Source organism: Sylvia atricapilla, chromosome 8 (genome assembly GCF_009819655.1).
Source record: "Sylvia atricapilla isolate bSylAtr1 chromosome 8, bSylAtr1.pri, whole genome shotgun sequence".
Taxonomy (NCBI): domain Eukaryota; kingdom Metazoa; phylum Chordata; class Aves; order Passeriformes; family Sylviidae; genus Sylvia; species Sylvia atricapilla.
Window position 1 is genome coordinate 17,319,350 of NC_089147.1, and position 63,334 is coordinate 17,382,683.

The 63,334-nt window shown below is 40.7% G+C and overlaps 3 protein-coding genes across 5 annotated transcripts in view; 1 reads left to right on the top strand and 2 right to left on the bottom strand.

Moving 5' to 3' along the window:
- Positions 1–11,891, bottom strand: part of FAS (Fas cell surface death receptor) — a 13,351-nt gene extending 1,460 nt beyond the window's left edge. Inside the window, exons 1-9 of the mRNA XM_066323875.1 lie at positions 11,759–11,891; positions 5,393–5,540; positions 4,690–4,824; positions 2,631–2,739; positions 2,089–2,153; positions 1,672–1,749; positions 1,468–1,538; positions 966–990; positions 1–130 (exon numbers count right to left, since the gene is read on the bottom strand). The exon at positions 1–130 is cut by the window's left edge and continues 1,460 nt beyond it. Of these exons, the coding sequence (XP_066179972.1) occupies positions 1–130; positions 966–990; positions 1,468–1,538; positions 1,672–1,749; positions 2,089–2,153; positions 2,631–2,739; positions 4,690–4,824; positions 5,393–5,540; positions 11,759–11,815 (818 nt within the window). The 5' untranslated portion in view covers positions 11,816–11,891. The remainder of the gene's footprint in view (positions 131–965; positions 991–1,467; positions 1,539–1,671; positions 1,750–2,088; positions 2,154–2,630; positions 2,740–4,689; positions 4,825–5,392; positions 5,541–11,758) is intronic.
- Positions 11,892–26,511: 14,620 nt separating this feature from the next.
- Positions 26,512–37,139, top strand: ACTA2 (actin alpha 2, smooth muscle). Its single transcript, XM_066323876.1, has 9 exons — positions 26,512–26,596; positions 29,128–29,299; positions 31,001–31,129; positions 32,462–32,572; positions 33,065–33,149; positions 33,234–33,395; positions 33,627–33,818; positions 34,740–34,921; positions 35,702–37,139. Exons 2-9 carry the CDS (start codon positions 29,171–29,173, stop codon positions 35,843–35,845), a joined length of 1,134 nt encoding a protein of 377 aa, XP_066179973.1. The 5' UTR covers positions 26,512–26,596; positions 29,128–29,170; the 3' UTR covers positions 35,846–37,139.
- A 175-nt stretch (positions 37,140–37,314) lies between these two features.
- On the bottom strand, positions 37,315–59,397 carry STAMBPL1 (STAM binding protein like 1). Of its 3 annotated transcripts, none has more exons than XM_066323879.1 (11): positions 59,158–59,397; positions 48,163–48,357; positions 47,047–47,264; positions 45,497–45,572; positions 43,959–44,054; positions 42,979–43,333; positions 42,277–42,359; positions 41,202–41,339; positions 40,453–40,565; positions 38,847–38,946; positions 37,315–37,940 (listed from the first exon to the last, which is right to left on the bottom strand). In XM_066323879.1, the coding sequence occupies exons 2-11, from the start codon at positions 48,244–48,246 to the stop codon at positions 37,884–37,886; spliced, it is 1,320 nt and encodes a 439-aa protein (XP_066179976.1). In that variant the 5' UTR covers positions 48,247–48,357; positions 59,158–59,397; the 3' UTR covers positions 37,315–37,883. The 3 variants fall into 3 exon arrangements, with proteins under 3 accessions (XP_066179976.1, XP_066179975.1, XP_066179974.1); XM_066323878.1 differs by having other exon boundaries at positions 37,316–37,940; positions 42,235–42,359; positions 48,163–48,324; XM_066323877.1 differs by having other exon boundaries at positions 37,316–37,940; positions 42,235–42,359.
- Positions 59,398–63,334: the final 3,937 nt, after the last annotated feature.

The window sequence follows — 63,334 nt, forward strand, 5'->3', positions numbered from 1 at the left end:
TCACCAGGACAATCCTGAATGCTTTGGTCTATGGCAGGTTCTGATATATGGTGGTGACGAACAAATTTCTTGACATCTGGGAGTGTCATCTCTGCCACAATACCAGGAATGTGGCTGCTCAGGTCAGCATCTAGGAGTGTGAAAGGAAATTAATGCACCTGGCACTTTTATCTTACTGGGTTTCCTCATCTTCAGTCAGATTTGTTACTTTTCCTATCCAAACCAGATTAACTTTCAGGTATTTATGACTCAGTATGGTTTATGTGTGATTTTTTACAATACATGGCAGGTCTGTTTTTACTTGTTCTTACCAAATGCTATGTATTTCAAAGATTTAGACTTGCATCCATATTGCTTTCTACCACCTAAAACAGGGTATTAGTTCCCTCTGTAACTATTCTGTCCTTCTCTATCATTGAAGTGTGGTCACCTCTCACGTACCCATTTTTTTTTTTCTCAAAATAGCACTGGGAGAGATCCTGAAACAGGACAGGTCTTCTGTTGTGATAGTCGTGGAGCTTATAATTTTTCCTATTCTGTAGCACTCCTGTGGATTTGCCCCTGAACATAATGTGGGTTTGTGAATCTTCAATCCCACTGTGGGACTGCACCCTTATCATAATTATCCACAGTTACAGAAACACAGTTTGCTGTTTCCTAGTGTCTGTACCACATGCAGAACTGAAATTTACTTGTAGAAAATGAGTAATTGCTCCCTGTACAACAGAAATTCCTGCTGAGGCAAGACTTCCATGATGCCACCAAGTGCCTTGATGAGCATTATATGAACTGGTACCTCTTTAGTAAGTGTTCACTTTTGTGCTGGAATGACAGGTCTGGACAGTGGCCAAGTCTACAAAAAATACTCTTTTTTTTTTTTTTTAGTTTAGGATTTATGTATCTGTATCTATGTTTTTTCTTATCTATCTGTATCTATGAGTTTTAAGAAATTACTTGTCTCTTACCCGGGTCTATGAGAGGTTCATCTTCCTAAAAGAAAAAAAGCAAGAGAGAAATAAGGATGAACAAGAGTATATATAGGAGAAGAAATACATTTCATGATACTTCTTTAATTTTGTTTTAGTTTTCTCCATGATTCCTATTTTATGAGAGAGAGAGTGAGACCAGAGAGACCTCTTTTGACTTGGGTAAGTTTGGGGAATCACCCCACAACTGCTATTGTCTAAAATTACGCATGGGAACAGGAATATCCTGATTTGGTGGAGGCCTGATGCTTTATGAAGTTTTGATTGTGGTCATGTGACTTAGAAAGCATTCCAACAATCCTGAAGAAGTAAATACAGGGTTTCTCTCACTTCTCCCAAAAGAGTCCTTGTGGTGAAATTTACCTCATTCATGTCATAGAAGAGAGGCACACAAATGTTTGGGAAGACCCAGTGCAATTTAAATGGAAAAAGGTTCTTTGCATAAAGCTGAAATTTTTATGATCAAAGCAACAATACTTACACAATGCTTTGGTTTGTAAACTTTGTTACTTAGGTGCTCATTGAGTGTAAGACACCTCCGTTTTTTCTTCCCTGAAACAAAAAAAACGGATTTTTTAAATCCAGGGCAGGATATCTCTCCTTCGGACTCCAAAAATTTTAAATTGTATTTGAATAAGCATCTGAATATTTAGAGTATAATAGGAGTAATCAGGGAACTACTTACGCCAGTATAATGTTCCAGCTATTGCTAGTAGTGCTACCAAAACTGCCAAACCAATGGCCCATGAAAGCATTGATGATTCTGTTGGAACATTGGAAAATTTACACAAAAGTTAACTCAAAAAATGCAATACAGCAGCACACCAAATTTTAAACAAGACTGTGTCAGATTTTAAAAGCCCTCCTGTTGTTTCCTAATAACAAAAGCCAAATACGTTAAAGAACTGCCTATCATGAGTTGCCCCTAAAAAGGAGCACAGTCATCAGGAGAAAATCACACTCTGCAGGTCAGTACAGGGCCCAGTAGGACTAATGCCTTGAGCTGTCAGGAATCATTGTGACCAGTGTGTAGAACAGGACAATTGCAATTGCCTCCCAAAATATAGCCTGTGATGGACCTTGCTACATTCTAAAATGGTACCTTTTGTTCCACATACAGTGTCTGAAGCTGAAGTACATTGTTTTTCAATTACACCACTTTCACATCTGCAGAAAATATGAATACAAAATTATTAGGGGATTTTTTCTCTCTTAAGCTGTTAAGAAAGCAAAACCAAATCTTCTAAGAAGCTGCTTTCATATTCCAAACCCCTGATCTTAGGGTTTGGAATTTAATAGGTATGAAAATGGCATGGAACTTTGTGGCAGTGGGAAAACATATGAAATTATTTTTCAGTGTAACAGTAGATCACACAAAGACAACAGGAAAGCACAGATACTTCATTACACTTTTGAAAAAGCATACCCAGACTCAGTGGATCTATACATTTTTCTGCATGCCTTTGGAAAGCCTTCATGGCTGCAAACTGAGTTGACCAAACTCGGTCAGCTCAGGTGCAAATGAAATTTAGTATGCTTTCCCTGAGGTTATAGATTACCTTAGCCTCTGTCTTGAAACCAGGTGGAAAAAAATGTGATTACATATTAACAATTTCATATGTAGTGATGAAGGCATAAACTTACGTGGTACACGGAAAGCAACTGTCACATCCTGCAGAACTGCAAAAATAGTTCTTTGCACAGGCACATTGTGTGTCCTCTTCTGGGGTACAGTTCTTTACAACTTCCAAACCTAAAAATAGATCTCTTAAAGTGTATTATTTTGAAAAAGCAGGCTTCTGCCCACGAAGTCTTGTCCTCAGACTTGCTGCTAGCTCCACCTCTGCTGGCACTAGCAAGGCTTAACTTTATAATACACACAAAGGGCTTTTCTAAGGAGCTGGGCTGACACACAGCTGGGAATATGGAGCTGTTAGAGGGACCTCTGCTGGAGGAGAGCTCAGAAAACTCCTCACACAATTCAGTTCCGGCCAGAAGAGGACTCATTCAGCACAGCCAAATCCCAACTTCTTTTTGCCATTCAGAAGTTTAAAGCCAGAAGGAAACTCAGAAGATCACACAGCCAATCTCCTCACTTGATAATGGAGATGGGTTCTTTGCACTCCCTGACAGACAAAAAGTTTCACCTTTTCTTGAAGACCTCCAATGATGAGGAATTCCATTCTGTCTTTTTTGGCTAACATATCCATGTCATGTATTCTTCTTATGAATCAAAGCAAATTATTAATTTTCTCCTATCCTCAGTTTATACAATGATACTATCCCCATCTATGAAAAAAATACTTCTGCACTAAAAATTACTGGATCTACCTACTATGAAAGCTATTTTCATAGGCATATAAAAATAGAACAAATATTTGAGTTACTACATTCAGTGTCCTGCTGTAATTTGAAACTGCTTTATGTTTCAGAATTTGATAAAGCTCTACTGTGAAACCAGTGCTGAAGTAACTGATGGAAATAGTGAACATGAACAATTTTAAGAATGGCTCATATGGAACTTCAGTGGTAATTTTCCTCTTGCCTATTGTCAATCTACTGACTTCTCTTCAACTACATTTTTGTCCATGGAACATTGTGACTAGCCATCTCATTACCCTTTTCCTCTCTTCAGTTTAAATAACTGTGATACTAATATATATAATATTGTTCTGCTCTTGCCAATTTCATTACCCATGCAAAAAATGCTTATTATAGTAGCAAATGAGAGGAAAGTTTTCTATCCATATTGAGGTTGTAAAGGAAGAAGAGAGCACTAGAGATTGATATTCCAAGAGGTGATCTGAGTACAACCATATTGGAGTTGAGAACTGTTTCTCCATTCATTACACTTGATTTTGGGTATGAGGAATGAAGAACTATCATTCCCTAAATCCAAGTAGAGCAGATCCACAGGACACCTGGTGGAACTGGTAGGTGATAAGTTTAATGGATTAAGAAAAAAAAAAAAAAAAAAAAAAAAAGTGTGTGGTGGGTATTTATACAACAAGTAGTGAATTTCTGCTGTCACCCAGCAGGTTCATAAACAAAGGGCTCATAAACAGATATGGAAATTACTAGGTAGGTAAAGATCTTCTAATGTCCTTTCCCTCAGCTGTGGATGCTGATAGACTGCAGGGAACAGACCACAGAAAGCAGACAGGTTTCTTTGTGTTATCTCTAAACAGCCCCTCTTGCCTTCACTGCTGAATGCAGGATAGTGGGGTATGTGGGCCACTGGTCTGCCCCTGGAGGGACTGCCTTATGGTCCTACACATGCATTCCACATGGCATCCTGAGTGTTTCAAAAGACAGCAATCAAATTTAAATAATATTATCATCTATGTGAAAGACTACAAAAGAAACCACCATTACTTTTTACACCCCTCTTTTAAATAGAGTTTAAAGAATAGGGAGAACTTGCCTTCCTTGGCTCTAACCAGTTTGTACAGTGTCTGCTTGGCAAAGACCTTGGCTAAGCAAAGGCAGATATAAGTAGAAATAATGGACCAACTATTTTTCTTTCTACTTTGTGCTTGATGAAAGGGAACTGGAGGATAAACTTACTACTTTCTTACAAATTCATTCATATTCTACCACTAAAAGTTTTGAATCTACATGCTAACCACAATTAAGGTACTGTGGAGATTTTTCAGTGAAATCCTGTGCAGCAGAAGAGTCATTGCTATTTCTACAGACATACCAAATTTGCTGTCACATGATTTGCATCTCCAACACTTGTCCAACTCATTGGGGTGATTCATGAATTCCTTTCCTTTCTCACATGGAACACAGTGTTTGATAATATCTGTTGGGCAGCTGACATTTTTAACAAAACCTGTAGAGACAGAAAAGCAACAATTTAGAGAGAAGCCACCAGCCACCAGACTAACATCAGATTTTCATTTTTAATCCCTAATACATTTTGATTCCAAATATGGAATGAATATTCTTTGTGCATGTGTAGATGCACTTCAGGAATATAGTATACATAACATTTGATTATCCCTACTCTTCCTCCAATTTAATACTGAAGGAGAATACACCAAACAAAACTGTACATCAAAATCTGGAAAACCAACGAATGTATGGAATCTTGTAGGCAAAAGCATGTGTTTTCACTTTTTCAACCTCTTTCAAGTATGTGTATGTTAATTCTTGGCTCTTCTGTAACAAGCATGTTATGAAAGAACTACTCTCTGTAGTGAAAAGTTATTGGTGCACTGAGCTCAAGAAATATCTTTGAAGAGGTTTATGTCCTGTTACAAAAAAAGATACAGCTGGAATGAAGCACTGCATCCAGGAAACCACCTCATGCCACTTCAGTATCCCAGCACAAAGCAATTGTGCATGCTGTGGTGTCCCCTATTAATGACTTCTCAATACAGTCTTAAAATCACACTCACCACTTTTACATTTCTTGCAACACTGAGTTTCTGACTTGTATTCATCCTCATTGCAGTTAACTTCCCTCCTGGAAATGATCCTCCTATTGTACGTTTTTACAGCTTCAGTATAATTTCTGCACTGTGTTTCAACAATTAAGACAGCCACCTAGGAGAGAACAGAGAATTAGACAAAAAAAAACTGTTTAGGACTGTAGGTGTGTTTTAGAATTAGCAGAGTAACACTAATAGTGTTACTCTATAACTAAACACAATGATATTCACTCCCTTACTAAAACTGTTCATTACTTTAGATTTAATGGACAATGAGAGCCCATACTAAAGCCATGAACTCTACCACTACAGACATTCTCCTTTCAAATTAATTTACAAGAGATCAATTTCTTTGATTTTTTTTGCACTGTCAAGTTAAATTTCATAGTGCTTGGGGTTTCTTGTTTGTTTGTTTTTATTTCTGTCATTAGGCAGTAAAGCTTTACTAGTGTCTTTACTGCCCTGTCTCTTTTCAGGATAATAATAAAGCACTGAGGGCCAGAGGCCAAACCATGGGGTTTTTATTATTTTGCAAGAAGGAAGAAGAATGATAACGATAGATCTGGTACAGCTTGCCTTCTTCTCAGCAACATTTTCTGGAGAATGCTGTATTTATTCTGCATGCACCAAATATCAGATATCTATATAATGGAGTTATGGATGCTGACCATAATTTCAGTTAGATGCAGAAAACCCTTTATGTTAAATTACTGAAAAATCATTTTGGATATTAAACTGAGCTCTCAAGCGAAGGAAGTGTTATCTGTTGCAAACCAGCTGCTGTAACCAATAATACCATTGCTTTCCACAGGTAGCCACTTCTTTTGATCCTCTAGTCTATTCATAAGGGAGAAGCTGGAAAGAATTTTATTTCCTTAGCATCTGTTTAAAATGCATGTAATATTAGTAACTGGACTGAAATTAAGAAGGCCTTTCTTTGCACCTGGAGGTGAAGCTCCATCAGCTGAAAGAGCATAATCAGCCTTGGAGAAACTCTGGGTATGGATGCATAGTCCATCACATCCTCTGTTTGGTGCTCTCTCTTCCTTTGCTGCCAAAGCTTTCAGGGTGCTCTCCTCTAAATCCCAATGTAATGATGTTAAAAAATTAAAGTCTCCACAGCAGCTTTCAAATGGACATGCCAAATTAGTGTGATTTGTTTTCCTTTTGCCTAGGACAACTGTCTCACTAAACATTGGATTAGAAAGTCCGGATTTAAAATCATTACTAAAATATAGTCAGGGATGTACGACCAGTCTGGTTTGTTTTTTCCTAAAGCAGTATGAAGAAAGTGTCCAGAGAGTCATGCCAAAAATAGGACATATCAAAGAAGGAAATGGATTTCTAAATTACCAATGCCAGTAAAACTTTGCTGATTTTACCAAATGCCTGCAAACATAGAGTGTGCACAGACGTGTTCCCTCACACGAACAAAGCTCTCTGCCTCTATTTTATGCTTTTATAAAAATAATCTATGCTGTGTGAGGGGGTACAGAAACACAACATTTTTAGATAGATGCCCTCTGCTCCTGCTCACGGAGATGAACTTCCTGGTACACTTACAAGAAGTGGGGGTCACTTCTCAGAATCTGACACTTAAGCAGCACCAAATACCTACATTGGTTCTGCTTGCAGGGATGTCTTACAACGTCTTCCTGTAGAAGGAATAATGATAAAACAATGAACACTTTTTTTAAAGCAACACCCTAATTTTTTCAAACCATTTTTCCTCCTGGATTTGCACCTTCTTAAAAGCAATCCATTTGCTATTTACAAATTTTGGTGTGTCTTATAGGAAAAAAAGAAAACAGAAAAGAGTCAATAGTCATTTAGCTTCCTGTGTACACCTTAGTTGCTTTTTCTGTTGCCACAGAGCAGTAAACACTAATATCAGAAAGGAAGCAGTTTAGGGGCTTTTATACAGGCAGGGATGATAGGTGCTTTTTTATGACGAGTACATTCAAGCAGTGGTGGTATGTTTTCAGCCTAGAATGACTCACAGAGGCTCTCGTTTAACTTTCTCAACCTAAAAAAAGTAGTTTTCATATCTAAACTGAAGATTAGGTTGCACTAAGCAGTCAATGGGAATAAGATCAATCAGTTCGGGACATCTATCCTTAGCAGAATCAATAAAAATTATCATAGGAGCTCAAGTTTTCTGGTTTCTCTGCAATTGCATTGCCCAGACAATGAAAAGTATTCTACCTGCTCCCTCTCCTTCATTCCAACAGAGTCTTCCAAAATGCTTTCACCAACAGGTATTTGCTAAGGACACTTTTATGAAACCTTTTTTCATCTGCATTTCCAGGGCACGGTGACAAGAACTTCAATTTCTTTGAATGCTTGTGTCATTTTGGGATTCTCAGGTCTCCAGTTCTTCCTCTAAGTATTCTTCATACATGTCAATTTATTTCAGCTGAAATGCTTCTGGAGGACACATCTTATAGGTAGGTAATCTCAGCTTTGGAAGTGTGTGAACATGTAATTTGCATACATGGCTTTTTAAAACTTTACAGTGTTAACTCTGAGGAAAAAAATGTCTCTGTTTTCTCCTGTTATCTTTATAATACATTTTATTTTTAGTAAGCCAATTCTCCCATTTCTGATCTATAAATGATGAATGAGAAGACTGATGGCCACAGAACACAGCCTTTTTTTTCCACTCCACACTTGTTACATGGACCAAGGTGCATGAGCTCATCAGGGGCTTTCTAAGTGTTAAAAAAGGAGGAGGGGGGATTTTTCTTGCTTTTTTTTGCCTTGTGAAAGTTGGGTTGCTAGAACTACCTTCATTTTAATATGCTTTTCTCTGTAATTAATCTCCCTTGTATTAACTCTGTCAGCATGGCCTTTTCAAAGAATAATTTCATTCAAAAAGTAATCTTAAAAGGATTCTCTACTCCAATTCTTTCACTATAACAAGAAATTTCTGCTTCCAAAAATTCCATTACCATTTTTCCTCCAACTCTTTTTTTTCTCCCACCCACTGGGGCTGAATCTCATAGTTAGCACCAAAAATAATCTCTAAACATAGTATTTCACATTCTAAAATCTTTTATAAAAAGAACAAAAAGAATCCAGTTCCATTTTTTAAAAGCCAACAATGGACTTGGTATTCCCTCACAACTAGAAGCATCCTGAGCTTCTCAAACTCCAAGGGAAATGTGCGTGTTTAGTGCCTGTGAGAGCAAAAAGCCTCAGACTGTCCAGCACCTTAAAACACTCACTGTCCAAATTCAATCCACTAGACTTTCAAATCTTAGCTGACTCACATGCAAATTGCAACAACATATTGGGGCTGGGAGTTGTATGATTGGTTATTTTGCTGGGTTTTGGTTTTTAGAAGTACTGTGCTACTGAGCACCTAGTAAACAGTATTTGGAGAGTTTGGAGTGCTATTAACAGGTCTCACCCTCACTTTGTTGAGATTAAGATAGAAATCTTGGACAGATAGAAATCTAGCAACTCTCCCCCTTTTCCTTCTGTAACACAAAATGGTTTTCTTATGACTTTCTCTTTGTTCAGTGGGTTACTGCAAAGATAAAGGTGGTTACTGTGGGAACATGCACAGACATGTTTCCAGAACTGGGGCCCTTATACTTTCCACTTGAGTCTTGCATCATCCCATCATTTTATGGCTGTTTATGGCTGTTTATATACATGTAAATGTGTGTATTAGTTTTCCATGATATGAGGAAGAAAGACCAATGCTGTAATTTAGGAGCCCTGTTTTCAATGGTATGTCTTCTGAACTTTCAGAAAACTGCCTGCTCTGTACTTATATCACAATTACAAAATATTTACATAACAGTTCACTCTCTGGCCTATTCCTTTAGAGTGCTGTCTTGAGGTGATTCTATGATGGTATTTATTCCCTAATTGCCTGCTGTATGCCCAGGAATGGTTTAAGATGAACCAGGATGTGGGGCTGGAGCCTGGGAACTCCCTGGCACAGGCTCAGTTCAAACTCTGGCGTGCTTTGGGCTGCAAATGGGATTGTTAATTCACTGCCTTTCTTCGATCTGTATTCTTGCTTAGCTTTTGCTTAGCCAAGAAGCTTTTCTTTATCTTTCCCCGCCTTTTTGCCTGGACTCCAGCAGAGACCCTTCAGTTGCTTCTTTTTAGGTTTTTTTTGGGTTATTCCACTTAAACTGTTTTGGCTTACAGTCCAAGAAGCCTACAGCGATGGTGGGAAAGACTCGGGCCAGCAAAAGAAAGGACAATGAAACCCACCAGTTTTGCCTGCTGTGAGGAGCACACCAACACCAGAAACTCAGCAGGTTCCTATCTACTTTTTACCTGAGCTGCTGTGTGGATTTTTTTCTTCCCTTCCCTGAGACAAAGGGAGCAGCCACCATCCTTGCCTCCTCGCTGTGCAGCTGGGTGGGGGGTGTGCAGTATAAAGTTCAATTTCTTTTCCTTTCCCGTGTCTTGTGGGTATCTTGCTTTGTTAATAAACAGGGGGCTTTTTTTTCCACTTTCACCCCTAGTATTATTTTCTCTCATTGGCAAAAAGGGATTATTGGAGCCCTTCTCTTAAGAGGAAAGGTTCATCCCAGAGTGTTTTCTCCTAAAATTTGTCTGCAAACTGAGACAAGTGTATCTCTCAGTGGAACATAGTTTTGTAGCTTTTTCTACATGGAGAACTCAGATGTTTTCTAACTTCATAGACCATTGCTATTTTTGCATGACTATGCCTAAATCTTCTTTTACTTGAGTGCAGAATGGAGTCCTTTGAAAAATTGAGGTCTCATTTGACAAACTGTTTTCATGTTCTGGTTTAACCAAGTAATATGCCAAACTCTGACTAGGTTTACTATTTTTTAAGTAGTGAAACAAGATGTAAATTAAAACAAATAATTTTTTAAAAACAGAAATTATGTACGAATGCTAGAGTCTTTCTAAGGTATACTGAAATTTGAAAACAATTGGAAAATAAGAACATAAATTATACAGTCTCTAAAGCAGTGTTATAAAAGAAAGTATTTTTAATCTTAATATATATATTCTGAAAAGTTCCAACATACTGAGCTACACTGACACTTCTGTCACTAGTTGGCTGCTCCTGTACAGGAACAGGTAATACACACTTCCGTCAGCAGATGAAAACGCATCTTTGTATTTAATTACACTTGGATGATTTGTGCAGGGGCATGGATAGAGCTCTCTGGAATACTTCAAATAATTTACTACTTGTTATGCAGTTAATCAGATCACAATTTGAGTGGTTTATACATTAAGACGTGATTTTAACCTGACAAACCACAGAACAAACTGTGTTTGTTAGCAATAAAACCACACTGTGACGAGACTTCGAAGGTCAGCTCCAGTGAGCTGTCTCTGAAACGGGAGGATTGGGGCTGGGGAAGCGATGTGTACTGCAGCCACACCGCTAGGCAGGGGCTCACTGCCACCACCTGCCTCATGTCCCCTCCCCAGCCCTGGGCTCGGGGAGCGGGGCTGCCTCGGACAGCTGTACGGAGCGCAGGCCGAGCCAGGGCATCCACACACCCCAGATCTCCCTGGGTGTCCCGCCCTGGAGCTTCCTGCAGCCCTTTGGCGTAATGCACCTGTACCGGCGGAGATCCCTGTGCTGGCCGCTGACACTTCCTTACTTTTCCTGCTGACGGCAGGGGTTCAGCATGGATCTTTATGAAGGTAACTTTACTGTGAGAAAGAGACGAGACGGAAGCTCTCAGAAGCTGCAGGGACATGATTCAGGCAAGAAGGAAAAGGCCCTGCCCTATTGCTTCCAGTAAATGCTGTTCATCGACTCCAGGCAGTGACTGACTGATCCTCTAGCCTCTCGTGGGTCACTGTCATAGTGGTTCAAACTCCTCCCCCACAGGTATTTGCTTTTCTGCTGCTTTCCCAGCTCGCTGCCAGGGATCCGCTGAGGTGCAGTGCAGGTCGGCTCCCACCCGGCCCGGTTCTAGCCCGGGCAGGTCCCGCAGCTCCCCAGAGCGGGGACTCTCCACCTGCCTGCCCCGCGCCTCCGGCCGCTGTGGGAGGCTGCGGACCTGCGGAGCACACCTACAGCTCACGATCCGACAGCGACACGCATCCATCCCCCTTTTCTTCCGTCCTCTTTTAAACAACACGCGCCACTTAGCACCCTTTAGAAGTGCCTGAACTTGAAGCTGAGGTTTTTCCACTTAGAACACCGCCTGACGAACCGACTGAAATGCCGGTAACAAGTTTGTCGCGGCCGGTGGCGAGCGGCAGCCGGGCAGCGCTCCTCGCCCGGCGGCGCCTCATGCCCGTCCCCGCCCGGCCCCGCAGTCCCGCTGGGGCTGCCCCGCCGCCCGCTGCCCCGCTCGGGCGGACACTTACGAGGAGCAGGGCAAGGAGCCCCCAGGCCACGCCGCCGCTGTCCCGCACCTTCGCCATGCCGCCGCTGCCCCGGGCTGCCCCACACCTTCCGGCGGGACGACCGCAGCTGCCCTCGCCCTGCCCGGCCGGCTCCTCCCATGTTGGCAAACAGCGCGGCCCGCCCCGGCCCGCCCCCGGCACAGCGGGGCTCGGCAGGGCCCGGGCCGGGGCCGGTGGGGGTGGCTGTGTGCCGGGCCGTGCTGCGGCTGCCCCGCGGTGACCCGGGCCCGGACAGGGGCTCCGGCCGCCGGGCGAGCCGCAGACACCGGCGGGACAGCCCCGTGCTCAGCGGTGACAGGGAGCGAGGGCACGGGGATTCCGCTCGGGTGTGCCGGGCGTCGCGGGGACCGCGGTGCTTGGTCGGGGACACCACTAGGCAGCTCGTGGATGCCAGGCACGGCCCCGAGGTCACCAAGCCAACAGCCTTAGTGCTGGGAACGAGGCGTGAGGCATTCGATTCCTGTGCTTCGGGTGCTGGGCGGAGCAATTGGCTCCCCACTGAGGGCAGAAACTCTGCTTTGGTACTGCAGAGGATAGACTTGGGTCAGGCACTCAGAGCATGCTAAACTCACTACAGCAAGAAGTACTGCTCTTTGCTGTGTTATTGAAAGGGTTGCTCAAGCCCGTGACTTCTGTTTTCTATTTATTTCCAGTCACTCACTTCTTGTGTTTTTCCTGCAAGCTTTCAGTGGTTTGAAATGCTGGTAGTCTGGCCTCCTTTGCAGAGTTAGAAATGACGTGATGGCGTTCGTTACCGATAGGTGTTTTGAGCTTTCAGGTTTTGACATGATTCCATTGCCTTGGGAGGACTATGGTTGCAATCGAGCTGGCATTTTCATTTTAAACACCATTTTTTCAGTGGTTTATGACTCAGATTTTCGAAAACCTGTCAGCTTTTCTGCTGGTATGGCTCTTAGCTGCAGTACATAACATCAACAAAAAATAGCTAGTGTTTTAAATAGTTCAGGCTTTTTAACCGCTTCCGGGTAAGCCAAAAGGTGCTGCTGACACATTTTTAGAGATGCTGCCTTCGGAGTACCCTTGAACGATCAACTTTTTGCATTCCCAGCATGGAATTATAATGAATGAGAGGCATCTCTCTTGGGTGCAGTGCCTGGGTTACATGTCTCTAGTTCCTACTGTGCAAACCCAAATCAACATGTCTGTGAGGCTGCTAATTTTAGTGGAAATTTGCGTGCGGGTAAGGGGTGGAGTAGGGACTGCAAGCAATGTTGTCCAGATCTGGATCGTTACTGCAGCAGAAAGCTTGGCAGAATTCTTTCCAAAATCCATCACTCAAAGGGATTGTGTTTTGTCCTAAAATCAAAACCTGATGTGGCTGGGCCCTCAGCAGGCATTGCTCAGGGTTCAGTGACACCTCAGTGTGCCTCTGGCACTATTTATCTGGTGCCTTCACTGGAGTCTATTAGTGCATGTGGTTTGCACTGCTCCCTGCCCCCCCGGTGTGATGACTGTGTGCATGTAGCTGCTTTGCGGTGGAGTGCTTTTTGTCTTAGGTAGGGAACTTTGAGAGACGTTTGAAAGCCACTAGATTCCTGTCAAAACAACAGTGTCTGCATGTGACTCGAAGTCATACCTTATGTAGTTAATAATTGTAGTTGTGTGTGGGTTTTATATATATAATGGAGAAAGAGAAAAGTGTTTGGAGGACTTTTTGTTGTTTGACTATTCTGAGTAGGTATCAGTGAGGACTATAAGGCCAATGTTTTCGTCTTCACTCTGTTCCTTGTGTTGCAGCAGCTTCTTTTTGGCTGGTAAAAGTGGCAGTGTTGACTCATCTTTATTCACCCTTCATTTAAAGCTTAATTCAGGTGTGAGCAGCGGCCTGCTGAGCAGTACAGGCTCTGCAGTATGTCTCTGCCAGCAGATGGCCTTGTGCCTCGCCTGATGTGGGAACAGGGATCAGACTGGGACGGGATGCAACTCGAGGAACTGTTAACACACACTTTTCAGCTCCTTTGTAATTCCACCTTTAAAAATTTAAGGTTCTGGAATTTAAGTGAAATTTTCGAATTTCTTTTTTTTTTTTTTTTTTACTGTGATGATTTGTTTTGTGTGTGTTTAGTTTCTTTTTTCCCCTAGAAATTGTTGTCCTAAATCTACACATGTATGCTTGTCCTAGGAAATTCTCTTCTGTGCAGAACCACCCAGGGAATGATGTTGGACACACACGGTCAAAGTATTTTTGGATTTAGTATTTCTGAGTTGGAATCATTATTCACACCTTTACTGACATCAAACCTTTTTTTCCCTCTCCAGAAAGCTGCTTGCACCTAAAGAACCTGACTCTGTTGGTGTATTATGACATTATGGATTGCTAATTTTTGAGAAGGTTAACTTAGTTTTAACTTAGGTTAAAATTTGTCAAGGTCCAATACAACATAATTGAGGGCCCACAGCATTGTATTGGTCTCACCTCAGAATATTGAATGCACATTTATATTCCAGAAGGAAAATAATGGGGGAGGAAGCACAGGTTCTGGCTTGCTTTCTACTACATTTTTGTCTGTTAAATTATTAGATATTTTTATTTTTTTTAGTGTTTGGTTTAGTTTTGTTTTGGCATATTGGTAATCTTGAGCAGTTCTTTTGTACTAAGATTGGGCAATTGGATTAATCGTGTAGTATAACTTAACCAAAGTAGTTCCATCAAACTTAAATTCTCCTTTGACCTAAAATACACACTAGAAGACCGTTGTTGATTTGGTTTTTTGGTTTGTTTGTTTCAGTTTCTGTGTTTTGTTTTGTTTTGCTTTCCTGTTCTGCCTCTCCCCTCCCTCATGTGTGTTCAAGAACAACCAACCTACTTTTGACATTTCGTTAAAGTACCAGAGGGAGTGATCCATTACTCATGCAGCTCGATTGTATCTTTCATCTTTGATTCAAACCTCTTCAGTGATGTGACTCATGTCACAGGCATCAGCCAGCACTATTGGGAAATGATCAGAGTGGCTTCAGTCTTTAAATAATCAGCTCTTACTCAGTACAGTTTTATGATGCTAGTATTGTTTTCCAGATCTCCTGTGAAACATTAGAACAGTGACCTTGCTGCACCCCTTGCATCATGGTCTCGTAGAGCAGAGAAGATCTGTAACCACTGTAACTGTTGGCTGTTTGTTGCATTGTGGCGTGGCCAGATTCTGACAACTGAAGGTTGCCCTTCTCCCTTTTTTCGTGTACCACTATGTACTGCTCACAGTCACCTGGGTTTGTGGTGTAGTGAAAGGCCCTTTGTCAGACGATGTGGTAGCAAAGCACTTTGTTGGCCCTAACACCCATTCTGTGTGTGGAGAAGCTGGTATGACAGCACAGAAGAGGGAAAGTAGGGTGTGACCAGAGAGGTTTATGAAGACCTTGTGGGGTTTTTTCATAAGGGTGCTGCCTGGTGTTGCATTAAATCACAGATCAGGGTGTTCTGGCATGCAGTGTATTTCTTTTAGAAGCAACAGTGATCTGATATCCCTGCCTGTGGAGCCATAGATGCTACTGTTTATCTGAAAAACCCCCACGCTGGCAAGAAAACAGAATGGAAACAAAAAGCCAACCTAGAACAAAACAGTGGAAACAGAAACTCCTGGCAAGTCACTTGTCTCCTCTAGCAGTTCTCCTCCGGAGAAGGTGTTAAAGAAGAACTGGGCTTAGACCCTGTGATTCTAAAAGAAAATTGAAACAGACATGTGTCCTTTTTCTTGTAATTCAGCTTCCTGACACAACCCTGGATCCATGCTTTTGTTCAACAGACCCAGTTTGATGACGTCAATGCATTCTTCACAGCAGGAGAAAAAAAAAAAAAAAAAAAAAAAAAAAAAAAAGAAACCAAACCATTTTTCAAACAAACTGAGCATTTCCTTAGACTGGAAAAGCAAATTGGCTGGATGCCTGGTGGCTCCTACAGCCAATCACTATAACCTTACCATAAATGTAGATGTGTTTCTGTCTTAGGGTGGATTATTGACTTTATTTTAGACATGGGACCATCCTGTCCCAGTCCTCTGTGTGTGCACTGTACAAGGGAGTGCTGAGATTCTAAATGCTGTGTTATTTACCAAATATTTTGTGCATTACATGGGCTGACATAAAATTTGACTTTGTGACATCATAGATTGTAAATGCATCTGTTTTGATTGTTTTGCAGAGCTCTGTATCTATCCAGATCTTGCAGCAGGCAGCTTTGCTTCAGAGGCTGGCTGGTGATCTTTTCTCTTTTTTCAAGTAAATTTGTCTTAGTTATTTTTTGAAGATGCTGTTACTAAGATTATGATTTATACTTTCTGAGCTTGGTGTACAGCAAATGCTAACTGTCAAATGTATAACAGATCAGCTGTAAAAGCTTTTAAGATAATGTGCTAGGGATGCTAGATATTCTTCAGAGGTAAATGAGAAAGTGTTCAAACCTTTTCCCTTCAGGTACTGCCTGGACAGAGCATTGCTGATTTAATTTGTGGGACAAATCCAAGGCTGAATCCTTGTGCTACAGATGGAAGAGGAAAGATTTGTAGAGAAATGTCTGGAGTTAAAAGATAAATGTGAATAAAAGGAGATCTTTAGTTCTGCTTTTCACCTTTAATCTGAAGATGACCTTAACAGGTGCACCAGATGGCCTCATTTCCCGTGCTGAGTAAGTGATGCTCAAAGAGCCACCCTTCAAGGAAGTTTTCATTATCATTTTAAAGAAGACTCATTTTATCAAACATGATAGTGAGGAAGAGAAGCTAAAGGAAACATGTCAAAGGATCTTAGCATGCTGCAGTGTCCGATATTGTAAGAAAAATTACATCTTTGGAATTCAGTTCCACTGTTTTGCTCTGCTCTGTCATGCTTCTCTTTCTGGGGTATCATCTTACAAGTGAGACTAGCAGGCTTAGATAAAAGCAGTGCCTTGTGGCTGAGACTCCAAACGCTCTTGTTTTGGTTTCTTTTGATATCACTTAACCTTTGAAATTCTTTGGGGGTGGGGAAGACACAGCAGTGATGTTAAAAGCCTTGTCCCTCCCACTAACATCTCAGATGCAGTTTGACATCAAACGTTCATCAGAGGCAGACAGGATGCAGTGATCTTACTCTGAACATCTGTGTCCTGGGCATGGCTGTGTGCTTGTAAGCAGGATTTGTGCTTCAGGTAGATGTTCAACAGCTAAATCCTGGTAGAGAGGGGCTGTTGTGGTAGGAACAAGGTATGGAGGTCAGGGAGTTATCACTGTTCCCTGCCTTCACCTACTCCCCCACTTCTACCACACATTTGCACAAACAGAAGAGAGGCCTGAGTTGTTGCTGAAGCTACAGGAGTGAGTCATATCTTCTCTGTTCAGCTGCACAGCCCACTGTATAGTAAGGTTTTATGAGCTGTGGCAAATGAATTGAGTATGTAGTACAGACTGATTTATATTTCTGTCAAAATGCAGTGGATTGTTTTCTGTCAGTGGTTCTCATCAGCAATTAAATGATGTGCTTAGATAGCTGTGCATCTCGAAGGGTGGTCATAACATGAAGGAATGCAGTGATGTTAGCTGTCTGAAGTAGTCTGTTAAATTCCCAGATAAGACATCAATGTTATTTTTCAGGTGAATAATTTCTCAAATACTTCTTGGAAGCCAGTATTTTGAAGGAGGTGTCCTTTCCACACTGCACAGTAGCTGCCTCTCCTGCTGTCAGCCAGCTCAGATGCAGGAATGGGAGACTGGATGAGGGTCTGCAGAGGGATGGACAGCAGAACACGCATTTCTGGTTCCCTGGGCTAGGCAGCAGAGTCTAGTGGTAGTGCAGGCCATGGCTCTTAAAGCCACAGGTTTCCCATACATTTTTCCCAGCTTGGGGATGCTCAGAAACCTCCCTGCCTGAAGGTAGCCAGCTGAGAGAAGAGCAGTTCCTCAGTTTCATATGAGAAATGAAGAGGAACTCACATGTCTTTGCTGTAAGTGTAGGGAAATGGTTTTAACTTCAGTGTAGGGAAATGGTCTTACCTTCTGGAAGTAGAGGTTTTGGACTGAATACTCTCTTTCATTTATTCACTTCAGGGAGCCATGATTTTTTGTTTGGTTTTTTTGAGATCAATGATAATTTTGATATTGCCTTGATTGAAGCTAAGATTTTGCTACCTGTGCATAAAGCATATGTAAAGATATGTTATGCCAATATCTGGAGATTTCCTTCTCCCTGGGAGGCAGAGCTGGCCACCAAACCCTTCTCCATCAGCTCCCTGGAGGAGCATCATGGTGTGCCCTGCACTGGGCACATGGCAGAACCTGGAGTGTCATAGCCTGGTAGAGAGAAAGGCTGGTGGTACATGGAGCTTATTCCTTGCCCTCGCAGCTCCTGCCCCACTATTCCTGAGTGACCTGGTACAAACCCCAAGTTTTCAGGGGGCCCACCTGAAAAGCAGGATCTGACAAAAACAAGTTACAAAAGGATAACTATAAGTTATTAAAAGCAGAGTGATAGGTAAGGTGTTGCCCTCATGAAAACAGTAGCTTGTATTGTATGCAGAGTAAAATAATACAGATGTTAAGTCCTTTTCCCCAAGTGTGATTGTCCTCTGTTCCCTCCAACCCCTTTTCCTGAGAAGGCCTGGCCATTTGCAGTGTGAGTGGTGTTCAGTTACTAATGCAATGAAATGCTATAGCAACACTGTTTTATTTAAATGCGATTCAGAAAGGGGGACGTGTGTGTGTGTGTGTGTGTGTGTGTGTGTGTGTGTGTGTGTGTGTGTGCTGAAGATCTGCTAATTGCATCATTTTCTCTTTGTATTAAACAATGTGTTCATGCTGTGTACTGCAGAGTAATCAATGTAGCTAAATACAATGCAGTAAGTAATGGCCTCTAATTAGGAAGCAGGAAGAGTTGTACCTAGTTCTGATATCCTGATATGGAAACTATCCAGGCATTTTCAGGATCCTTGTACAGCGGTGTTTTGCAGTGAAAGGAGTTAGCTATGCTTTCAACAAGTTGCTAGCAAGGAACTGAAAAAAAGGGAAACACAGGAAGTACTTGCAGGAATGACAAGAGAGTAGAAACTATAATTCTGAGACCTTTTATTTTTTTTTAAGTGATGTTACTGGCTTGCAAGAAGAACAGAAATGGATCAAAAGTCAGTTTGCAGAAACCTCCTACTGGCAGGTTAGACCTGAGTCCTGATGGTTTTCATCCCTCTTGAGACCAGTGGTACAATAATTGACCTGAAATGGGCTGGAATGAGGAAAATCTTTAGAGAATTCTGAGTTTTTCCATGTTTCAGGAGGATGGTTATGTTTCTTTCAGAATTATGTATCTAAGTCTTCTTTACAGTCATAAAAGGAATGGAACAAAATTTTGTTCTTTGGCCTGAAAGAACAAGCAGTTAAAACTAGGCATGTAAAACACACTTAATGGAAGAGGAAAAGAAATCCCTAAGTTTGATTAGAAAATGCTTTTACACTTTCAGAAAACCATCCAAATTATTGAACAAAAAAATCATGTTATCTGTACTTTTCCATAGTTCTTGTGGTTGCCTGTAAGAAAGAGGAAGAAGAAACAACCTTATGTAACTAAGATACATCTGCAAGGCAAGGACCAAAAGCCTGCCTGCCTCAGTTTTCTTGTGAGGCATTAGCATTGTTTGGGGAGCAGTTTATAAACTGAACATGCTAGAGCACGAGACACAGCTGTGCCCTAAATGGCCAGCCATCATCAGCTGTCTGTCTCCTGGGGCACCACACTTTGTAACAGGAGGATCTTCCAGGGCTGAGCAGAAGCCAGGATGAGTGCAGGGAGATGTGACAGAGCAGGTTGGTGCTGAACATGGGCAAGGGGAGTACCAGTGAAGTCCTGTCCTTCCTGCAAGCTGCAGTGAGTTGGGCACCACCATGTCATCAACCAAAATGACATTCAGCAAAAGTGCCATGGGGACATGGGGTAGGAATCCTTCACAGGTCACACATGCAAAGAACCTTCTCAAGGCTTCCTCTTATAAACAGGATTCTGTTGGAGAGGACTCTGTTTTATCTTAGATCTGTTATGTAGGTTGTAGCAAGTTATAAAAATACATACATGCTCACACACGCTGTGACTTTTTCCTGTAACTGACATTATTCAGATCACTGATAAAGGCATTAAGGTGTATAGCCAGTGGTGGGTCCCACAGAATTCCACTCAGCAGTGATTTCCCTGCAGTGAAGTGCTGTAAGCCTTCAGCTTCAGAGGCAGTTCTCATGCTACTCTGCATATGTTGGATCTGGAGTTACGTCTTTAAAATTTTTTTAGAATGTAAAGGAGTTTAGAGGGCTTTTACAACTATGTTTATAATATTCCTCAAAAAATTTACAAGAAGTCATTTTTATACAGCCTTATTCTCAATGTTAATTTTATTATCTCCTTTCATTATTTATTACCTGAATTCTGTATTGGCAGCTGTGATAGGTTGACGAGAGTGGTGTGTTCATCTGGCATGTTTGTAATTAGCTACTTCTTGTCATTACATGCTTGAAATTTTTGTTAAACTGCCTTTCTTCCTGGGGAAAACCCCTCAAACATTTTTAAGGGCTAATGAAAGTAAGTGTTGATTTTTCTGGAGGCACTTTGGCCTATTAGTAACACCCGTGTGGGTGCAGGCTATTCATGCCTGCTGCAGTGTCCATGCCCGACTTTTTTGATGGCTCTTTTAACATCCTCTTGCATTGGAGCTGAAATCAAAAAAGCCCCAAACAGTTTTGCAAACTTTCGAATTGACTTCTGACTTCTTTTTTCTGGTACAGAAAATGCACATGTATTAAATATGTTTGCATTTGCCACATTATTTTTTTACTTTTGCATAATACACCATACACTTTCATAGAATGGCATGCCAGTTCCAAAAGTAAGTTTCCTTTTAATCCAAAGGTATTTCTAAAAGTATGTGCTTGCTTTAGTCACAAAGGTGGTAGATTTCCCCTTGTATATTTTGTACATTCTTTGCTTTATTGCCACATAAAGCTCATTCCTTCACTGTTATTTAGTGGGTTTTGTGTAGGTTAAAAAAAAAAAAGGTTGATCTGTGCTCTCAGCTGTTTGTAGGTTGTACTGAGTGACTCATACAGAAGACAAGGAAGTTGCAGTGTGGCCACATTTCCTTGTCCTGCCCAGCAGTGACACTTTAACTCCAAATGCTCTAATCCCAGTGCCAGGAAAAAGGAATGGAGACCAGGACTGGGCCTTTGGGGGAGGCAGGTAGCAGCCTGGTTCCATTTGTGGTGAGAGTGGCTCTGCAGTTTGCCATCATCTAGAATCAAAAGGTGAAACTCTGGTACTACAGCAATTTATCAAATTTGCTGGTGAAAGAAATTATCTTGTGGCGGTCCTTCTCCTCATGGTTTGCTGGAGAGACAGCCATACTGGGGGAGTTGGGCTGCGATATAACCAAGCATTCAGAACACACAGCTTTAATCTGTAATAGCTCTATGAAACTCACTTCCAGCAAGTTTCTCTCGTGGGAAGTGTCTGATTTTTTAAAATGTGCAATCTCCCCTTGAAATCCTGCTCCTGGTGAGATAGTAACAGGACAACCACTTGCAAAAATGTGGGGGGAATTTGTGTCGTTGTTGCTGTCAGTCTGGGAATGTGTTGGTTGTGGAGCTGGGAAGTTTTGTGGAGGAAGGACCCCTGTGCTCTCCCTGTCCCACACACAAGCTGTGTAGATCTGACATCCTGAGAAGTGCAGCACTTGTTTTCCAGAGTGATGTGGTGAGAAGATGTCATTTATATTTTGGCAAGTTTGGATAGCTTGTTGCTGCAGAGATTCTAATTGTCATGGGGAATCTTGCTCCTGAGAGACTTCCATTGTAACATCATTGGGAGGCCTATCTACCGTGTAATTTTGGACAGATATGTCAGTATGGACTGCGACAAAGCTCCTGAGGTGCTGCTGATAGTTTGCACATATCCAGGATCTCTGCTGGGTTTGCAGCTCTTGGTATAGACTGTTCCTTTGACTATCTTTCTGATGTATTTGTTGTTTTCCTTTTAACATTAGGCATGTCTACAACAGTTGGAGTGTGAGCTATAGGAGATGCCTTGCAGACAAAATGTAGAGTTTATTTCTCAAAAAAAGAAAAAAGGAAAAAAAAAATTGTGAAGGTCATTCAAAACTATGCGTTTAAACTAGGCAAATTTATGAAGGAAAAATATGAAGTACATTTGCATCTATTATGCATGAGGATATGGGTACACACTTCTGTCTCAAGAAATCTTGCTGTACATAAGGAAGGAGAAAGGTTATAGGAAGAAAATTACCACTGTACCCATCCTATTTCTTTCCAAGCATCTGCTATCAGGAAATCTCAGACACAGGATACCGAGCTGTATTGATATCAGCCTGACCCAGCAGGACTTGTGCTTATGTGCTGTTTATTTATCCAAGAAGGATCATAGGGGAGACATTATCTCATTTTTACTTTGAACATGTTCCTTTGATTTTGAATGAAGGATAATTTTACCACATTACCATAGAGGAAGATACCTTGTTAAGAAGATGAAGGAAGGTTGTGAATTAATATTCTTCATCTGCCTATTTAAGAGGCCCAGATGGCAAACACTGTCTCCTCTAGCTCTTGAAGAGAGCAAAACTAATAGGGCAAAACTGTTTTCCAAACTTTGTAGTTTGAAAACTGCCATATTTGAAAACGATTAGAGCAATTTTGTCTTAGTTGTTAGAGAGAGACCAGTGCAGGAGCCTGACAATCACAGAGAAAGCTAATCTATGGGCCTGACAGTTTATGGTTAATCTGACACTTTACAGATGCTTACTGTGTGACAGCTGCAATGAATCAGGTTATTAGAGTGACTTTCTGCTCCCTAAAGCTTATTTATTCCTGTCTTTCTCAAAATAGGGGGTGGGGATGTGTAAAGCCTATCAATGAGATAGAGGAGAGGGCCTGAAGCCAGACAAACCAAAACATTTAGAGATTCTGCTAATGTTACGAAGATGAAAGGAATCCCCAAATAAAAAGGAGCCAGAGACATATTTAGCAGAGCCTCATTCCTAGACAGCCAATTGGATGGAGGCAGGAAGGTCTTCACATCTCAGAAGTAGTTTTCCCTTATAAAGTAAAGCAAAGGGATTACTTTATTCACAGTCTTCTATAGACTGGGATAAGCCTGCAGCTTCTGTCCTCCTTTACCAAAAAAGTCTGGCATCTACCCACTGGTGCTGGGCCTCTGAGCTGGCATTCTTCTAGCCAGCTGGAGCCCATTTCTGAGGCATGGGTGGCTCTACAGCCCCTGCTGCTGTGGAGTCCCAGGCACACTTTGTGTCCATATGGCAATCCACACAAGTTACTGAAAAGAGAGAACTTAAGGAAAATGTAGCTAAATTTCCACTGATATTGAAAGATCCCTGAAGACAACACGAGAGTTCCCAATGTGCATTGGAGCTTTGCTAGTATCTCTATTAAGAAATCAGGGGAAAGATACTGAAGAGACAGGCAAAACTAGTTTTTCCTCTTATTTTTCTTTCTGTATTGTATTCCAGACATACTCCTGTGATGCAGACTGCAAAAGGGTTTAGCATGGAAAACTGAAGAAGTTCTCCGGGAGAGTTAAATAAAAACCATAGGTTTTGTCTGTGTATACAAAGAAAGAACAAGAACCTTGGAGTATAGACACACCAGGCAAATTGTGCTGTGTAGTTTCTCTACAAATGAGTGGGATAAGGACTGAAAGGCAGCAGGAGCTGGTGTTGGAAGTGGCCTCCAGAGGGAAAGCAAAACTACTTTCAGGAATGGTGTTTTGTTCTTTTCCTTGAAAAACAAACAAAAAACCCCAAACAAAAAAACCCAAAGCCCTAGACCACATATATATATATATATATTCAGGTGAGCTTTTATTTTTCTATAGCTGCAGAGGAGGGTTTAGAGGTTTGATGCCCAGCACCTAGGCTTGATTATCAGATTTTTTTCTATGCAGTTCTCTTTAGATTCTCATTCACATCTCATGCCGAGTTTATTCTTCCCTCTCCCCCTGCCCCTCTGGCAATGACCTAAGTTACCTAGAAGAAATGTGTGAGCTGCTAATGTAATTTTTTTTCACATGAGCTTTTATTCATAGAAATATTTGTGTGATCATAACTTCAGCATGCAGTCACTAAAAAGAAAAGAAATTCTTTTATTCTATAATGTCCCTGGAGCTGGACTGACCTAATTTCCTTGTATAGTTCACCTGTTTGCATTCTTTCCTTCCTTCCTGCCCTGGCATTTTCCATAATGTCCCACTGCAGAGACGAGCTGCCTGCTGTGCACTGCTCTTCACTGTGCTCTGGAGCTGTGTTTGGGCAGAACCTCTGCCTTTTCCTTGTGCTCTTGCTGTGTATCCATTCCCTACTGCTTAGTCAGCCTCTGGGCTTTCTTCTTCCTTCTATTCTGCCTGTGGCTGTCTCTAACAAATGTCCTTCATATGGCAGCTCCTTCTGAAGAACTGGTGTTCACTCTGTATCACCGTTTTATCAACTCCCTGCTCTCGGTGAGACTGTGTCAGCTGTATCTTTTTCATGAGCACCCTGAAATCTTCGGTGCCCATGACAGGGAAGTTGCTGTGTGATGCCCACTCAAATAACTATTGCTCAAAGCAGCCAAGGGTCTGCTGCCATCGTTGCCACCATCAGTAATTGCACCAGGACAAAGTTACAGGAATCATGATGAAGCTTAGCAGAGGTCCAGTCTCTGGTATCTGCATGTCTCCTTTATGTTCATAAAGGCATCTTGTAGAAAACTGTTGCCTTTACTTCTAGCTGTGCCAAGGAGCAATGTGGGTGATGTACCAGCTCTGTTGGAGGGTTGTTTACTTGGCTCTGCAATCTCACATTGGTGCTGTGTCCACCACAGAGCAATCACCACTAAGTTATTTTGGGAGTGTGAACTTCTGCTCAGTAAGGCAGAAAGTTTGGATTCTTTTGAATCTTTGTTCCAGTCTAGGTATTTTCGAGGTATTTCAATGATGATGTTTCTGAAAACGATGGAGTGTATTTCTTCTGATTTAGAAGGTAATCGATGTTTGTATTGAAATCAGACATGATCTTGCATGAAGGGTTCTGCTGTGTGAAATTCCCCCTTCTCCTTGACCAAGATTCCCTGATCTAATACCATATGTTCTATATGAGGTATGCAAGTTTTCTCAGCTATGTTGTTGAGTGTTGTTTGAAAACTAAGAATTTTGTTTTGGCTGTCCTTTGAATGTCAGTTCGAGGTATGCAAAAAAGGGCCTGTTTAGATCCTCAGTTTTGAGTTGCTTACCTTGGTGGATATTTTCTTTTTCTTTCCCTCCCTCCTTTTTTTTTTTTTTCTTTTTTCTTTAAATATCTCTGTCTTCTGCCCTGATGATGGAAGTGAAATAATAAATAGCTTTTGCATGGCTCACGTTCCAACACTTGTTAGCTTCTGTTTCTTGCTCTCCAAGGCAGTTACATTCCTTAAAAGTTCCTTTCCTTAAAAGTTAAATTCCTTTTGGTGTTCAATCCATAATTCTGCCTGTTTGCTATCTCTGCTAGTAGCTTATTCCTTAAATTTTCACATCAGAAAAACTTTCACTGTGGATTTCTGGGAGGTTTTCTTGCATGAAAGCTACTCAGGCAGCAAGCACTCCATAAACAAATGCACCATGCCTCTCCGTGTAGTAACAAGGCTTGTAAAGCAAGGATCTCACTTGGATTATCACAGTTCTCTTGGCTTGTGTGCTTGGAGAACTTTGGAATTTGTAAGGTTTAATATTGGAGTTAAGAAATGCTGCTTCTCATCTGTCTTACAAACTTAATGACAAAACATTGCTGGCTGTGAAAGGACGGCTTCACTAGATTTAATATGTGCAGGGAACAGTTGGCTACAGCTGTAGATATCCAGGCCTGTGCTGAAAATAACTTGTACAGTAAGAACTGTTCCTTTATTTGCTAAAAAATGTGTTCAATGAAAAAGATAGCTGTAGTTATAGAATTCAACAACTTCATTATGAATAATTTGGGATGTGAGTTTATGACAGTCCAGACTTGTGGCCATCAGTGGAGCATCTCTAGGGCAAATTTGGCTCCCAGGTCCTAGAGCTGGAAAATAAGCTTTCAGAGAAACAGAACAGATTCTAACCCATCACAGACCAGAGGGGATCGTGGCAATCTTTTAACTGAACATTTTCACAACCTTCAAAGACTTCTCTGTGAATCTTGTACAACAGCCGGTACGTTTTTTTACTACCCTTAAGCCTGTGGGCAATATTTATTATACAAGCAAAATGCTGAGCTTTTAAGGAGACTTTGTAGAAAAATTGAGCAGCTGTTTAGTGGGCCAAAAATCTTTATTCATTGTTTTTTATCAAAATCTTTAATCACAGCAAGGTGTTTGTTTAAAAAACCTTCCCTGTTATAAATGACTGCTCTTCCAATTTCTCATTCTGCTTCTGGGATGTTACTGTGAAGTCCTGGACCTCTCTTGTTTGAACACATGATCCTCCTGCCAGAGGATGTCTATTGTGGGCACACTCTGTGTTTTAGCAACTCTCCTGAAGTTTTAAAGTGTTTATCTTACACAGCTGAAAGTCTCCTCCTGTTTCATGAGCTCTACACTGGAATGCAGTGGAAGAGACCCAGGGCCTGTGGCCACCCAGATTAGAGTTTTTTGTATTAAGGTCCCTATATGGTTTTGTTAGAGACTTCAGCTCTGTCTCTGTCTGTCTCTGCTCCTTGTTTGGGAGGCTAGTGGGAGGAGAAGAGCTGAAGGGGCTATATAACCTCTGAGGTTTCAGATACAGAGTGTACCACCCTAGAGCAGCCATCCCCAGCCAAGCGCTGTCAGGGTAAGTGGCACAGAACCAATGGAATGATTTACAGGTTGCTGGAGGATTGAATTAAATAATGTCAAGTGGAAGCTATTCAGGAGGATGTACTGCTGTGCTGTAATTTGCTTAGGAGGCTTATTAGAATGGAGTTGATAAAATGCTTGTAGTATCTATACTGAGTTGTCTTTATTCTATATTCTGAAAGGGAAAGAAAAGTTCTACCCTAATAATTTTGCTGATTCTATCAGCACTTCTGCAACTGTATAAAGAAATGGTTTGTGTAATGTCACGCTGGAACTGCAGATATACTCTGGTTTAAATGAACCCATGTGGCATTGGAGTGTTAGTATGGGACAGAGTTCCTGATGGGGTATGTAGTAATGTTTCTTAGCAGATTTGCTTCAGTGCTTTCAATCGAGTGTGAGGTGAAAGAGTGTTTCATGGAATGTGACTGCAAGAAGAGCTGGAAGTATGCAAATCAGCAGTGTCTAATAGGATAAAATGAGGATGCATGTGTATTCATCCTTGTCTCTATGTATATGAAACTACTGTTCATTTTACTGTTGTAAAATGCCAAGCATTCATTAACAAACAGGCTACATGCAACACTTGCGGAGCTGGAGCTGTCTTTATAATTTGTTGTGGAGATTGGTGAGGTAATTGGTTATATTTGCGTGTAAAACAGGGAGAAGAGGGAGGCTAAAGACTGTGCTGTTTACTTGGGAAAAAATTTCCTTTCTTCCAAAGTACTCAGTGACATTTGCTGTTCTAAGATCTTGCTACTGCCTGCCATGGCAGTTCTGAGCTGCAACCCATTGGTTGGTAGCAGAGCCCTCTGATTTTTCAACTTTTTGTGCTTTATTACTAAATATGGTTTTCATTTAGAGTCCACTAAGCTCAGAAATGTAGCCTTTCCTGCCCCCTTCTTCCCCTCCCCCAAGTGATTTTTGGCATTGCATTAGCTGCATTGGTTTGAGCAACCCCCCTGACCTCAAACGCTGTTCCAAAAACAGACAGCTGAATAGCATATTTCCTAATTAGGAAATGGTTTGTCCAAACCAGTCTGTTCATTCATGTTAGATAACAGTTGTACTCCATTCAATAAATGTTTTAATATAAAGAGCCTGTTTTCCCAGGAGTTTAATAAGTGAAAAAATTGTAACTTACTTTCCTTCCACAGTTATAATGATAAAATATCTGGAATACAAAGTTAGGATTTCCCTATCCCTGTCTCCTCCTGGGAGCTCTGCCCACGCAGCCTGAAGGAGCAGGGCTGCAGCTATGTCTCGTGGCTGCCTGGCTGGGGAGAGATAGAGGATCTCAAATGAGGCATTTGGGAGAACTGCCTGGGCTTGTTCCATCCACTGTAGAGGCTAAGCAGATTGTGGCCTCTCTTGCCCATTGGCCATGGCTCTTGCTGATCCCATTCTCATTTCTGCCCGCATTTCCAGTATTCCTGCAGCAGAAGGTTTTGGAAGCTGCGTGTGGAGCCAGCTGGTCGGTGGATGACAGCTGTCTCCCTTAGCTGTTAACACATTGCAATTTGTTGAACTCTGCGTGGAAGCTCGAGCTTGGAGTGGGCCAAGTGATTCTCTACCACACTATAAATTGTGAGCAAATAGTTCTTCTTGAGTCCTGGTATTCAGTGCTTGTTTCTGTAATTGACTTTAATACAAAGCCTTCAAAGCATTTTTATTACCCATATTATCTTCCTGTTGCCAGAGGAAGAAAACAGTTTCTTTTTACTGAGCCAAGGAGCCAACATAAATTGTTCTGTCACTCTACAAACGTAGTTTATTAGCTACTTTGAAATGATGATAGAGCAGACATTATGGCCAGTTTTTGAAACACATACTGTCTCTGGCTTAATTTTAAAGGTGGTTTATTTTTCTCAGTGATTAGGGGAGAACTGGAAAAGACTTGCTTCTTTTATTTTTTCCCCCTTTTTATTTGGAAAATTTCTACCTTTTTAAGAGGTTAAATGTAAACTTAATTGGCCATCTTCACCAGTGGATTTATATCTGTATCAGGAAGACACCTCTGGTACATGCATAGCATTTCATGTAGTTAGTTTTGGGAAGCCCAAGACTAGAAGGGGAAGTTGAAGTGCTCTTACCTTTAACATGTGGCAGGATTTTGTCAGGGTGATAGAAAAGCAGGAGAAGTTGTGCTGAGTACAATGCAAATGAATCTTTGTTTTTGCAGCTGTCAGTCCAGCGTTCTCTTTTATCTCTCTCCCTCAGCCGTGGATTTCTGTGACCAAATTTAGATAAACATTTGCTGCTCCCTGATCTCTCTGCCTGTGCCGCAGAAGTCTCCTGTGGAATTCCCTGGATAATCTCTAGTGCATGTCTTTAGCAGACATGGTTGAAACCTCTCATGCTTTCAGAAGGAAGCCTGTTCCCTCCCACAGCCCTGCAGTCCTGGTGATTCCCAGACCGGGGCCATACCCTCCTTACAGGTTCTGATGCTTTCATGGAGCCAGGGTGGCTCTGCTACCCGAGTGTGATTTTTGGTTTTGATTTAATTCTTCCCTGTTGTTTTCATAGGGCTGTTTTCTGTCTGGAAGGCCAGCAGGCACTGCCATAGAAGATGTGTGAGGAGGAGGACAGCACTGCCCTTGTTTGTGACAATGGGTCGGGGCTCTGTAAAGCCGGCTTCGCTGGAGATGATGCTCCAAGAGCAGTTTTCCCGTCCATTGTGGGTCGTCCCAGGCACCAGGTGATGAACTACTTCGGCTGTCCTTTACTGGGCTCGTAGAAGGCTTTGCTGCCCTGTCCCCCGCTTTTCAGCCAGGGCCATCTGTGTCTGGGGCTAGTCCAGCCTAGGGTGATCTGTGTAACACAGATTTTCCAGGCAAAATGAGTCCACCAGAGCAGTCACCTGAATCAAAGGAGGTCTCTTGCCTTGTGAAAGTATTCCTTTTAAATTTTTTCACTCCCTTCTATGCCATCTTTTCTCTGCCCCTTAATTTTGAATCACCCAGAGAACTTGGTGAGAAAACTAGTTTAAAGAAACCCAACCCAAAATCCAAATAAGCCAAACACAGGAACATCTGGGAATTCTGAGTGCCCTTAAAGCTGATAATAGGTAATGTGTAGAAGACTAAAGGAGGAAGCAGAAGTTTTCACTTAATTTCCTCCTAACCTTTCTGACTTTATTCATTTATTTTTTTAGCTGTATCAGAAATTGCTATCTAGGGTTGAGTTTCCTTAGCTTCAAGGTTTACATTTGAATATGTGATGTATTTCACTATATTTTAATAGTTTACAAAATACATTTAATATCTGAGTTGTTAAACATAGAGAGTTTATGAAACAGATCACTATTAGCATGAATTAGAGAGGTTTGTCTAGGTCACAATAAACTAATCACAATAAACTAATTAGCAGATCCACCTAATTGCTTCTATCACCCAAGGCCCTGGTGAAAAGAGACAAGCTCTTTGTAATATGTAGCACATTATATGCTCAGCAAATGCATTTTAAGTTCTCCAGGATTGGAGAAATATCTGCCTTTCAGTATAGAAACTAGGACTGGAGGGCTAATTGAGGCCGCTGGAAACTACCGTAATTTAAAAAGTGTATTCAAATCTGTAGCTAGTGTGAATGATATTAATTGCTCAAAACCAAGCCATATAGTTACAGTGGAAGCAGACACAGATTTCTAGAACCTCTCTTGCCTGATCATGTAGGATGGATCATCCCATTAAAAATTGCAAATCAGGGATGTCTCTTTTTAAGGCATAGATTTAGAGATGCCAGGGTTTGGAATTTGTAGTGACTAAATTCTGATACGAGTATTATGCACTTAAATGATCCTACTGTACATATATTTTTTTCATTATTTCTGACTTCAACATAGAGACTAGTGTATATCCAGAATAGTTTACAGCTTCTGGTCCTATAATCATTTCTAGAGGATCCATGAAAATACCTGTAAAGAAGTACACACAGTAGATTTAAATTGTCCATCCCTAATTACAGTATTGTGGCATTCAAATAGAGGATTAAAAAATGTTGAAACTTAAGCTTTGGGAAATGTAAAGTGTGTATCACTCTATCTTGACCCTTAGGTGGCACAATATCACTTTCTGCTTTTACTCCACTTTATTATTATTTAGCAGACGGTTCATCCTGAAAGAATAACAAACATTAAAACAACTCAATTTTTCCACTTTATCTTGATGCATTTAATACTGTACTTGTTCCATTTACTTAACTGTAATGGAAGAACTCCAGAGATTTAATAACCAAACACTTAATACTGGCAATTTAAGAGCAACACATAATTCTCCATTTGTTAGTATTAACTATGTTGTAACTAGTATAACTGGCAACTAGATTGATTTCACAGCTGATGTTCTGTCTATTTTATGACAGTTTTCCCTGAGACACTAACACAATCTGTATTATTTTATAGGGTGTGATGGTTGGTATGGGTCAAAAAGACAGCTATGTGGGTGATGAGGCTCAAAGCAAGAGAGGAATCCTGACCCTGAAATACCCCATAGAGCACGGCATCATTACAAACTGGGACGACATGGAGAAGGTATTTTAGCTTTGAAAAGCTGATGTACACTGCTGGTAAACAGAACTACTTGGACCAAATATTTACAGAACATCCACTAAATTTTAGATGAAAGTGTCATGCTATCCAGTATGGTTCAAGGAGAAGCTTGTTAACAGCCAAGGTTAACCTGCATCTAAAGCTTGAGTATCAGTAGGAGTACATCAAAATTGTAATTAGGAGTTCTTTTACTCCAGCCTGATCTTTGCTAGGTACAGAGAAGGGGGCGGGGAGAGAGAGAAGGGAAGAAAGAAAGAAAAGGAATTGATCAATTTGCTAGCAAAAAGTAGAATATAAGAAGGTATCTGTTTCTGCAAAAATGCAAAGCATGTATGTGAATCTGGAGTAAAGGGCAGTGGTTATACACATACTTTTTAATGCTTGGAAGATTAGCAGTATTGCAGTGCAATGCATCCATTTCAGAGCCGGACTGAAAGGCTTTCAGAACCATGTTTATAGTTACAGTCTGAACAGATAATATGATTTCTAAGATTCTAAAATGGTATCTCCATTTAATGCTGTTCTGTGAAAATAGGGCTATTTGGGACAGTCTGGGCACCCCAACATACTGTAAGTGTGTGGAGTCATCTAGCACTTTATGACTTTCAGTATTGTAGAATTTGCTTGAAAACAAAATCTTTGGATGCCAAACATATCAACCAGTCCCTAATCACCACCATCTTGAAAACAAGCTTAGCAAAAACTTTTTTGCCTTCAGACTAAAATCTCTGATTGTTTTACTTCTTATCAATGTATTAACATCCTCACTGCAGTCCACTTGGCCTCAGATTTTTACAGCTTGTAGGAAGTTGTGTGGAGATGATAAACACAAATTGACTTTCAACCTCACAAAACATTTATCTTCACTTTTTCTCATGAATTCTTGGGCTGGCCTGTACAAACCAAAAGATGAAACCATCAAGAAACCTATTATCTATTGAACTCTGTGTATGTTCTCTAGTTTTTCTGGAACTGTTTCCCTTTCAGTCATTATTGAAATAGTAATGCTGGAACCAAGTGTGTCCTGGTCTGTCTTTTCTACTGTAAGAGTACCATATTAATTTTCCTTAGCTTATGTGTCCTTAAAGTAAGTCATATATTTATTACTGGTAGTAAAGCCTGAGAGGATAGTTCTTTCCTTTCTACAGTTATTCTGGTAGTCTCTATGGAGGCAGTAAGAAAACTGCATGAGAAACATTACCAGCCTATATCTAGAGCTGCAAGCAGAGTGCTGAGCTCAGTACCTGTCTGGAAGTGATGCTGAGCTGCTGACCAATGGTGTTTCTTTCCCTTGGCTTCTCTCATTATCCTCAGATCTGGCATCATTCTTTCTATAATGAGCTCCGGGTTGCACCTGAAGAGCACCCGACTCTGCTGACTGAAGCGCCGCTGAACCCCAAAGCCAACCGTGAGAAAATGACACAGGTAAGCTCACACTAAAGCTGTGGAGTAATCCAGGCTTTTCATTCAACAGCACGGGAATGTCATCATTCCAGTTAGTCATGCTGTCCAGCAGTCTGTCTCTCTCAATTATGGAAGATGGAAAGTAAATGGTGACCATCTGTCATATTTATATATTACATGTAGTTTAGAAAATCATTGTATCTGCTTTGAATGTGAGCACTCCAGTCTGTCCAAACCTCATGTCATCTTAATCTGTTTTTATGCCCAGGCCTACCACAAAATAATCTTTAATACGTGCATGTGGCTTTATTGATATGAAAAAGATATAGGCCAAATACAGGGAGATACCTTACAGGACAAATATTTTCGGATTTAGATTTTGTATTTTCATTTCTTGTTTTTATCAACCATAGAAAAATATGAAAATATTGTATTCTGCCTCTTTTTCAGTAAATTGCTTCAACTAAGCTAAACCCCCTAATTGTTAAGACAATTATTTTAATTGCATTTCAGATTATGTTCGAGACGTTCAATGTGCCAGCCATGTATGTAGCAATTCAAGCCGTTCTGTCCCTCTATGCCTCTGGGCGTACCACAGGTAAGCCTCAGGAGAACATGGCACAGATGTTTGAAACAGTTCCGTGGGTATGATGGTAATGAACCCTGTGTTATCTTCTCAAAGGGATCGTGCTTGACTCTGGGGATGGTGTCACCCACAACGTGCCCATCTATGAAGGCTATGCCCTGCCACACGCCATCATGCGTCTGGACCTGGCTGGCAGGGACCTGACAGACTACCTCATGAAAATCCTGACGGAGCGTGGGTACTCCTTTGTCACCACTGGTAAGGACACGCTGCTGGCTGAAAGGGAGCCTTGCTCATGTGCAGTGTTTCTACTGGCTTCAGAAGGACTGTCAGTGGTTCTGCAGCTGAATAGGCAGGTCTCCAACATGAAAGTCTAGCAGAGGATTTGTTTAAAATATGGGGAGGGTATTGGAGGATTAAAGGGAACAACCAGTTAACATGTCTGTGTCCTTCCTGAATGCCATTTTAAAGACTGAATGCTCTTTGCAGCGGAGCGTGAAATTGTCCGTGACATCAAGGAAAAGCTCTGTTACGTGGCCCTGGACTTTGAAAATGAGATGGCCACCGCTGCATCTTCCTCCTCTCTGGAAAAAAGCTATGAGCTTCCTGATGGTCAGGTGATCACCATTGGAAATGAACGCTTTCGGTGCCCAGAGACCCTCTTCCAGCCATCTTTCATTGGTAGGTTCAGTGACTGTTCTGCCTTGGTAAACTGCACAGAAATACCAAGTCCCTATTTCCTTTTGCTTGTGCTCCATTATTAACTCACCCAGACCTATACATGAGTGTGTCTTACCACCCATTATAAAACAATCTTTTAGAACAAGACTATTAATGCGGTGGGAAGAACTTAATTTTAAACAATTAGTCAAAATGCTTTCTCAAATTAAACCCGCAATGTTTATTCTTGCCTTCTGGCATTGGGCCTGTGCCATTTTGTATGTTTGAATGTACTTGCCAGGAGTGGAAAGAGGTGGGAGGGGCAGACAGGACGCAAGACCTACTTTTATTTTTCCAAAAGACTGCTCCAAATCCTGAATCCACGGCTCATTGCCTTTTCGGAGCAAAGCCAAGATGATGCCATGCTAATCAACATCCATGAAGGCAGATTTGCAACTAGGTCACACAGAAATCCAGCATCAGTTCTGCCAATGGGCAGAATTTCAACTCAGAGATAAAGTAGTTGCATACCTAGAGGTATTAGGACATTTTTGACTGTTCTGTCTCTGAGTTGACTTAATTTGAAAAGAAAACCAAAAAAAAAAAAAAAAAAAAAAAAGAAAACAAAACAAATTATTCCAAGACCATATAAGGAATTCTTAGGACAATTGAGATTGCCTGCAAAATCGCAGTGGAAACTTTACTATTCCACACCCCCAATTTTCTTTTTAAGGAGGAGTTGTGTAAGGGGGAGAGGAGGGCTGTACACCAAAGAACCCTTAAGCAAATAATTTAGGCAACTGCAGAGTGACTTTCCAGATTTCCAAAGCTCTGAGACTGATGTCTTCCAAAGACTCACTAAACAGCATGTCAGTTCCACATTAACAATTTTAAGTCTCTGTCTGGAGTTGCTTCCTCAGTGTTCTTCTGTACCTTCCCCAGGCATGGAGTCTGCTGGCATTCATGAAACCACTTACAACAGCATCATGAAATGTGACATAGACATCAGAAAGGACCTTTACGCCAACAATGTGCTGTCTGGAGGCACCACAATGTACCCGGGTATTGCAGACAGGATGCAGAAAGAAATAACTGCTCTGGCTCCTAGCACCATGAAGATCAAGGTATGTATGGTGCAATCGTTTGTAGACCATATGAACTGGCATTTACAAAGTCCTCAAAGATCTAGTGAAACACTTTACAAAGTGCTTTTAACATATTTTGAATCACATCTGGACTATCTAGCAAATAATCACCAACAGGTAACTTTGGTGCTGGAAGAAGAGAGCCTTCTCTCATTTCCTTGTTCATGTTGATTTCTGTCAAATGTACTAATGTAGCCAAAGAACAGCATGAATTCAGAGGCATAAATTTTCCTCTGGGGCTGTATGTGAGCTTCTTCAGCCCTTCTAGTCTGATGGACATGAGAGGGAGGAAATGCTGGTTTTGTCTTTGGCTTACAAGTTTGAAAAAGAAAGAGATCCTGACAAACTAATCTTCATTCTGCTGCTTTAAATCTTCTGTTCTTTGCTTTACAAACATGTTATCAGCTATACCAAAAAGAGTGCTCCATAGGTTTTTTATTTTTTCAAGCCCACCTTGGACTGTCATGATGTGTTTCCAGAGCAATTATCTCCCTTTTCTCATATGTGCCCAGGAGTACACAAATGCACCAGGGATCAGGGTCACTGAGAAGGCTGAGTCAGGCAGAGAATGTGAGAGTATAGATTTATTTAACAAATTTTAAACTTTCCTGTTTTCAGCAATGGATAGCTGTAGCACATAGATGCAGTATTTTTGTTACTGTCACATATCACTGCTTTAGTATTTTTGTTTTGGTTTTTTTATTATTTTTTTTTCACCATAGACAGTTGTACTTACTGCTTTTGTTTCTTAATAAACAGATCATTGCTCCTCCTGAACGCAAGTACTCGGTCTGGATTGGAGGTTCTATTCTTGCTTCCCTCTCTACTTTCCAGCAGATGTGGATCAGCAAACAGGAATATGATGAAGCTGGTCCATCCATTGTTCACCGCAAATGCTTTTAAATTGCTTTTTCTTTTTATGTCTCCTTAGTGTGAATGTATTCAGGGAAATACATTCTTATAATTTCATTCCATAAATCCTTCATCATAATTAATCTAATTAATTGGATACTGTGTATTTCTTAAAATAAATTTAAAATATGCTATGAAATTGCTGCTCCTATTTAAAACAAAAACAAACGCCAAGCCGTGCATGTGTGGAGATGCCATTACAGCTGGCTTGAGGCTCCATCTTGTGACAAGAATTTATTATTACACTGTACTGGGCTTAACGGAAATGGTGGTACTCTAGCTTGATGATACCAGTGCCAGAAGATGCTCATCTGTCAGACTGCATGTTCTCAAAGTTTAGCCTCAGAAAATATTTCAATCTGCAGACAGAACCAGTTGTGGTTCTTACAAAGTTCTAGGCAGTACCAGAGGAGCACGTCATCTGTTCAATACCAGGGCATAGGCAAGCTGCTTTGCATCTGCCCTATCCAGAAATATTATCTACCCACATCACTTCTTTCTTCACAGCTGTCATGCTGGAAAAGATAACTTCTTACAGTTCATGGCCCAGGGGTGTATGATGTGTACCACAACAATTCTGTGTTTTCTTTAAAGAAATAAAACCTGTTCCTTTGGGAGCATATCGAAACACTAATAGTAGGTCAAACATATGACTTTCCAATTATATGCCCTCAGGATGAGTGCAGTCTATTATTTTTATTTTGTGATTTCTAGCAGGGTCTAAAGGGTAATTAAGCTGGCTTAATATACTTTCTCTTCAGAACTTTTTTTAAGGGGTGGGGAGTAATGTGTTCAAAGTAGCTAAAATAATTTAGACAGTTTTCTTTTTCTGTGATTATTCTGATTGCATTTATAATCTTAAACACATCAGCTAGAAGTATATACATAGAAGCTGAAGCCAGTAATACTGTCTTAGAAATATATATATATGAATAAAGAATTCACTGAGACAGACCTGGAAAAGGCCACTTCTAAGGAACTTGCTGCAATATGTATTCATTAGAGTTCAGGATAAAGAATGCTATTTATTTTCGTAACCTATTTTTCCTCTCTCAACTCAATAGTTTACCTCACTTGCCTGTTACTTGTTACCTTTTAGACTGTAAGCTCTTTGCAACAGCAGCTGTTATTTACCAGGTCTTCATAATCCCAGGGTTCCAGATCTTGTCCAGCTTCTGACTGTTAGCACATGTTGCAAACCTCTTTGTACTAACCTTATTATTTAAAGTATAGGTCATCTAGGTTCTTGGAACAGTTACTAAATAAACTCTTGTAAAAGCAAATACCTTTGTATGGTTCTTCCTTCTAACACTGTCTAGATCTTTCTATCTAACTCTAGATAGATCCAGGGAATCCTTTTCAGGATAAGAAGTCTTTCAGTTTAAAGTCTCTACTGGCAGTAGAGTCTCTACTGGCAGAAGTCTCTACTTGCTGAAGAAGATACATTTCTCCAAGGGACTCTGGTGCATCCCTACTGCCCCAAAAGGGTGAGGATCAGCTGTCAGGTAAAGCATTTGGGTATTTCTAAGTATTTTCTGCCTAATAACTGAAACTTGAGCTATAAAAGTTGGACTGGAGAAAAGGATGAAAAAAACCCCACGACACAACAACTGATGGATTTGCCTCTACTACATATAACTTAAATTTACTGAAGCTCTTAGAGATGTGCATAGCTGGAAGTCAAAAAAGCCAACCACTGCTAAAAAACATCTAATTCTCAGAAGGCAATTAATGCAAACAGGTGACAAATGAAACATTACTTTTTTCAACACAGTTACTGTAGTTTGAAGTTCATTTTATTGTTGTGTTTTATGGGTGAGATTTGTTTACAGAATCAGGGTTAATGCCACTGAACTCCATCTTGACAGAGCAACAAAATAACTCCAAAACAAGCTAGAGCAATAAATATCAAACCGTTCAATCTAAAATGTATAAATATAAAAGTAATTTCTGAAAATGTAGGAAAAAACCGGAATCCATTTTTCTGTTTTGGCATTTTGTAGAGTAACATTGATGTCGTTCATCCGTATCACCTCAGATCCAGCACAATTATCTTTATATCTTTCCCAACCACATGGGTACATGGCTGCAGAAGAAGTCAACCCATTACTCTCAGAAATCTCAGTAAAAATACCCAGTAGCTCCATCCATGAACTATGTTTGTAAAAGACCACTGAAAAAAGCCTACCCAGAACAAAAAATCTTAGCTTTTTTCAGAGCTGGACTACCTTCTCAGTATCCCTACACTCAATGATGAAAGAACAGAACAAAACAGAAAACTGCGACCCCCTCCTTCTTTTGAGGACTAATGCTGACATTCAGAGAGTCTGACAACACAGTAATTTCCAGTGTCTCCCAGCATGGCTTCTCTATTGGATCATTTTAAGTTATAGGCAATGCTTCTGTATTTGAAGTGAACCCCACTGAAAAAACCCTAACCCTTAGTTATTCAATGGTGAAGACTCTTATCAGAAATGTCAGTGTTAGCTGGAAGACAGTTCTCACTGGCTGTACTGCGCAGTCATACATACACCATTATGCTATTAAAACAGCAAAAGATAGAGCACTTACGGGGAAATGTTTAGAGAGGCCAGGGCAAGGAAGGAAATAGGGTTTAACCTACTTATAGCTGCACTTTTAAGCAGCTGGGATGTTTTGGAGAGATGAACTGATTCATTCCTTAAAAACTAAAGAGGTCAATTAACTCCCATTTGAAAATGTGGGTTTTGCTCCTTCCAAAAGCAGGTTAAAGTGGTGACTGAGAGGAACTACCTCTAGCTAACCACCATTTGAATGGCAGCTTGTAACACACCTTATTAGCTGCTAATGACTGCTTAAGTAGTCTCCTGAAGTCTACCTTGGTCAGTGAATTAAGGGTAATGAATTAGTAAAACAGGGGGAAAATTAAGAAATCTAATCTCAAGTTTCTGTTTGCAGCAGAACCATGGTCAGGAGTTTGACTAGTAAAAACTGTGTTGAATTATATACTTACATTAAATAACCTAGGGTCCTTTGTATGTGGATGGAATCCCTTCTTTCTACAAGCAGAAACTTCTAGCATGCCAGCATTAGTAAGTCTGAAGATGCCAGTGCTGAAAAGCAGAACATGAAACTCCTGTTACACACTGCTCCCATAGTACACGTCCACGGTTTCACATACAAATTGCCTAGCTAAAAAAGGATAACAGAAAGGTGCCTGATGATCTTCAATAAACAGGAGCTGCAGCTGAGTTGGATTTTAAGGGTATTTTAAGTCAAGGGGAGTTATACTCCTGTAAAGGAAGAGATAATGAATGAGGGGAAGGGGAGAAAAAAGATCATAGTACTGGTGCTGTTCCTGTTAGGCAGGTCAGGCCACTGAGGGATAAAGCTGGTTCACACAGGAACAGATGCAAACCAGAAACTTAGGTATTCTGGATTGCATTTCACCCAGGGCAACTTAAAAGAGATCAGCCTTTAAACCAGCAATGTAAATAGTTAGTAGGAGTACATCCTCCCCACTCTTTTAGGTAATCACGTACCACAAAGCATTAGAAAATGCACTGCTGCAACTCTTTAGGTATTGAATGAAACATTATAAAGCCATACTTGTGTAAAGAAGATTGATACCTATTAACTACAGGGCAACATAAATGTTACAGGTTAGAGTTGGTTACAGGGTATCAGCATTATTGAAAGAGGTTTGTCAGAGCAGGAATTTGCAAAGGTATGCAGGCATGCTCAGAGTTAAAGAGCCTAGTGCTTGTGCCCTCGCCTCTCAATCTGTGTTCACAGCCCTGCTACCTGAAGGGCCCATTTAGGAAGTTAGGCAACCAGGACAGGATTCACATCTGCTGAGGCAGAAAGCCAGAAGGAAAGGCTGAAGAACTGCACACTCTAAACAATGGACTTAGCCTTGGGACCCTGAAATGCCAGGCACACCAAAGCAGAACTACAAATTTGTTGAGATAGGAAAAAACTTCTGAAGACTGTCTGGTCCAATGCCCCTGCTCTGGCAGAATCACCTTGAGCAGGTTGCCAGGACCATGTCCAGGCAGGTTTTGCATATCTCCAAGGGTGTCATCAAGTCTCTGGGAAACCTGTTCCATTACAAACCTTTACATTAATATTTGCGCTATTCTGTTTTTTTCTAGGTACAGAGTTTGTAACTTATGAAACACAAAAATAGATCCTTATTATTAAAAAAAGTGATTTTTGCCCTCCCACTTTGCAAACTGCAATTTTCAGATAATTCTAGAGAAATAAGCCTAACCTCCCTTCACATACTTAAGCAGACAGAATGAAGACAGATCTGTGGTAGGGCATTGGCAATGAGTACTTTGGAAGAATAGCTCCTGTAATTATTACTTTGTTGAGCAGAATATATAAAAAATAAAATTTAATACCTGGATCCATGAAGGGAGGAGGAGAGAGAAGCCAGAAATACTGTGCATAGAGACTGACTGAAATGCAAGTTTAGGCAACTTACAGAAAACAAAGTCACAACACAATGTTCATGCCCTTCATCTGAGCTGACATGTAGCCTTTGCATTTGATCAAATTTTATGACAAGAAGCAGGGAAAAATACTGAAATATTACATAAAAAATCAGAACTTACTCATTATGCTTTGGTGAACAAACAATTGCAATGGCCTCTGGCAACATTAGCTGATAAGAACAATGAGTATGAAGATCAACACTGGATAAGAATGCTGTTTGTGTTGGATGTGTCTACAAAAAGAAAGGGAAAAACTCAACATCATGAAATATTTCTTACAGATCAAGGTCAACATATGTTCAAGAAGGAAAAATAATTTGTTACAAGTTCAGAAAGTATCAGAACTTCCCCAGGCTGGTTTCTAAAGTTCTTCTTAGCCCAGATTCTATTTTGTTCTATATCGTTCCAGCTGGAGAAAAGAAGGCTTTTCAGGATGAGATTCACAGAAGCATGTTCACAACCAGATATAAAAGCAATTTTCTGATCATGGGGGGAAAAGGTGGAAAGAAGAAGCACAAGACAAATGGAAATTACTTAATTTTCCAAAATTCCTATGAGAAAAATTAATATAAAATTTAAACAGCACAGTACTCCCCTGCCTGACTTTTGACTATGGCATTAGAAAGTAACAAAATACCCCTAAATCAACATCAAAAAAAGTTGCACCAGCAAAAGCAGCCCTATTGTGTCAACAGGATGTCCCAATTGCATTAAGGAGTTCTCTGTGGGAAACATGAGTGCTTATTTACATAACTACAATTTAAATTAATTAAGCAAATTTGTATTACTTCCATCGTATCTTTCATTTATTTCTTTTGTTTTTCCACATAGTATGTAGAGCCAATTTAGGATCTATGAGTCATACGTACATGGATCCAACCCAAAGTGAGGAGGTCATACTGATCCTGAATACCAAATAATTCTTCCACGTTCTCCATGTCACAGTAGTCTGGTCCCGCAGTTTGCTTTGGCACTATTACGTGTGTAATAGTAAATTCATTATGAGTCTGCAAAACAAACATTGACTTAGGGTGGAACAGACAAACTAAGGAATAAATGCTGAATCAAAATTAAAAGAAAGATGTCAGCCTATCAGCTGAAACAAACTAGTGCAGCTCCAATGATTCCAGCTCCACTGATTCCAGTGCAGCTTTACCAACATACTGTGCTTAAAAATATGCCCAACATTTTATCATGATAACATACAGGGTAGTTTTAGTGATAACACAAGACTGTTATATTGAAATGTTTTCAGAGATCAGTGTGAAAAGACTGTCCTTTAAAACAATTAAAATCACATAAAAGAGCTTTGAGAAAACTCATGATTTTCTGTGGAACTTGGAACAAGATTAATACTGCTATTCTTTCTCTTCATGCAATTCAAATACACTTGGGATCATCTTTAAAATTCTTTGTGTCAGCATCAGCCATGACATCTTTCCCTGCTCTCAAAGGACATTAATTTTATCTAGGCTGAAGGGAAAAAAAAACAGCCTGAAAATCAGATGTTCTACAGTTTGATGGGGGGAATTTCTGTTTTGCTATGCCATTATTAATTTGATGACTCCAGTGGATTCTGGCAGTCTTTATATTTCATTGTCCTGTAACTAAACCTCACTTACCTTAGATGAATGCCAGAGAAAGTACTCGAAAAATCCTGTATTGTACAGCATGCTGAACAACTTGGCTAGGCTTTATAACAATAGCTGTGTACTTTGAGCAGATGTTCCCCCAATAAAACAAGCCCACAGTGCTGAAGTGACCACTCAGGTTATAAAATGAAGTTCATTACATGGAAGGCTAACATTTATATCTGCTTTTGCTCTGAGATCAACACATCACAGGATAATACAGCACTATCAAATATGTCTTCCCCATACAAACGTGAGGGTTAAACTGTACCAGTTTTCCACAGAGAATTCCACATGTCTCTATTCCTCTTACTGTATTTGCCTCTGCCAGCAGCAGAAATTTGTGACAGAGATCCCTGGGCAAAATGACACCTCTGAGTGCTTCGGCCAGTTGAGCTAACCAAGAATAAAAAATAATAATAATTAAAAAAAAAAAAAAAAAAAAAAAAAAAAAAAAAAAAAAAATTAAAAAAAAGGGAGAAAGAGAGATAAAAAGGCATTTACAGCTAACACAATGAAGATTCCCAAAATAAGGAGATATGCACAGTATATTATACTATATTACTACAAGTGGAAGATTTTTACTTACCATATCATAGGCTTCTAATTAGAATAAATCTACAACACAAGCCCTTCACCTAAATAGAAATCACCAGCCCACAAGATGCATGCACTAGCCTGCCCCTGAGGTGACTGAGCTGGGACTGTCTCCCAGGCCAGGACTTTCCAAGGGGAATCAATGCAGGTTCTGTTTCCATTCCCTTGAAGTCCATGGCAAGTCTAGCCTTCATTTCACAGGAACACTAAATCTCAATCTCTATATCCATCTATTTGTACTCAACTGGAAAACGTGAAACTGTGCAATGCTCCCTCTTAAAATGGAGAAACTATAAGGAACTGCTGTGTTTGCACAAACCTGTTTATGGTTATTTCAGTATGGCCATCCTCACAGTGAATAAAGACATATGCAGGTAGATAAAATAAAACAGGGGAGAAAAGAAATGCCTGCACTTACTCTGAACAGCACTTAGAGTAGCTGCTGGCTTTAAGACGCGTTCTACTGGTGGTGAATGTCCAGCACAGCCAGAGGTGCCGCTTCTCTCTTTTTTCTCCAGCAGCGCTGCAGATAAAGAACTGTTCTCTGGTACAGAAATACAAGACAGCATACTTCCATCTATCTGTTCAGACATAACCACACTCTCTTTGATTTTCTGATCTCGAGCTAGTTCTTGCTTCTTAAGCTGATCCTCAAAGAATTGAAACTGTTCTGATTCGAGCTGCTGTTGCCGCATGTGTGCGATTCGTTTCTTCTCTGCCTCTATCAGCTTTTGGTGCTCTAATTTCTTCAGAAATTCAGTTTTGCATTTGTTCTGAAACACACACAACATAGTTGCATTCTCAGGACACCAAAAATGCTACAAAAAATGGAAGGAAAGGAGCAATATCACAGTTCAATAAAACAATAAAATCCTGTCATTAAAAATGAAGCCTTTTGGAACCTGGTTACTGAATTGGAAAATATAACTATACCCTCAAAGGTAGGATGGAAAACCTAGTATTGATGGAGGGAACAAAAAAGATGTTTCTCAGATGCTTTTTCCAAGACAAATTTTTAAGCTATAGATCTTGTTTTCAGTGACTTCCATCTCAAGTCAAATTGGAGCACATTTGGAGGCAAGGGACCTTTTCCACTTATTGACATAAATATTAATTCAATTTTCTTTATATGGCAGAATCAGAGCATATCAAAAACCCATTTGGATTTTTGTGGACAATTATTAAGTAAATATGGCAGCAAATGTATTTCCTGGCACAACACTTGCATTACTTATTTTTAAATGACCAGCTGATTCTAAAGAAGAAATGAAAACTCATTCCTAAGCAGCTCAGGAAATTATTAAGTTCTGTAAAACTGGCATTTTACTGCTCTAATTTTTAAGTTTTATATGACAGAAAAATATTCATGTCAACATTTAATACTCATATAAAACTTACTTTGTGTTGCATGTATTCTTGATATTCTAAGTTATATTTTTTTAAAAGATCTCTTTTCAGTTCATCTGTCCGTGGAAATGCAACCTCCTTCAATTTCTTTGAGGTGGGATGGGGGAAAAAGATAGGTAAGTTTACTTTTCACTTTTTAAAAGAGCCACCTGGAAAACAAACTCAGCTGTAACACAGATTTTTAAAAAATACAAAACAGAAAAGCAACCTGCTCTTCTCACAGGGAAAAAAGCAAGAGGAAATACACATGAAATCATCAGTTTATGAAACTTCTATAATACATTATTTCAATAAACATATTGATTTATATTAGTAAAACATGTGAGGTGGCTACCTCTTATCTCAAGGAAAGATTAGTCCTTTTACTAGGAGTCTGTTATCTCTGTCTTGTTTGATCAACAGTGATCAAACAACGATCTTGGTGTGTGATCACTAATGTTTTTATTGTAGGTATAATTCATTAAGAATGCTAAGGCAAAGTTAGAGAGTTTCACGTAGGATCATTGTGTTCTTCTCTAGAACTTCCCAGTCAGAAATAACTCTGAATATGCCCATTTCCAAATTGTGAATAAAAAAAAAGTTATTTTGAAGAGGTAGTTATACCTGTAGCTTTCTGTCACAGACCTGGCAAAACATCATTTCTTATAAAACAAAACCAATACTCATGCTTTCTGCTCATGTGAAAGCTACTACAAAATAATTCAGAAGTTTTAGGCAAGGGAGGGAAAGAGACCATGTGCCTGATCCTACTGAGTGCCATAGGAGAAGGCAATGTCGGATGCTCTTTCTTAGTAGGGATGTTGTCCCCAGTTAGAACTTTGGCATGAAGTGTTTTGGTTTTGAGTAAAACATTCAGTTAAACAGTAGAGAAAGCAAAGAAATATGGGAGCATGGAGCAAGAGACACTCATGGTCCTTCTATCAATTCTCACTGGGCAAGTCCAGCTGTTTTAAGTTCAGTTTCAGGCTATACTTAAAATTTATTTAGGATTTATTTTCTAGAGGAGAAAAAGACAAAAGTAAAACTATTTTGTATGGATGTGAAGGGAAAGAAATCTAGTAAAAACTAAGTAAATACATATTTGGTAATAAAGAAAGAAAAAAAATTACTTTATTTAGGGAAGTAAGCAAATACTGCAGAGACATCAGTAATGCCACACATTTCTCCTTCTGTTTGCAATAATTGGTTTGGACCATTATCCATTCACATAACTGGGACCAGAATCAAAAGAAGGACTGTTAACATCTGCATTTTTAATATGTAAACGTTCAGAAATAGATGTACCTGAGCTCCCAACAGCCTACCAACTTACTCAGAGACCATTCTCATTCACCTTTTAGATCAATAATTTAATTTCCAAAATAAAACATGTATGAGTAGCAGAGAAAAGTATCAGAAATTGAAGCTGCAATGGCTGCTATGGGCTATGAGTGCTCTGGGGAAAAGGAAGCTATGGCCTATGTGTGCTGGGAAAAATGAAGAGGTTCTGAGCAAAATATTTTGTGAAGACCAGGAAACCATTACCCTACCTTAATAATATCTTGTTTTTCTGGTACTGCACATTGGTGATAGTCTCGGTGACTGGGCAGCTTTTCTACAAACAACCTAGAATATTAAACACACATGTTTGCCTTAGTAGTCAGAGGAACATCCAAAATAGCTTTCATGTTGGCAGAAAAATAAGTTTCATATAACTACTAAACACTGAATTCCAGATGACTTGGACCAGGGTTTTACATACATGTTTAAACTAACACATTACGGTATGGACCTGTATGGGACACACAGAATAAGGACAGGAGATTATTTTCCACATCTGATCTATTTTTGTTTTCATTAGCACTGGGTTAGGTTAAAAAAAAAGGGGCTGACTAGCAGCCAGCATCTAAAAATATCCCTCAAAAACACCCTCCATTCTAGTCAGTGGTAATAAATCTTACTTCTACTCTCTTTGTCTGTTTCTAGCCAAAATTCTGACTCCTCAATGGAAGACAAGAATGCAGCACTGACTATCATTAAAGCAGATATTTTTACCAGACCAAGCTGGTAAAAATTAGCTGGTAAAAATTAATTTACTGGCAGAGTAAACTCAATTCAGCTAACTGCAGAATTATTAACCTACCCAACAGATAAATTATGGAAACACTCATCTGCAAAGAGTTTGTAATGTGCAGCTGCTATCATTCTTTCAGCAATTTGCAAAATATTCACCTCCAGACCCTTGTTTTATAGAGATAGATACATTTAAAAAACGGGTGGGCTAAGAAAGGTTTGGTCTAATTTTTAGAGAATTATGAAAATAAGGAGGGAGGAAGGATGTCTCCTTTATAAAAATTTTAAAATATGCATATTAAAAAAACCCCAACATTCCAGAAGTAATAAAACAAACCAATCAATCCTACAGCAAAACTAGCTAGGTTAAAAGTTTAAATCCGTCAGTGATATATTTTTCAGCTGTCTACTTTAAGAGTTGTAATGAAAGCTGGCCAGATTTGCTCTTTTGTGGTGAGGAGAATAATCATGCAATGAACATATCTTGTAGATTTTGCATTTATTCATGTAAGAAACAATAAATTATACTTAATCTTCTTGGGGAAGAAAAAAGAAAAAAGTAGAAAGGAAACAAGAAAACATCTTTCTCTTGCTTTTTAAGTGTTGTGAAATAGTACCATCCTTAAGATCAGCAGATGCTCATAGGACACAACTACTAAAGGCTCAGAAATCTTATTTAAGCATTACTTTTAAAGTCAAAAATAGTATTTAACCAACATGCTGACATACAAAGAATAATCCTGGGGCAAAAGTGCTCATGGTATGGCCTGGCAGAGTAAACCCAAACCTCTGTTTTTTAGGTGAATTCATGCCTGGCAGCTCACACATGGATAGAACAACTGTATGAAAAAGGTGAGAGGAAGTTTTAACAAAGCCCATGCTCAGTGTAAAAGGTCTCTAGAGAGCAAAGCTGTTCTGCAAGAACACATTAAACAAATTTCTCCTCATCTAAAAGGGTTCTCAGTGCAGCTTTCCATTTCAGCTCACTCAGCATTATAACCTGTAATGGCTACAACAGGTTCCTTACGTTATGAACTTGTTATAAAACACAAAAGCATTTTCCAGGTTTCCCTCCTCCATGTACACCGAGGCCATCCGCTCCATCTCCACCCCGGATCGGAAGTAGCGCCGTGGAGTGATGTCCTCATTGATTGTGATGTTACTGCCAAGCTTGCTTAAGGCACGGACCCTCTCCTCTGGGCTCACAGAGATGTCTGTGTGGTCAGGAATAGCCACGAGCTTTTTCTGAGAAAGAACAGGCTGGTTAGCAAAGAGAATATTCCGTTTCACTTTCAGTAAGTGATCTCAGTCAAGCAGCTCAAGGGAAATCTTCAGCTAATTTTTTCTGAAAATAGGCATTGGTTTCCCCACCTCTAGCCACAGTTGAAACACTACAGCATATTTCTCAATTGCAAGTAAATTGTGATCAAAAAGAAAAGTGATCTTATTCCCTCTGAAAACAACAAAAAAAGGATAAAATTAGGAAAATACTTGTAGGAAAAAAAATAAATTGGTGTAGAAGTTACCAAAGGCAATATAAAGTGTGTCCTCTTTAAAGCCTCCACACATGAATTCTACAAGGTTCTGTCTTAAGTTACTGAAATAATTTGATGAATGTTGTGAATACTCAGACTCCTATTACATGATGTATAGCATTTTACTGCTAGAAATAGTTCAGGAAACAAAGAGCAATAAGCTCCTCCAGTCAGTCAACTGTTAATTTCAAATCTTCATTTCCAGTTTTAAATGAAGCAGTTAAAGACTAAGAAGTTAGAACTAATTACTGAAGAAAAAACATAGCTGCTTATTATGGTCATTACCTGTTTGCTAATAAATAAATAAATAAATAAATAAATAAATGACTACTGCAAATTGTTTCCCCTTACTTTGATGAAATTTTTTACTCTTTCCATTCAAAATTCTCATTTCAACTTCTTAAAAACCCGATTGCTGAGGCCCCACAAATCTCAGAAATACAATAAATTCCAGCAAAACTGTCAGGCAGAACATGGGAGGAACATGGCAGCATGCAGGACGAGACTCATGGAGCTGGGAGCCACCACTGCTGAACAGCTCTCTTGGAATTTTTCCTAATTGAAAGGGAAGTTGCTCAGCCACTGAAGCATTCCTTTGCAATACATACCAATGAGCTGACAGTGAATGGTTGCTCCATATTGTTGTCTGCCTGAAAAGCAAGGAGATTGCTCTTTTCCTCCAAAGTCTCCATCTGACTGAAAAGGGCAGTATCAATCCTGAGCTCAGTATTTGCCACCAGACGTCTCAGCGTTTAATAGCCCAAGGGAAACTGGAATACAGATATGTTGATTGTGGTTGAGTGCTGGAAAAAATAAGTCATTCCGATTAGAAATATATTCAAATGTCACGTAACTTTGCATACCAGCACCCACTCACAACTTTGGTGGCACAGTACTTACACATTTAATAATAATTTAAAACTTACCAGGTCTCTAGAATTTAAATTGGGAATGCATAAGGGCTTACAGTGCAGTTGTGGATTAGTTGACCTGTACTAAGGATATTTCAGTGGATTTGAGCACTGGATTTGAACAAAAAATTATTTTTAGAATTTTTATAGCAACTTATAAAACTTCTAACTTTCAAGTATTTGGTGAAAAACATGGAAGTTTGAGGACTAATCACAGAATTTGTGCTTCCTTGAGCATTTGTTTTGACAAACATTTTATAGGAAGTATGAATTCGGTATCTTTATTTTCTGCTAAGCCTACAATAAGAAATAAAATTTTACACCCAATTTTGTATCAGTAATATAAAGCAGAAAAATATACTTCAAACACCATGTGTTCCACCTGCACAGCTTGCTGATCTTAACACTCAAAATACAATGAACTCTGATGAGTCAACTGATAAAAAATTCCTCCTTGCACAGCTTTGAACAAGTAAAGAGAAAAATGTAGATGTTGTGAGGTTGTCGTAGCTAAAAAAAAAAAAAAAAAGGAACTAAACCAAAACCAGAAAACTCAACTCTGAGAGAGAAATGAAATACCTAATTTTCACGTTTCCTATGTAATTTGAGTTTCTAATGTGTTTTTTCACTTTGGTGTGCTCAGATTTGATCCTGCATGTCCAAGGCCCTTCATAAGTTGCAATAAACATGCTTATGGTTTTGTAAAAGCATAGAGTAGGTTCAGCAAAGATATTTTCTCAGCACACCTCTCTCTAGAGGCCAGAGGACTCTGAGTTAAAGAAAACAACCCCAATGTGTTTTTAGATGGCTATATTTCTCAAGTATTGATTTTTGTGTTTGTGTCTTCCTAATTTTTCTTCCAAAAAGCAGTACTATCTATTAGATAAGTCCTTAATTTTAACTATTAGTGCAATTCAATTTCAAGAATTTTTGCCAATTAAGGTATTTCAAATTGCTTGCACAATTTGTAAAAAAAAAAAAAAAAAAAAAAAAAAAGGTAAGGTTTATATATGAGAAAAAAAACCAAACCTTAGTTATGCATTAATAAAAATTAACCCATATAAAAAAATAAATAAAATAAAAACAGTTCTCTAATAAAAACAGTTAATAAAAATAGTTCTCTAAACTATTAATAAAAACAGTTCTCTAAACAATTTAATTTAATGTACATGGAGCTCTGCTGTACATGATCAGCTTGGCAGGAGAGCCTATTCATTGCCTATTCAAAAATTGGAGAAAGGCCCCATGGGACAAGGATAATGAAATATTTTTGCTTTAGCCTACTCCAAGAAACATTCTGCTTTGTGGCTGAAACCCTCCTTCACTGATGGACTGTAGATGTGGAAGGCTGTGAAAAGAGAGAGCAAAAAACTTGGCCAGTGCCCAGTTTGTGTTTGGCCCTACAGCCCAGATTCTAAGCAGAAATAAAATTTTCAGTGAGAGACTCTGCATTCGTATGCTTTGTGGAACTCAGGAACAAAAACCAAACCAAACAACCAAACAAAAAGGACCTAAAAGGCATATATTTTATAAATGTTTACCCATTCACTTATCCATCAGTTGTAAATTTTTTTATTTTATTTCTTCTAGAAGCATCTGGGACAGCTAAAATACTTAAATGGAAGAATGGATTTGGTCTAAAGTATGCATCCAAGTATAACAAACTGCAAAATGTTCTAGTCACTCATGCATATTAAAAAAAAAGTTCAAAAGTAAAGGTGCAGAAATGTCTTTCTCTCCAATTTCTTCTTTCATTAAGCAGCTTCTGGCAAGAAAGCTTTTCTGTAGTACTTTTTCATTCTGCTTTTCAAGGCTTTCTCCCCTAACAGTCCTTCTGCAAAGCCTAGAGAGGAAATGGACATTTAGGACAATGCCTGTGGGATGCTTCCCACTGAAGACATGGAATATGGATCAAATGCTTCTTTCAGCTGTTACCACTCCTTGGAGACCTTTCGATCTAGCTGGTGGGCAAGTGCAAAAAAGTTAGTGCAGCAAGTGCAAACACAAGAGCCACTAATTAGGGGTTTGGTTTGTTTTTTGGAGCCAGTACTCCCAAAGAGGCCTTTGTTAAAGAAGCCTATGGTGTTCCCCAGTCAAAATCTCTCTGGAAATGCCACAGGAAGACATCATGGAACCCTCAACTTGAAAATATTTCTCAACTTGACTGGCTCTAAGAATATTAAAGTCATAAACATAATTCAGTGAACTTTTAACCTAAAGAAGCATTAGCTATAACAATTTTTTAAAAGTGTAATACCAGGTATTTTAAAGAGAAGACATCTGGTAATAGCAGAAACTCACACTTCCTCAAAATTGTGTCAGAGCCTGGAAAGGATGAAGTAGCTCTGCAAAAAACATAACACATGTCACAGTGCAAGAGCTTAGCAGAAGAAATAAAAGAAGAAACTTGCTTTTTAAATTTAGTTTCAGGAACACTAAATGAGACACTGTAAATAAAGAAGAAATGCTAAGCCGAATTTGTATCCCTTTTACAAAAATGTCATACAAGATTCAAATATATTCACCTGTAATAACAGGTGACAGTGTAACTTAAGAAAAAAGAAAACCTATAAAGAATGTGGGTTGACTTATGACTGCACTCCAATATATTATCCTTAACACGTGGGCACACTGGCAGAATTATGAGTGATTAAGATGCAGAGAGTTAAGCTTTACTAAAAACACCACCAGAGGCATGTCTGCCAGCTGCCTGGAATGCCTCTGTGCATAATGTCCCTCGTGGCACAGCTTCACAGTCACCTTCAGCTGGTCGAAGGGCACAACATCGCCAAGGGGCTCCTCACCCTCCTTCTTTCTACTCTCACTTTGTTGCCTCACTGACTTCAAGGCAAGCTGTGGCTGATTCAAATTCAAATCAAATGGACTTTTACTTCCTTCTCAAAACCAAAATGCAAAGGAGCAGGCAGAACCATGAAGGCAGCAAAGCAGACAGAATTCTCACTTCCCGAGGCAGTGCCGTCCTAGATTGATATGAGCTGGTTTTGAAAGAGCACCCTAAGAACATCCATAGTGCCCACAAAAATTGCCCAGTTCTGGCAAGTGACTGTTCTCTGGAAATAAACTTATGTTTCACTTCACAAGAGTAAAGATAAATTCAAATACCAAATCTCTCTGTATAGCTGAAACTAATTATACTGAAATAAACAAAATACTTATGCTAATACAGCGAACTACACTGCAACCTGAACCACAGGGGATAAATATCAATGCTAGCTTGGAGCTGTTTTACTCTATTAGACTCAAAAGCACTCAAAATTCTAAAAGTAATGATGTATTTTTCTACTTTACTATTTCAGGCATCACAGTTAACTTAGATGGACTCAGGTAATCTTTGTTTGAGGAGACATGCCAGGATATTTAGCATTCAAATTAAGTTTTTTTCTAATTATGAGTTTTCTGATAGTCCTTACCAGAACACAATAACCTAACATCTATTTAATGGTTAAGAAACTTTTATTGATTTCATCAGGAATAGCACTTCTCACCAAATCCCATTTCCTCCTCAACAAGCATATGTTTTCCTATATGTGCCATCTTATTATTGTATGTATTAATACTTGAAAAATCCAGATTTATTAAAGCAAAGCCCTTCAGCCACAGGACATAGAGCAAACTGAGAAAATCAGCATTTTAAATGACACTGAAAGTCGTTCTTCCTGTTCAGGCTAACAAGCATGGTACCAAGAACCAGGGAAATGAAAAGCAGAGAGCAATTTTGAGTGAAAGCCTACGCCAAGAGTAGAATGTGAAGACAGAATAAGCACACCAAGTACCTCAGGAGCAGGCTCACGAGACAGAGGTGGTGTGAGAAGATCTGGGCAATGCACGCACAAACAGCCCCTTCTGAGAGCTGCAACATCGCAATTCACCACAAACTCTCCCACGCCCTCACGGTTCGCTGCACACCGGCACTTCACACAGTTCCCGGGCTGGCTGCATGTGGACAAACGAGGCACCCTGGCTGTGCTCAGCCCCCCACTGGCCTGGCCCTGCTGCCTTTCCACGTTTCAGGGGTGGGGTGGTGAGGGCAGACCCACGGGGCTGCACAGCGGGGCTGTGGAGCTCCAGAGCTGGCGTTTGCAATGCCCCCAGCACAGCCCGGGCACACGGGGACTGACTCCGTGCCTTGCTGGGACAGGCTGAAATGTCCCTCCCTGGTACCACCTGGCTCTGGGAGGTGACTGTCCCAGCCAACCAGGGACACCAAGCAGGAGCAGGCTGTGCCCAAGGATGCACACAGGGACTGCGGCACCTCCGTGGGAGCTGTGCTGCTCCACCTCTCCGGAGAGGACACCAAGAGGAGCTCGGAGTGTCAGGACCTCCCAAAAACTGACTGCAGAGCACAAGCATCGAATTTCAACTCCTTGTCATCATCTGGAGGCTGCTTTTCCCTCTTCAGTTCTTCAGAAGAGGTTTTAAAAGCATTAATAAGCTTTTGGTATTTTTTAAACAAGTAACAGAGTAACTTCAATAAATATTAGTTAAATATATAGTTTCCACTTTGTAACATTAGTTACTTTGAAACATTAGTTTCCTCTTTGTAACACATTTTTAAATATCAAGGGAATTAATCATAACACTGACTTCACTGCTGTCAGCAACATTTATCAATATTTTGACTATTGGTCGTACAAAAATAATCTTCATTAAAGAGATCACTGGCAAAATTTTCCAAAGCATTTTCTTCATTCAAAGATTAGGTTAAAAGTAATCTATGCAATGATTTAGTCTCTGAATATTTTTAATAGCTGATTATTCCAGAAAAACCCATCCTTTTGTGTGATATATTTGTGGAATGTAAAGCCTAGATGAGGTTCCCACCAAAATCATTCACTTCACTCTGTTGGGATCAGGATTCTTAAAGTATATCTAGAAATATTTGCTAATATTGAAGTTAAAATGTGGTATAGTTCTACTTTTTGAAACTGGTCTTGGGAGAACTGTTCTGCAGCCATCCCGTGGCAAGACAAAGCTTACTTTAATATTGCCATGAGAAGTTAACACAATCATACTTCAGGTTACTATACTAGGAAGTGTGATGATTACAGAATCCAAGAATAAAGATGCATCTCAAATCATAAGGAGGTCAGTTCTCATTAAAATAGCCAAATTAGCAAGTGCAAATAACACCTTTCAATTACCCATAATGGAACTAAGTTGTCTCAGCAAACTTTAAATGGGTCACACGAGCGACTGCCAGATGAAGGTAAAGGACCACTTCACGCCAGTAAGTCACCCATGAAGCAGATACTTAAAATTCTGTACTTGGAAGTGGATATTCAAGTGAATTTGGTGAAAAACAGGTTAGAAATACAGGCACCTGTCTCATTCAGCTCTTTTTGAAATGCCAGGCCATATATTGGCACAGCACATAGTTGTTTATACACACACACTTAGGTTTGATATATAAATATGCTAAATACCAGCCTGAATAGCAAACTGCTTTCTGTTGGTTTTCTCCAAAAAGAAACAGCATGTTCATCTGTCAACATGCTTTTTGTAACAAGCATTCATCATCACAGTGAGAGATTCAGCTGGTATAGTAAGTTGTCTCTTCTGGAAAAAAAAACAACAAAGCACTGAATGTCATGGTAAGATCATTCTCTTGTGCAGAGGAAATACCCAAACAACAAAACTCAACAGAATGGCCTTTCAATGAAAGGAATCCCTGTGAGGAGGCAGTTCCTGAAAATCCTGTGCCTTTCAATGGAGAAGTTGCTCTTTGCAGCTACTACTGAGCTCAGCTCTAGAAAAGCCCATCTCAGTTCAAGGTTTGACACTGCTCCTTAGCTCCACAGCTCCATTTTAAACAGCAGTTCCAAGATCTCCTCCCAAGCTCCACTAACTCCCAGAAGCAGCTGCTGAGCTATGCAACTATCCCTTCTAGAAGTGGGTCAAGAATATTTCCTCTTTGTCACTGGTGAAGGACCAGTGCCTCCCATGGCCCAGCACACTGCCTAGACTGCAAACTGTCAGAGGCAGATAGACAGTAGCACCTTCACCTGCTCAGGTGCTGAGAGGGAGAAGTCATGGGCAGAGAAGACCCTCCATGCACAGGGCTGCCAAACTCAAGCCTTGCTTACATGCTTAGGTCACTCGGTGTACCTTGCATCACAAGGTACCTGTAGCTTGCATCAAAAAATTGAGCTTTATTTTCATCTGAAAAAAGAATGGGTGACACAAGGGTCTGTTTTCCCACTTCAAAATGAAGTTTGAATAATTGTCTGAAAACTGTTACAGTTGTTCTGTAAATATTTGGACTTCTGCAGTTAGTCAGCTTAGTTACTTGAATATCATTCAGTACCTGTTTTCTAAGGACAGCATTCCTCTTGGCACAGATACAAACATTACTGCACAAAAAGCTACATTAATAAAATTAGATTGCTATTGGGTGTGCTAAGACTCTGATAAACCACTACAATATGCAGATAAATGTCCAACCCGGCATGTGCAAGAACCTGACTTTTGCTCCCTACAGAGTATGTGAATGCAGAACCTACAAATTTCTCTCTCCTATTGCTTCAAAGCACAGAGGAGACCTCTCACTGTAAACTATTTTCTCATTCATTTTTATGCAGACTGTTTTGAAATCAACATTCAGTATGGTTGTGCTACTGTAACAGAAGTCTATGCTTGAGCTGTACATGCAGATGATGGCTCACTACCAGATTTACTATTATGCTCTGCCTACAAAGATATTAGTGACTTTTAAGAGAACGTCCTGAATAATGGACTGGAAATATTGAACATTTGAACTGACAGTTCTTTCTCTTGTGGATTCCTGTGTTCAAACAAAATACAATCCCTCCTTCCCCCTCCTTTCTTTAGCGATACCATTCAGTTTCAGAAAAAAAGCATTTTTAACATAATGGATAAATATCAACTATGGTAGAATGTCTTGGATTACAAGCAGAAGCTTTCTTAGGCAGTCAGTGAAATATACTTATGCAACACAGAACAGCGTCTTTCCAGTGACCCACTTAAATGATGTTCTAGACATGGTGTAGAAAAACAGTGCCGTTTCCTTCCTTTGGGAAATCCACAACAATCCCCCAAGAAAATTGCACCAGGTCACAGTAACCCAGAAGAGGACAGAAGTACAAGAAAGAGCTGTTTTCATACAATTTGTTCTTTGATGATTCAACTGAAATACTGAGAAAAAAGGAGATACTTGCAATCCATGACATCATTGACAAAACTAACTTCTACCATGAAGACAAGAAGCTATGTTGCTAAGGGAAACAAATGAGAGGTTAAAATCAGCACAAAGGTCTGCATCGTCATAGACTTCTGAGAAACAAAGAAACCGTGATTCCTTGCAAAGCCTTAGGTTACACAGATTTTTTTTTTTCTGTCTGTATTCCTATTTCTCTCAGGGGCAAGGTGCCAGTAGGCTAGAGGGGTTAAGAATCTTTTGGTTCTTCCTATAAAATGCAATGATTTTTCTGGCAAAATATATCCTACCTAATTTTAGAACACTTTCAGACTCGGTAGCATCTAATAAGGACACTTTGTAAATTGAGTGAGTAACTGGTTGCAACAATTAATTTCTGTTTCTATCTGACGACAAATTCTTATGCTGTCTTACTTTGTACAGCACAAAATATAGGGGACAAAATAAAGGAGAGATAAATTTATTTGGCATTTCTGACATACAAATTCACAGTTTATTTGAAGACCATTAAAATTCCTATAAAGAATGAAGCTTTTTTTTTTTTTTTTTTCCCCTCAAATCCAGAAGAAATAATTTGAGGCATCATGAGTTCAAAGGGTTCTGACTCTTTTGTACACAAATGGTTAAGTAAGGAAAGGTCAGGTAAGAAATGGGTAGTGAGATTACCTACAGGATGAAGTGTGATCAACCAGTATGGATATCTAGCATTTAATCTGACATGTTTCTGTAGTACAATGTTTATATTAAAATAACACAGTTCATTGATTTCATAAGGAAGTCTTTGCCCTCCTTCCCTAGTCCAGATGATTCAGGATGTAACAGGCTATGAGAAAAAAACAAAACAAAAACACGAGGAATGTCTGGCTCTATGAGAAGAATTCTGTGAGATTTAGACTGCTTGTTCTACTTGGACAGTTACAATATTCAATTTCTCTCACTTAAGTTACTAAGATTGACAATGTAAGCACATGTTTTATAGCAGCACTGGCTGCAACACAGTCAGCTCACAGGGCTGCTTGACAGTCAGCTGAATTGTCCAGAATATCAAAGCTGAGCACGATGGTTTCTGGTTAACATTCTGTACCCTTGCAGGCCAACAGCCTATTCATCCCAGTGAAGCTCTGCACAGTCTATCTTTGAGCCTTTCAAATTATTTGTTTTCCCCCCCCAGGATGAACCCATTGATCTTTGCAGCCTATACAAGCTGCTTTTTACACCAACATAGAGCAATAGATGACTCTGGAGGATTTTTGACAGTGGCTCAGAGATGCTAAAAGAGGAAGATACTTCCTACGTTGATTATGTGGAGAGCCCACAGCTTCCATAACGCAATTCCGTATGTTGTGTGCTGAGCTGTGACTCATCCAGAGCTGCCAGTAGGAAGTGGTAGGCAACGGGTTGTGTCTGAGGAGCTGCCTGACTCACAGCAGTACTGAGAGGCATCAGCAGCCAGGCAAGATTGACAAGGCTGGATTTTTATAATAGGAGTTTCTTCGGATCAACAGTACTAAGCCACTGCACACGGATCGTTCAGGAACTGCACAAGCAAGATAATTTTCTTTAATGGACTAATACTCCTATTTATAATAGAAAGCATGACCAGAAAATATGCTTCCTGGCATGACAATCTAAATGTTCTAATTTTATTAAAATTGTAGAGACATAGATGTCCTTTACATGGCAGCAAACTAATTTTCAGAACAAATTGGAAGTGCAACCTTTGGAGCAGAAATAAAATTCGAGTAGTCTGATAAAACCAGAAAAAACCCCATTATTCAGACATGTCCAGCAAACAGAGACCAAATACTTAATTTTATATGGTGCCTTCATGCACAAGTCACCTTGCCATTCCCTTAGCAGCTGAAGAATTTACAACATCCCTCACCTTGAGCTACACTCTTTCTGATCTTGGTGATTAACTTCCAGGAAAAGCCTGAAGGCCTAACCTTGAGCATGTTTTATGCACATAAAGAAAACCACATGAGAAATGCCTTCACAATGTCTGCAGAGCAGGCGGTATCAAGTAATACAAATGACTGCAGGATTGATCAAGACAATTTTTAAACATAACGCTACAAAATAACCTCCTGCTCTTACAGCCATTTAAAATACTGTAAACGCACACACACACACAGACCCCCAAATATGAAATTGGTACCTACAGAATTATACAGAATCTGGGATGAATGCTTCCTGCATTCCTACAGTATCCTGTGATCTATGAAATTCTAGACTTGTCGACACTGGCCTTTGGTTTAGTTATCCAAACATTTAGCACTTAGACATGCAATATACCAGCTGTAATGCATTTAGTATATGAGAAACCTCGTCTGCTTCAGAGTATATTTCAGAGTACATTGCCTGAGCAGCACCCACAACAAACCTGGGCTCCATTCTCCTGGGAATATTCAGGGAAGTTCTGGGTATTTATCCTAATTTCTAGGCCTTGGTTGTCTAAGACAAGTCGTCAATATATGCTAACTACAGTTTTGGACAGTAATCCACTTCAGCCTGCAACGAGGGGAAACCTCACTTCGGTGAAGACAGAACTTTTCAAAGCTGGTCTTAACCTGGGGAATGAACATCCTGGGAAGTTCAGTGTCTCCAAGGTCTCATAATCTCATTACTTCCCATTCTCAGTAGAAGGTGGGGGGTTTCCTACCCGTGATTTCTCAGAGCATTCAGAACCATGTGCATATCAAACACAAATAATTCCAGACCAAGAGGAATTCCCCCAGAAGAGACTTTTTGGCATCCTTCTGAAACAGGGCAGCATGTGCAAGAGTAAGTTCGCATTCCTCAGTGCACTTCAGAAGGACACCTGAGATCCCACAGAGGTCAAAAGGAGGCAGGTACAAAACTCAGTACGTGAACAGAAAAAGCTCATCAGAGAGTTACAGATGCTCAGCGAACACAATTTCTACCGTTTTAGATTCTTTCACTTTCTGTTCCAATGGTCATCTTTCACATGTATATGGAAATCATTTTAAACCAGAACACTGTTATCAGTTTGATTTGTCTTTAGCACACAGTAACATTCCGGACTCCCCTCCCACCAGACTGCCACCACCTCTTTGCGAGGACGCAGTGGAGTCAGCAGGTTCAGCCGGCCGGGCTCGCTGCCCGCCGCTCCGCTCCGCTCAGCCCCGAGCCCCGGTGCCACGGCACTGCCCCCGGTGCCACCGCACCGCTCCCGCCGCTCGCACGCCCCGCCAGCCGCTCCCGGCCCCGCCGCTCCCGCCCGGAGTCCCGCCCTGCCCGGAGGAGCGCTGTTTCCGAGAGGCCTCGGCGGGTCGCCGCACCTGACAGCGGGGCGGGCACGGGGCGCCGGGCCGAGGGGCGGATGGGGCCGGTACCGGCGCCGGAAGGGGTCCCAGCCCCTTCTCGCTCTGCCCGCGGGGGCTGCTGGCGCAGAGCAGCGGGATGGAGGCGGGAGGCAGCGCCTCGCCGGCTCCGCGCCGCGCACTGCCCGCAGCGGGAAGGGCGATGCCGCTTACCGGGTCTCGCATCCGTGCGAGCGGCGGCGCGGCCGCTGCCGTGGACAAAGCGCGGGGCGGGGGGAGGCAGGAGCGCCGGGGCGGCCCGGGCCTCCTCTTGCTGCTCTTTCTCTTCCTCCTCCTCCTCCTCCCGCCTCGCCTGGCCCCGCCGGGACGCGGAGCCCCGGGCGCCCTGCGCGGGAGCGGCCCCGGGCGGGCAGGTGGCGGCGGGGACCGAGCGCCCTGCGCCGCCGCAGCCGGGCCGTGTCACGGTGCGGGGCGAAGGGAGGAGCCTGCGCCGCGCCGGGCGAGCGGCGTGGCCGCGTCCCGCTCTGCGCTGCGGGCTCCGGCCGCCGCAGCCCCGCGGCTGCCGAGGGACGAGCGGCAGCGGGAGGTGCCGAGCCTGAGTGCTGCGGGCTGCAGCACGCCTGGGATGTGTCCCCTCCGCATTTCCCACGGGGCCGGTGTCAGCCCGGCCATCGTTAAGTCAGTCCTTATCTGCTTGGGTACCGGGGGGTATGCACCCCTCACCTGGATTCTCCTGAACTCTGGGAAGGGCTGACTGAGGGGAAACAGTGTCAGCACCGTTGCGCAAGAAGCTGTGTGTAAGGAGGAAATGGACCAAAGTTAATCTGAAGGTGTGGTCGTCAGTTTGGGGCTGCGGTACCCGGGAACAGGCATACTGGACTGGAGGGCCTTCCTCCTCTAAAGCAGAGGGTTTCTAAGGAGGCAGGGCAGTGCTCTGGGCTGGCCTAGATCTCTGCTGGAAATGTTCAGCCAATGCAGCAGTTACTCCCTCTATGATTCTTGTTATCTTTCTGCTGATATTGCTCAGCAGGTATTGATCATATTGATGCTTTTCCTGTATCCCAAACCTGGACATTGAAGTCTAGACATGGTCTAAGATACTTGTATTTAGCTCAGCCTGCACCCAAAAACACAGTAATGTCACTTTCCTTTCTTCCTCCTATTGTGTGAGGCTGTTCTGGCTGCTTGACATCCCAGCCTTGAAGTGCCACTCTTGGTGCAAGTGGCTGTGGAATGTGACAACTTGTCTTGGTCCTGACTGTAAGAACAGGAGGGACCGATTTGGGCAAGCAACAAAAATCCACTATGTTCAAACACTTACCTTGTTATCATCTTGGATTTGGCTGAGAGAGTTATGGAATAGAGGCCCCAGTTCTGTGCCATGGAGGGTTTTCAGTGGAAGTGTTGAGTTAATCCTATCCTGAGGCAGACATGGAAGGGGCACTTTCAGTGCTGCAAGGACTTTGTCTGGGTATCTACTCGTTTTCCAAGGGAAAATGGAAAGAATGGGTATTCCTGTTGTCCAGATCCTGTGCATTTCAGGAGCACATTTCTGATGGATGGCAACAAGAAGATAAAGTTTGGTTGCAGGAAACTTTGGTAAATGGAGAGCCTATCAGATGGGTATTTAGAACTTGTCTTCTGTTAGAAAAACTGTCGATCCTTTGTAAAACTCAGTTATGTCAGAGGTGAAGTTAGACTCAATATTGGGCTGATTTAGGTGTTCAGTATTGAAGACACTGCCCATGATGTTCTTTCCCAAGAACTGTTGGTCACTGACCTGAATATTTCTCTGTAACCTCTTGCAGGGTGTGTCTGTGGCTGGTTCTTCTTGTACAGCATGGGAAGATGCTCTAGAAGTTTGAACTTGATGTCCTGAGACAGCCCTTGGTGGCTGCTTCCAGGATGAGTAAACTTAATTTCAGACCTGTGTCCACAAAACCAGATTTTGAGGGACAGCTAGATCCACCTTCCTTCACCTCCCTGAAAGGGCAGTCCCCAGTGTGTGCCCACTGCTTTATTTCACTGGGCAGAGCTGTGTGCTCTGGTTCATGGAGAATCAGTTCTAGTTCATGGTTAGCCCAGTTTCTGCAGGGAAAATGCACCTCTGGTGAGGGTTGAAGGAGTTTAGTGCTGTGAATTTCTTTTCTTCCCTCCCTTCCCTTGTACATTTTGTGCAAAGTCACAGTGTCAGGTTCATCCCGTGCCCCTTGTCTGAATGCTGGGTGGTGGTGCAGAAGTGTGAATGAGAGCAGAACTGAAGGGCTTTGCTGCCAGACACTTCAGAGAGACCCTCTCCTCCTCTTTGCTTAAGCTGGAAATATGGATCCTGCCCCTCTCTCTTCAGACCTGAGCCCGTGTCTGTACTGAGTGTGGTGTTTGTTGTGACAGTGCCAGTTCTGCCCTGCTGCTTTATGGAGGTGGGCCAGGTCTGTTGTGAGTTCTCTGAGGATGGGTCAGGACACTGGGATTTGTAAATGATGTGGTGTGGGCAAGAGTAGTCACTTGTTGTCTTCGACTGGAAATGTCCCCAGAAGCTGAGAACTCAGTTCCCAGTGGTACCACAGGTTGCTAGAGGAGGTGTGTCATTTGCATATGTTTGCATGAAAGTGTCCTTTGCATGTGTTTTCTGTATTACGAGATACAAACATGTTTTGTTTATATTGCTCTCTATCTCCCAGATTATTACCAAATGAGTTTCACTTTCCACAAGTCTTGACTAAGTAATCTGGGCTTATGCCCCCACCCAGAAACACCAACAGTGCCTGAGCTCTCCTGACTTGCCCTGTAATGATTAACCTTTCGGTGTGATCTTTACCCCCTGGAATAGTCTTATAGACAAGCACTGACACGATGAACTGAGTACTTCAACTTCTTTACTGATAGTGGCAGGAATATTTATTGAGATGGATTCAACTGCCTTTTGTGTGCTGTTTGCTGCTATGCCTGCATCTTCTCAATCCTCAGTTGCCAGGTTATGATCATGAAGACAGTTGTGGTCTTTGTAGTAAAAGGGGCAACAAACCAGTGTGAGGGTAAGAGAATATCTGCATCTGTCCAACAGTCAAGGGTTTTTTCGCTGACATATATGTCTTGGCGTATGGAAGATGTCTGAGAAGGAAGGTGTCTTTGGAATCTTTATGCACCTGTAAAACAATTTGCCACCCATGAAATAACCTGCCCTGACTCTTGGCATTTGGGCCAGTACAGCCATCTCCTGTCTGCTTAGATACCAGGGTAGTTTTACAAGTGAAAGTCTTTTGGGTCTTCCTTGCTGCGGTTGGTAATGTGAGGAGAAGAAAACTAGTGAAACACTATCAGGATGACAGATAATTCAACTTCAGCAAAGTTCAGTAAACAGAAAAATTCTCTCCCATTTTGGGTTTTCAGGGGAAATCACCTTTTTCTCAAGTGAAATATGTAGTACTGATCAACAAGAAAACAGAAAATGAAATCTTACCAAAATCAGTCATATAAAAACTGAAATCTTCCAAAGTAAGGGATCCCTGAATATTGTATCTAATATATTTGTATTTTCAGTGGTCATTCACATGTACCTCAGTTTCTTCAGGAAGGCTACAGCCACCAAAATAGTGTAACACCATAGGAAGCAATGTAAAAAATTGCAAACCAATTGTCAGTAGATTGTAAACCTCTATACCTATCCTTATGCCAGTAATCAACTGCTATAGATAAATCTCTGGAGTTTCTACTGCATGAATTAAATCCTTCTGTGATACTTTAAGCATATTTTTTTAGTAGTTCGATGATTTTCAGATACATTTTCTCAGTTGCATCAAGGCCCCACATGAAATCAAAGTGTCCCCATGTAGGAAAATGCTCGTGGTAAATGAGATTGGTGATCCGAGGAAGTAGCTTTGCCATGTCCTTTGGATCTGCAAATTTGTCCTGTCCACCACTCCAAACAGCAATTGGTACCTTTATCTCCTCTATCTTGTACACAGGAGGAGCAGTCTGTAAGACAGGGAGGAGACCTGAGTGAATGCTGCTGGATCAGAAGCTGTGTTTAGAGTAAGGTTTCTGTCAAGCATCTCTCTTTGTCTTTTGCTTCTGCATTGCCTCCAGTAAAACCATAAGGATGAAGGCCACCCTCTTATTGTACATTGCCCTAATCTCATTCCCTGCCTTTGCTTGCCATCACAGAAGTTAAAGAAACTCAGAAGATTACAATGGAGATCATCTGAGATCTGAACCAAATTACTTAATGCAGGATGGTTATTTGTCAGTATGATGAGGGACCATGCATAAGATGTTTTTAAACTGACCTCTATTATCAAAGAGTGGTTCATCTTCTTGACTGCTTTTTGGGCAGTTTCCTAACCTTCCATAATAAAATGTTGCCCATTTCAAAATTTAAACTTCAGGTATT

Coding starts and splice junctions, on each gene's coding strand:
- STAMBPL1 (XM_066323878.1), bottom strand. CDS start 48,246: ATGGAGACTTTGGAGGAAAAGAGCAATCTCCTTGCTTTTCAGGCAGAC. Junction 47,265..48,162: donor CATTCACTGTCAGCTCATTG/GTATGTATTGCA, acceptor GTTCTTTCTCAG/AAAAAGCTCGTGGCTATTCC. Junction 45,573..47,046: donor TTTTATAACAAGTTCATAAC/GTAAGGAACCTG, acceptor TTAATATTCTAG/GTTGTTTGTAGAAAAGCTGC.
- ACTA2 (XM_066323876.1), top strand. CDS start 29,171: ATGTGTGAGGAGGAGGACAGCACTGCCCTTGTTTGTGACAATGGGTCG. Junction 33,819..34,739: donor CTTCCAGCCATCTTTCATTG/GTAGGTTCAGTG, acceptor TACCTTCCCCAG/GCATGGAGTCTGCTGGCATT. Junction 34,922..35,701: donor CTAGCACCATGAAGATCAAG/GTATGTATGGTG, acceptor CTTAATAAACAG/ATCATTGCTCCTCCTGAACG.